This window comes from Musa acuminata, chromosome BXJ3-1, assembly GCF_036884655.1.
Source record: "Musa acuminata AAA Group cultivar baxijiao chromosome BXJ3-1, Cavendish_Baxijiao_AAA, whole genome shotgun sequence".
In the NCBI taxonomy this organism is placed as follows: Eukaryota; Viridiplantae; Streptophyta; class Magnoliopsida; order Zingiberales; family Musaceae; genus Musa; species Musa acuminata.
In genome coordinates, this window is record NC_088349.1 from 36,314,022 (window position 1) to 36,386,110 (window position 72,089).

Sequence of the window (72,089 nt, forward strand, 5' to 3'; positions counted from 1 at the left end):
GGCCATTGCTTGTTGAAGATGGTGCACAACAACATAGAATAGAATGAACTAAACCACTAGAATAGAAGAAACAAGTGAATAAAACAGCTTTGCTTCCGCTTCAAAACCTATTCACAGGACACTGAAACTTCCACTTCATATCAACTACACTTGCTGAACCGAAATATGTTGTTGGATACCCGACGTCAATTATCACTTAGTTTTGATCCAGATATAGTTTAATCTTCTGCCGATGATCCTTCCACTTTTTGTAGTCCTGCAAGGGAGACTCCTTTTATTACTTACTCTAAAGGTGGACACGAGGTTAGAGTACTTTTGTGGAATGAGATACTGCACCAAGGAAGCAGCTTAGGGCAATAATAATTCTTTCTATTCGGGGAGATGGTGAGTGACGAAGGAATCTCTGTCCTACTCCTACTGCTAAGCTAAACTCAAACTACGTCGTCTCAGACATCAGGTAAGAAGACTTTAAAACGGTTTAAGTAACTTTGATCCTATAGTTCTTCCTACCTCTTTTATCTATTGCTACTGTTTACTCTTTCTTACTTATTCCTTCGTTGCTTTCGGGAAGGGAAGACACTAAGGTCTACACTAAGGAATAAAACTCATTTGAAGTTAACCTCTACTTCGTGCAAAAGAGACTGTCGTTCCATGGAATACTATGAAATGAAACAAAGCCCCACCAGACTATTTACAGGGGCATGACAGCTGAGCCACAGAATATGGGATTAGAACGATATTCGACCCCTTCTACGAGCACAATAAAGTGCTTTCTTATCTAAAGATATAGGAAGAATACTTGGGGGTTGATTCTGTGCGCATGGTATGGTATACTTATGAAAAGAGCTCTTTATCGGCATCTTCAACTGCTAAAGGGAAACTCAACCTTTGTCTTTTCATTTCTGGTGCTTTCACTGTCCCCGCCGGGATGGTATACTATCCGGTGGCCTCACTTTTCGAGCCTTTTCTTCTGTTTTAACAGTGAATTGGTTACCGGGTACGTCCGGTTCATTCGTCATTACTTTGTGTTTCATCTCTATCCAGGAAGAAGGGCTAGTGCATTAAGAACAAGGCAGAGGGTGATAGCTCAGGCTAGGACTGTTATGGCTGTCCTAGTTTATAGGTTCTCCGTGCCCTCTACTGGCTAGACTGGTGGTTTTTAGCTGTTCGCGGCCTCATCCACTTGTAGAGCATTTATCACGATTCCAGTATTGAGTTTTTTGGTAAAGAGCCTGCCTTATTTCCTATAGATTTAAGAATTGATTTCCGGATTTCCTTGTATATTGTATGCCCAAAGTCAAAGTCCAAATATTAGTGGTTTGGTCATGGTCAGACTTCCATCAATACTATCTTTTGTAGCGGCATTACTATCGTGTTCTTATGAAATAGGTATGATTTGAGGAAAGGGTACCTCTTAACCCCAATCCTAAGTTAGGACACCTCATTCCGTAACAAAAGCTATCCTTCCTTAAAAACAAAAGATTGAGGCTTGACTTTATTGTTGTAGACTCTAGCTATTCTCATTTTCTGAAACCTTAGATGATAAAAGGCCAGTAGCCTCATTTCATCGATACTATATGGGGACAAGTCTAATTGGAGTCTCAGGAAGTAAAGTTATTTTGATAGGCGACTCTAATATACGAGACTGTGATCCCCATTGAAAGTACGACATCGATAGGTGTTGGCAGATATCCTTTTCTTTGAATCAAATTGGCTATGCATGATGGGGATATAAACAGGAATAACCTTTGTATAGGAACAAATACTAGAAGACCAAAATACGCAGCGAAATAAAATGGAAACACAATCAAACAGAACACCAAGATATACGTGGAAAACCCCTTTAATGTGAAGGGTAAAAACCACGGGGCAAACTAGAGATAATCCACTATGAGAATAATGAATGTATAAATCTCAATCTCTTGCCCAAAACCCTAGCAACAACCACAAGAGAATAACTGAGATACAAGGATCACGTCACTGCCCACAATATCTAAAACATCCTCAAGTAATCACAACAAGAGTCTACTGTAGATTTGATCTAACCTGAGATGAGAACACTGCTAGATGATTGTGAACAGTCTCTCTGCGTTGTCCTTATCTTCTTCCCTTTCTTTCTCTTCCTTTTCTGCCTTGTTCTCATTCTTCTCTTTAGAATCTCGTCGCTCCAAAGATCTGCCTCGTTGCTGCCTTTTTATAGCTTTAATCTACCTCTAAAACGCAGCCACCACACCCCTCTAATTTTAATTAGGGTTAGGTTAAGAGGGGGTGTGGGCTGTGGGCTGATAAAGCCCACATGGGCTGAATATGGGCCATCAGCCCAACAACCTCCCCCTTCAGCCCATAAGGGAGGCTGTCCCATGACTCCTTAATGTGAAGCCATACCGACCAACTGTCGGCATATCTCCTGTCTTTCTTTTGATAAGGTCTTCGTCAACATGTCTGCTCCGTTGTCATCTGTATGAATTTTCTGAAGCTGCAACTACTTCTCTTCAATTGCTTCCTAGTAACTCTCTGGTTCACCTGCATCAGTAAGCATCACATACTCATCTGTAGAATATCTTCTGGAAGGTTGACGTTGTCTAGAAGATCTTCTCAACTGAGGTTCTACGGGAACTTCCTCTCCTACTTCTTCTTGCTCAACATGTCCTGCAGGTAAATCAACATCAGGCTCTACACTATTTTCCTACACATCTCCCCCATCACCCTGATATACTGGAGGAATAACTGGGTCACAATCTGCTAATCCTTCTGTAGAAGTCTTGGCTGGTGCCTTCTTCTTCAAATCCTCAAAGGTTTGATCCTCAAAGAAGACCACATCTCTGCTCCTGAACACCTTCTGCTTTTCTGGATCCCAAAGCCTGTAATCAAACTGATCATGTGAGTAACCAAGAAAAATACATTCTTTAGACTTATCATCCAGCTTGGACCTCTCATTGTCTGGAATATGTGTAAATGCGCGACAACCAAACACTCTCAAATGCCTGTAGGAAACATCTTTCCCTGACCATACATGCTCTGCAACATCACCATCTAGGGTTGTACATGGTGATAAGTTGATCACATCAACTGCAGTCCTCAAAGCCTCATCCCAAAACCTTTTGGGTAGCTTGGCCTGTGAAATCATACATCTGATCTTTTCCATGATGGTGCGATTCATCCTCTCTGCAATTGCATTATGCTGAGGTGTACCAGGAACTGCCATCTCATGTTGGATCCCATGTGACCTGCAATAGTCATTAAACAATCCCGTATACTCACCACCGTTATCTGATCTTATGCATTTCAATTTCCTTTCTGTCTCCCTTTCAACCCTGGCATGAAACTCTTTGAAGACATTAATAACCTGATCTTTGGTCTTCAAAGCATAAGCCCAAACTTTCCTGGAAAAATCATCTATAAAAGTGACAAAATAAAGTGCACAACTTATACCAAGAACATCAACAGATCGACCAGGAGTTTTTGTCCTCAAAGGACCACATACATCTGTATAAACACGGTCTAAGGCATGCATTTTTTTAGACAAAGCAGCACTAGCAAATGAAACTCTATGTTGTTTACCAGCCAAACAATCAATACAAGGGTTCAGATGTATACCTCTGAGATCTGGTAATACCTCTCTCTTGGAAAGAGCTTGTAGCCCCTTCTCGCTCATGTGTCCCAATCGCCTATGCCACAACTCCATACTGAAGTCTTTCTCTGTAGCATTTAACTGCTCACCATAAGCTTTAGCCTGCAACCTGTACAAAGTATGACATTTCTTTCCATTAGCTATAACAAGAGAACCCTTACTGAGCTTCCATTGCCCTCTGTGAAATCTACTTTCATACTTTTCATCATCTAGTCTTCCAACTGAAATTAAATTCAGCCTCAAGTCAACCACATGCCTCACATCCTTAAGTACCAACTTGCAGCCAAGGTTGGTCTTTAAATGGATATCACCCATGCCAATGATGTCTGCTGTGTCATAGTTGCCCATCTTGACAACACCAAAGTTTCCAGACCTGTATGTAGCAAAAAACTCTCTCCGAGGTGTAGCATGATAAGAAGCACCTGTGTTAATCACCCATTTAAGATCCTGACACACACAAGAAAAAATATCATCAGAAGGAGACAAAATCAAATAATCACCACCCTGCACTATAGCTGTAGTATTATCCTTTGACTCTGTAGACTTCACTTTTTTTCCCTTTTTCTTGTTCTTCTTAGGTTGCTTACATTGGTTCTTGTAATGTCCTTTCTCACCACAGTTATAGCAAACAATATCTTTTCTTGATCTTGACTTGCTCCTACCCATACGTGAACTGTTTCTGGACTTTAACCTTCCTCTGTTCTCTGAGATAAGTGCCTGTGAATCATTCTGAGATGTTGCCAAACTCTTTCTTCTCAACTCCTCATTCAACAAACTGCTTATTACTTGACTTATAGTGACAATACCATCTGGCGCAGAATTACTAAGGGAAACCACTAGTGTCTCCCAACTTTCTGGTAATAAACTGAGAAGTAACAATGCCTGCAACTCATCATTAAGAGACATTTTCATAGAGGATAACTGGTTAGTAATACTCTGCATTTCATTCAAATGCTCAGCAACAGAAGCACCCTCTCTATATTTTAGGTTCACAAGTTTTTTGATCAAAAAAGCTTTGTTACCAGCTGTTTTTCTTTCATAGAGACTTTCCAATTTTTTCCAAAGAGAATATGCAGAAATTTCAATAGAAACATGGTGAAAGACACTATCATCAAGCCACTGTCTAATAAACCCAATTGTTTTTCGATCTAACCTCTTCCACTCATCATCTGTCATAGTTGTAGGTTTTGCACTATCCCCTTACAAATGTCCATACAAATCTTTGCAATACAAGAGATCTTCCATTCTTGGTTTCCATATCATCCAATTGTTTCTATTCAAACTAATCATGCGAGAAACATTACTGGCCTCCATGTTCAAATACAAAAATTAAATCACCAAAACCCTGCTCTGATACCAGTTGATGGGGATATAAACAGGAATAACCTTTATATAGGAACAAATACTAGAAGACCAAAATACGCAGCGGAATAAAATGGAAACACAATCAAACAGAACACCAAGATATACGTGGAAAACCCCTTTAATGTGAAGGGTAAAAACCACGGGGCAAACTAGAGATAATCCACTATGAGAATAATGAATGTACAAATCTCAATCTCTTGCCCAAAACCCTAGCAACAACCACAAGAGAATAACTGGGATACAAGGATCACATCACTGCCCACAATATCTAAAACCTCCTAAAGTAATCACACCAAGAGTCTACTGTAGATTTGATCTAACCTGAGATGAGAACACTGCTAGATGATTGTGAACAGTCTCTCTGCGTTGTCCTTGTCTTCTTCTCTTTCTTTCTCTTTCTTTTCTGCCTTGTTCTCCTTCTTCTCTTTGGAATCTCGCTTTCTCTTTCTTTTCTGCCTTGTTCTCCTTCTTCTCTTTGGAATCTCGTCGCTCCAAAGATCTGCCTCGTTGCTGCCTTTTTATAGCTTTAATCTGCCTCTAAAACGCAGCCACCACACCCCCATAATCTTAATTAGGGTTAAGTTAAGAAGGGATGTGGGCTGAATATGGGCCATCAGCCCAACAAGAGAAATATGTTTCTAAGCAAACTTCACTAGTTTCGAATTCCGTAAAATAAAGTAAATCCTATGGTAGCTGTTCCGGTGCACAAAGATTCCAGTAGTGTAGTTCTCTCGGGATTCATTCAACCGCTTAGAAAAGAAAGCTAGCTGCAGATCTGGAAGACCGAATATTCTCTATGAGACTATCAATCCATCTGAACTAAAGGAAAGCGCATACCCTTCACCGGAGAGTTGGAGTTGTTTCTGTACTAATTGCTTGCGTCAAAGCCTTTGTAGTTGCTCGCCCTTATAGACAAGTTGTTCCTTGCTCTAGTAGTAGCTTGGCTACTTTCACTTATTAACGTTGCTGAGCCAGGGATTGATGCGAACACGTCTCTCTCCTCCTTTCATTTCTACTTGGTCTGGGAGATTCTAGAGACTAAAGATATAGGGAACTCTTAACATATTATCTCAAGAAGACATGTATCCATTGCTCCACTGGCGGCATGAATAAAGTTAACCATTTATGTAGATAGGACCTCCTTTCAGGACGAATCCACCATTGTTTCGAGTCTGACTACCAATAATAGAACTCTTCCGTGATGGTCTAAAGCCTTTTTGCCTTTACGGGCAGCTATCCGTCTTCAACCATCATTACTGTGCTAATAAGTAAGCGATCTGCACCGCTTCTATCTCTTCCCTTGCTCTCCCCCATTAAGTACTCTTCCCTTGCTCTCTCATTAAGTAAGTTAAGGATCGAGCCAAAGATAAACCCCAGCCAAGTATACTAAAACCCCCTATAATGAAAAAGAATTACCCTATATTAGCTCCAGTTATCCTTTCGGTAAAGGGTCCTTTTTGACATTAGACATAAACCAATCTTTCCAATATTAACAGCAGCTATGGTTTCTCCTTTTAAGCTTCTTTGGATGAGAAACTTAGCTTTGATCTTTGATTTCTCTGCTCAATGATTTATATGGATTTCTATCACTCACTCTTTATTGGAAAATTGCTTTTCATTTTATATTAGGGGTCTTGCTTGCTTGCTCTAGCCTCTAAAGGCCCAGAGAAGGTCCTTTCGTCATAAAGAGAAGAGTTAGTTCCTAATTTACAGTTTACAGTGATTTGCTACTAAAGTATAAGAGACAGCTATTCAACAAAAAAGATGTAAGCGTCAAAATAGATAGAGACTTCATCAAAGAAAGAGGAAAAGCTGTTTAACCAGTTTATTTCTACTGTACATATATGTATATATATATATATATAAATATACATATATATGTATATATATATATATATATAAATATGTATACATATAAATATTTATATTTATATTTATATACATATATATACATACATACATACATACATACATACATATAAATATGTGGCTAAGATTGTCATCACCTGTCTGCTGTAGCCCGAGGAAAATGGAAGATAATGATAGTGGGAATTAAAGAGAAAAATGATTGGAGAAAAATAAGTAATTATATATGACTAGATTCCTTCATAAGTAGGCATGCTCGTGGCATCCCGTATGGTTGCACAAACAACAAATTACATATGACTTCCAGCGAAGTGCCAGCGAGTGCCACAGGCAAGAATAAGAAACACAAAATGTCTTCTTCTAAGAGAGAGCAGGCGGAAGAGATTACATTAATTACACTTGGCCTTTAACCTGTCATTGTGAGACGAGACTACATATCTCCACCTATTTTTCCGTCCGACCAAACCAATTGGAAAAACTCCCCATGTTTTCGCCAATGTCGCAGATTTGCTGTGCCGAGTATGGGAGGACAGCTAGCGATCCACATATCCACCTACAGCAAGGAAACAAGAAATTAATTAAGAAGCGGTAGAAGCCACATTTGTAGTAGGAAGCCACATTTGTAGTAGGACAAGGGACGAAACTGTGCCACATTAATTCTTATAGAGCTTTTATAAGGGCGACTATTTATGCAAGCAACAGTATCACTTTATCATCTTGATTAACCTTTTTAAGGCTCATGTTTAATTATTTGCAACCATGAATGATTGCGAGTCGCACAGATAACTCAGCAGAACCAAGGATCAAAGACGATAAAGAGTACACGGGCATGCTGACCGCCGAGTACAACCTTCTCAAGTTTATCCGCCCATAAACACAACATTATTGCGTTTAACTAACACCTTTTAATCCCCTAATCCCAGGGTTTGGTTTAGTTTGTTTGTCCGAGAAATGAAGCCAACATTACAAAGATCAATACCAAATTAGCTAGGCAATCATAGCTTAAGGAGCCTCAAAAAATAGATGGCAAGGGAACTGTCTTGTATCCGAAACGAAAACCGAATCGTATGTTCCAAGATGCACACTAGATATTACTCCATTGCAACGCACGTAATAGAACATTTATAGATAATGTGGAAACAAGGCTGAGGCAAATATCGAGACTGCAGGGCTGATCTTGGAGTTGGAATACACAATTTGAGTTATGGCCTTCGGAACTTGAAGCGGAATTATAGAAACAACAGAGTAATTCTACCCCATTTAACAATCTCTTAGCGTAAGACTAAATCATGAAAAGAAAGCCTCGCTGCTATTAACATCAAAATGCTGGCACTGCATAACAAACAGACGAACTGCAGTGATGAAAAGCTTGGTTATGAATACACACACAATGAAAAAGTCTCGTATAATAACAGGCAAAATAGGTGCTTACACTGATTACTAGCATGCAATTCTCAGATGATGCCATGAGAAATATTTTAGTAGGAAAAACATACCAACTTCCCTAGTCTATTAGAGAATCCCTAATTCTTGCTGTATAAACCAATTTCAACTCAAATTATGTAGTATGAAATGAGCAATTTGATAAACCTTTTTTTATGGAAAAAAGAAAAAATTACAAAGTATGCATGTGGTTTTATTTACAAGAGAACTATTTGATTTTTACCTCCAATTGTATAACCTTTTATCTTGCCATATCCAACTGTAGTATAACTAAATTGTAACAAGGTTTTCTACAACCACTTTACATATAAATAAATATATATAATATATATATAATAAATTTCCAAATCTATCAAAGACCACACAAGCAATATCAGTTTAATTCTTCTGAGCATATTCTGTTATCAAAGTGTGCCAATATAATTGCACAAACAACAAACAGTAGTAAACGCGTTTCAAGCGTAAGATAATTCAACCAAGTCCACTTCCTACACAATCTTCTCCAAAATCTTATCCTAATTTTAGAAGTTCAAATTTCAGTTTCAAGAAACCTAGAGAGCTTATCATAATGTCAGGCATTTGCATTGTCACCATCTTAGCTGTCCTAACCTTTTTGAGATCCCATCTCCACTTAGCCACCTTTATGGCAGCAACTTGCAGCGAGAAACAAATAGGTGACTCAAAGCAGCTCCCACAAGTAACTAAAATCCCAGAGTGCAGACTCCAAACAGATTCCTGAAGGCTTTAATCTACTTCCAGTCCTTTGACCTGAATTTAGGCTCCATCTCCACAATCATAGATGACTAAAAATCACAATCAAATTAGACAATGCTTGCCATTATTCCACTCATCTAACTCCGAGGAAATAAATATCACCTCTATATAAACGCAGCTGCACTATGTATACAATAACAAGCATAATATACACCACGAAAAAATTATATGCTCCAAACTCACATAACTAATTATGCCAGTATCTATATTTTGATTGATATAGGTCACTTCCAGAACGTATATAAAACTATTAGAATATTTCCAGAACTAATTTTGCTAATAAAACTCACATAAAACAATTGACTGTCAATTATGCCAGTATCTACATTTTGATTTATATAGGTCATTTCCAGAACTAATTTTGCTCATAAAATTATTAGAATACTTCCAGAACTTATATAAAAGCTCAGACTGCCAAATGGGCAAACTAGTAAGCATTCCTCAAGACAGCATGATGGTTCAACCATCCTAAATAGAAAATTTGTGCAACATATTGCAATTATAGATGATTCTGATAGTCAATCATATAAAAATTCAGCAAATTTCTCAGCTCTTAACAATGTAGAAAAATGTGAAGACAGCATTCGAGTTAAAACTCCTCTAAATTTACTTAGCGCTGCAGCAGTTGACAAGCTCGATTGCAATCATGAACTCTTGGCATCATATACCCTCAACTAGCCTGAATGGATGTTCTAATCAATGACCTTCAACTTGTCTAAGACTCCGGTTCTAAGCAAACCAAGTCTTACCGGCTTTTGTAGATGATTGTAATTCTAGGCTGAAATGCATAGATAATTTAGGAAAATTTAGAAGTCTTAGCTACCAAAAATTATCATGGCATCTAGCATTGAACTCTATTCCTATATTATATGTTTATTTGTTTATTTGTGTCTAATACATCTAGTGCCAGGCAGCATAATCTTAAAAAAATTACAACAATATACTTATCCCAACTTGTACATAAGATTTGCATGTCTTATAGATATCAAACCCCATCAGACAATGGGACCAAGCATTTAGAATGAATGATTTTGGACCTTAAAACAAACAAATGCAAAGTCAACATCTTTCCCAAAGTACAAGATACCTAGAAAACAATAATTGAAACGGGAAATGATTTTCGCCAAACTTTATCAGCAACCATGAGACTGATTAAAGATGAGAAAACATATGTTAGCTAGGTCAAAAAATGAAATAAATACTGTGAAGAAACAGTTTCAATTAGATGGATATAACAGAGAGATCTACAAAAATAAACCAGATGGATATAAAAAGAGGTGCAGAAAAATAGGGAGAGCTAAAAAATCAGAGCTTGTCGCTTAATTGTTTTAGCAAATAATTAACATATACCCTAAGACTGGTTACTATGGATCATCCAGCAACTCAATGTGTCCCTAAACATTGTAGCTTAGCCAAGCATGGGTTGGAAAAAGAATCTTAATCTCAGTGATTTAAAAAGCGCTAGGCACCAAGGTCCAAAAACGCCCGAGGCGCTAGGCGCTCGCCCAAGCAAAGCGAGGCGCGAAAATATTAAAATATATAATATAATTAAAAAATATAATTATTTAACAGTATTAAAATCAAAATAATATATTATTAATCTAATAAATACAAATACATTACTGTTATTGTTAACAATATACAGTATACTGTTAACAGTATACTTTCGAAAGAGGAGAAGGAAGAGGGTGTAAGGGAAGACCGAGGGTGCAGTGACAGCGGTAAAAGTGAGCAGCAACAGCGAGAGCGGCGAGCGGCGACAGTCGCAACGGCAGCGGCGAGCAGCGGCAACGACAGCAGGAGCGGGAGCGGGAGAGGCGCGTGGCGACACCGACAGCGGCACCGAGCAGCAATTGCTGCCATTGCCTCTCTCCGTTGTCACTACTCTCCGTTGCCACCGCCACCATCGCTGCTTGCCGCTGCCACTATCGTTGCTCGCTGCTCCCGCTGCTCTCAGTCAACAACCTCAGTCTTACTCTTACTCACTCTTCTCACATCAACTCGATAGTATACTGTTAACACTATATTAAAAGTATATTGTTAACTATATACTAGTAACAATATTTTTATTTATTTAAAATTATTGTTATTATTTTGAATTTAAGAATTTTTGTTAATGTGACATTGTGATTTTGTACTTTAGATTTTCTCAATTTAATATCATATTTTTATTTAAATAATTATATTTATTAATTATATTATATATTTTTATATTTTAATGCCTTGCTTCGCTCGAGCAAGTGCCTCGGGCATTTTTGGACCTTGACGTCTTTTGGCACCTAGTGCTTTTTAAATCACTAATTGTAATCTTAAAGTTTAAGTTGCACAAGAAATACTATAACAATTCAAATAATTTCTTTGTAGATAATTCAATATTAACGGAAGGACGATCTAGAACATACCACAAAGGTACTCCTCAAAGTCAGAAAAAGATATATGACACTATTCTTTCCTAATTTATATTATTTTATTGAAATTATACTAAATTTATATTTATTTCTAACTTAAAAACCCTAATATGACTTTTTTCTATTTTTCAAGTATTTTTGAATTTTTTTTATTATTGTACACCCTGACGTATCGTCGGTATGCCTCGGTATATACTATACCAAGCAGTACATCGGTATAAACCGAAATTGCAATTCTTAGATAGCACAAATGGTACGTTATAGTGTAAAAGCTAGAATTTATCTCATGTACCTAGTAACTCGAGTTTAGATATTTTAAACAACATGGTTCGCCAATATCAAGTGAAAAGTTTCATGATTAAATCCTACAATAAAAAGTATATAAAAGACAAGATAAAAGCTAAGACCAAAATCACTAAGTTGTTTTGTGAACTTGGCTAGTAAGTTGGCAGTTGGCACCATGCAGAAACGGATTCTGATATGTTGACATACAGTCATGAGGCTGAAATTACGCTAAGATTCAATAAAGCCTTCTCAATTTTAATTTACAGAGACATACTACTAGGATAACTGGAAAACACGCTTGTTTGAGTATTCAAACAAACCACAAATTGCAAGAGAATTTAACAGGAAGATAATAGACAGAGGGAAACGTATAATTGCAGTCCTCAAGTCCTTTGAGATGGCTTTTAGAGGGCACATGAAGAAAGCTGAATGAAAAATCCCATTTTCAGTTTGTTTGAGTATTCAAACAAAACCACAAATTGCAAGAGAAGTTAACAGGAAGATAATAGGTAGAGGGAAACATATAATTCCAGCCCTCAAATCCTTTGAGATGGCTTTTAGAGGGCACATGAAGAAAGCTGAACGAAGAACCCCGTTTGTCCATAAAGTTAGAAATAAAAAGGGCACATGAAGAAAGCTGAATGAAAAACTCCATTTGTTCACAAAGTTAGCAATAACTGTATCTTACACATCAACCAAAATACAAGTTACCAAGAAGCTCTCAAGACATCAACATCTCTCTTCATTCCAAGCTAATTATGTAAAACACAAAAACAATCAACAAAAATATTCTTTCCAAGAACAAATAATACATCAGAAGATATAAGATAACAAGCACTTAAACTACCATCAAATTGGAGAAATCAAGAAGTTCAACATGCTTATTTTTTCTTCCTCAAATCATCTTTCCTACTGTCACTTAGGATAATCTAAGACTGAAACACCCTTTATTATGTATTCGTAATGACTGCCCACTGAGTTACAATAAGTATAACTCACATGCAAATATTCGACAAAGATTAATTTTAATAGTGCACAAGTTTAAGCAGGCTCACAGTCTAAAATATATACCTAAATTCATTTTCACTCCTAAGTTCATACTACATCAAACACTTTCTGCATATTGGCAGTATTACTATAAATGGTATAAATAATATTATACCTCAACATTTAGACGATGGGCAACCACCAAGAATTTTTCAGAATCTATTATCACCACTAAATACATGCATTCAAAAAATTACCAGTACAACACATATAGATACATAAACATAAAATAAGCAACAATTCATATCAAATTCGATAAAATTAAATGCAAGGGAATATAAAGCCTAGAAAAAAAATTGTCACATAGAGGGAATATAAAGCCTAGAAAATTCTGAAATATAGAGATAACAATAAAGATCATATGGATCAATACCAGCCAGACAGAGGAGAGAGTTAAAAGGGGAAGACAAAGAGGAGGTGGAGGTACAGATGGCAGAGGTGGAGGCAATTTGTACCAAAGGAGGAAGCAACAATGACACAGAGATGACAACAGCAGCATGAGTAGGCCGCAGAATATGAAGAAAGGTGTGAGGAGATGAATAAAAAGGCGGCAGCAATGCCAAAAGCCAGATGCAAAGGTGATGACAGCAATGTGAGGAGATGGCAGCAAGGGTGGCAATGGGGGAGAGAGAAGAGAAGTGATGGTTAGGAGCTATTGAAAGTGTTAAAATCCGAATCCCATATCTAAGAAGTTAAAACAATTAAAAATTCTAAATTCTAGTACTTGTTCTCTTATCCAGTGGTGCTCTCTGTAAGGCAACCTTACTAAACGGTACACTCAGACTGAGTATCGGTCAACACTGGATCAGTAAATAATGGTCAATACCGACCAATATAATGATGTTCAAAGCCTCTCTATACTGTATATGTATGCAAGTACATAATAAACATGCAATGATCAAACAAAAATACAAAGGCCAGTAAAGCAGGAGTCATTTTGTTTTTTTCTTTTTGTTCCCTTATTCATTATTTGGGTGTTTCTTCAAGAAAAGATAAACCTCAACATGTGTTTTCTTTTGGCAATTGTAGCAAGTTATCATGTGACAGCATCATATGCATTTTTAAATTATCTACCAAGATTGTCCAAGGATAATAAAAAAGAAGATGAACTACAGAGGCTGGATGAGAAAATATCGATTAAAGATACTCTTCCATGAAGAAAAACCCAATCAAAGATCTTATCAATAAGAAAAAATATCACCAAAAACAAAATGGAAGTGACAATTCTTCAGAAATCAAAGATGGGTGAGTGTCTAGCTTTAAAATCATATCATATAAATTCCTAAATTGTATTCTTTTCATTTATTTATTTATTCTTTTACTTGGGGATCTATACAACAAAAGGATTTAAATTACAAAATTTAGCCTGAATTTATGAAGTTTTGTTTTCCTAATTATGCATGAGGTGTAAATTGTTCATATCAGGTGGAGATTTAAGTGCCAAGGTGAATATGATACTTGGCCCCCAATCATGTCTCAATCATTCGTGTGTAAAGTGCATTTGTTATGAAATCAGGTAAGGAATCAAAATTAGTCTTTGGTATTATCTTCTCCTCCCTCTCTCATTTCTCTTTCACCATTATCAAATCCTTTAAAAAGAAAAAAAGACATGTTCTTTACCAAATCCCCTCCCCACAGAATGCTGAAAGACTACACATCACTCTGCTGCCTTGTTAGAATTTTAAAGCAAACATCGATGATTCAAAAAATATGTAAAAATACCAAGCATTAAGTACTAATCATTTGGCCCTCCTTAATGAACCAATTTTTGTTCACATGTTTATTACTTTGAGTAGTGTTTTGTGTCAAAGGATATCATAAGTATTGATCATACACAAAAACACTTGTAAAATGCACCAAGCATTTAGTAATTCAAATCATTTTATGCTTTGGTTGCTATCTTTAGTGAACCTCTTTTTGTTCACATGTTTAGTAGTTAGATATTGTTTTGGACCAAAGGATATTGTGATCAACTTGCTAGGAGCAATTTAATACTTGCTATATTTTTTATGCACTTCATTGTTTATCAAGCTCCAAATCATTGATATTTTCCTTATCCTCATTTTTATCTATGCTTTCACATTCATCAATTGTCTTAAGTAATTTGTTGCTTGAGTTCCCTTTATTCCCTGGTTATCAATGTCAAAGCATAAATTTGACCTCCCCACATCTAAGCAACATCTAAGCAAAGAATCCAAGCTTTAGCTATATTAGTTTCTTATCTATTCAAATATGATAAGAAGTGTTGTCACTAAGTAATATTTAACTCTAATTCTTACATACAAGAGATAATAGATAAAAAGGGCAATAAGGATATGGACAGGAGCAATATACGTAACTTTATCATACAAGCAACCTTATCCCAAGGAGCAAAGAAGCTATTTTTGTGACTCAACCTCAAGGACTGCAATTTCGTGCCGACCTGTCATAGACTTAGTTGGAATTGCCTAAGTAGTGAGGCACCCTTACGGCAAAGTTACGGACTTAGCTAGAGTTGCTTAAGTCGTGAAGCACCCTTACACCAACTCCTTGGACTTAGCTAGGATTGCCTAAGTCATGAGGCGCCCTTGCGACCTATGCGTCCGCAAAGGGTCAACCTAGTTGCAACCTTGTACAAGTCCCAAAGGACCTGTAAAACAGAAAGTTGATTAGATTAAAAACGAGCGATAGACAAATCCCGACGTCTCACGAAGAGAGAAGCTTTACAAGCAATTCAGCGAGCACCTTGAGTGCAAGAGAGAAAAGAGAGGAAGGAGAAAACAAGGACTTTAGAAGGTAGAACGAACAGTTGCAAGTCCACAAACAACTGCTCACCGGGTGCCGGGCACGAAGGCAAGTTCCCATCAAGTTAACGTGCGAACTTGTGAAGATTGTTCAACGCCCGACAATATACTGAAGCCCCATCCAACCCTATGCCACCCGAGGGGTTCCAAGGTGCTGAAATGGCTTACGTTTTGCATGCAGCTGCGGTTTGTAAAAAACAAGCAGCGACACGTGAAAACAAAGCCATTTTGGGGCAGTTCGGCCTGGCGCGGCGAGCGGTCGCACTGTAGCACTGCGAACTATCGTTGCTTACATTTTCCAGGCAAAAACACACAAAACCAAGGCAAAACATGCTGCCATGTCTCTGTACAAGCATGCAAAAGTGACGAACGATTCGTTGAACAAAGTTGTTGCGGGTGCGCGATGACCGTTCGTGACATTCTCCCCCACTTAAACTGTCAACGCACTCGTCGACGCTTGTTGGTAGTTGTTGACGACTGCTTCTTCATGTCGTAGGGCATCTTCGAGCTCCCAACTAGCTTCGATTCGGGGAAGCTTTCGCCACTTCACCAAGTACTCAGTCTGCTCAGCTCCATTGGGTAGCTTTATCTTACGATCCGCTAAAATGGTTTCAACTCGCTTTTCGTAGAAGGCTTTGGTGGGGGGTAGTTGAGTTGAAACACTTCGGGAAGCATATTGCGGATCTGAATGATAGACTTTCAAGTTGCGGGCATGAAAAACATTGTGAATTTTGAGCCATGCCGGCAGCTGCAACTTGTAGGAGACGTTGCCCACCCTACTGATAATTGGGAAGGGCCCTTCATACTTGCGCACCAATCCTTTGTGTACTTTGTTCCTAAAGAACTGGAGTGATGGTGGTTGGAGCTTTACCAACACCAAATCGTCGACTTTGAATTCCTGCGGTCGCCTTCCCAAGTATGCCCACTTCATCATTTTGACCGCCTTCTCCAAGTAAGCCCGTGCAATATCCGTATTTCGATGTCATTCTTTTGCAAAGTGATATGCTAACGGACTACTCCCAGTATACCCGGTTGCCAAGGTGTGAGGAGTCGACGGTGTTGAATCTCGTATTTTGATGATGAAACCACTTGATATGTGTTTATGATTTAAATTGCATTTTGAGTGATGCAGGTCTACTCGATCAGGATTAGACAATGAACACAGGAGGAATTGACGTTGCGCCGGAGGAGATCACGTCAGGATATTGGACGGCAAAAGGCTTCGGACATCGGGCATCGGGCCAAGGAGAGCGGAATTGCGCCAAGGATATCGGGGTTGCGGAGGTCAACCGCCGATTGGGCAACAAGCCGCAAGAGAGGACGATGCACTGAAGAATCGGACGAAGCGCAAACCAATGACGTGCCGGGCAACGGAATGTCGATTCGCATTGTAATAATTGTCTAGATCGGAGTAGAGTTTTAGTTTGTGTGTGCAGGAATAACTATGATAATGAGAAAGACATAAAGCGAAACAAAGTGCGGAGTCAAGCGCGAAGGATTCATTGGGAGTTCGAGAGTTCGACGGAAGTCCGAAGGTTCGTCGGGAATGCTGCCGGAACTAGCCGAGAATGAGTAGGGAGCTTGCCGAAGGGTTTTTCGGAAGCTCGCCGGAAGGTTCGTTGGAAGTTCGCGGAGCTCACCGAGAAAGATCGGAGCTAAACGAAGAAGCTCGTTGGAACTCGCCAAGATCAAATCGTGAAGTCTAGGAGCTTGCCGGGAGTCCGCAGAATGGTTTCCGAGAGTTTATCGGAAGACTGTCGGAAGTTCACCAGAAGCTCGCCGGAAGAAGTCTTGACTTACGGACTTTGTAATAGCTTAGAAAATGTCTTTAAATTCATAGTTAGCACGTTAATTAGGGTTAGGATTAGGTGTTAATCCTATAACCCAAGTAGGGGCCAATTGGGCCCAAGTTCGGACTAGTTTGGGGCAAGATTGAAGCCCAACTAGTGGGCTGAAAACACTGTAGGCGGTGGCACCGCCTGAGCTGGGCGGTGCCACCGCCTAGTGCCCGAGAGCTGGGCGGTAGCACCGCCTGAGCTGGGCGGTGGCACCGCCCAGTGCCCGAGAGCTGGGCGGTAGCACCGCTTGGGCTGGGCGGTGGCACCGCCCAGCACTGTCAGCGCCTGACACTGACAAGCGGTGGCACCGCCATTGACAGGCGGTGGCACCGCCAGCATCGGGAACTCCACGAGAATTCAAATTTGGAGCCCAAATTTGAATCCTCTTGAGGCCTATAAATACCCCTCAAATCTCAGCTGAGAATATAACTTTTTGAGCAGCAATTGACTGAGAGAAAGGTCTTAGAAAAGTCTTAGAAGGTCTTGTTTTCAATTTGCTAGTGTTCACCTCATTCCTTCTCGAAAATCTGTAAGAGTGTGAACCGCTTGTAAAGAGTTGTAAGAGGGGTATTTACCCTTCCATTTCAAAAGACTTGCTAGTGGAAGGTGGGAGCCTCATCGAAGAGGGGCCTCGCAAGTGGATGTAGGTCATTTGACCGAACCACTGTAAAATCGGCGTAATCTCTGGTTTGCATTTACTTATTGTCATTTATATTACTGCAAACCATTTGCACTTTAACGCTATACTGCTTTGTCTTCGTCTCACTTATCTCTTCAAGTTAAAACGCAATCGAAACGGTTTTAAACGAAAACGTTGCTTTTATCGTACGAAGTTTCCGAAAAGTATTTAAATCGTGAAAAGTTTATCGCACTTCACCGCTGCACTAATTCACCCCCCCCTCTTAGTGCCGCTCCGATCCTAACAATTGGTATCAGAGCCACGATTTTCTACCTTGGTTTAACACCCAAATAGAAATGGCTCTTTACGGCTTTCAAGAGGGTCACTCTCTCATTTGTCCTCCCTTTTTCAATGGGACGGATTACACTTATTGGAAAACTCGAATGAGAGTTTTCTTACTTTCTTTGGATTTGAATTTATGACACATAGTTGAAAATGGATTTGAAATGTCTTTTCTTCCAATGAACCAATGGAATGATTTGGAGAAGAAGATGTTTTCTTTAAACGCAAAGGCTATGAATGCCTTATTTTGCGCTTTGGACAAAAATGAGTTCAATCGGGTTTCTTTATGCGAAACGGCTTTCGACATATGGCACACTCTTGAAATCACACACGAAGGCACTTCTAGAGTTAAAGATTCGAAAATCAACATTTTAGTGCATGATTTCGAGCTTTTTCAAATGAAACTGAGCGAAACCATTGTTGACATGTACACCCATTTCACGGATGTCGTCAATGGTTTACAAGCTCTTGGCAAATGTTTCTCGAATTTTGAACTTGTTAGTAAAGTTTTACGATCACTTTCTAAAGCTTGGGAATCAAAAGTAACGGCAATACAAGAAACAAAAGATTTGAATATTTTTCCACTTGAAGAACTTATCGGCTCATTAATGATATATGAAATGGTGCGCAATGCACATAATGAACACAATGAACACTTGAACCACCTTCCAAAGAACAGAAAGGATTTGGAACTCCGGACAAATGAATACCACTTGAGCGATGACTCAAGTGATGAGGACAATGATGAACTTGAACTTCGAACATTAACTCTTAATAAGTTCATTAAACAAAAATCTAAAATAAACAATGAACTTGAACGGAGGAAGAGGCCAAAGAAGAGGAAGGCAACCAAGGATGAATCAAAAACTTCCAAAGGTGAAGCGGCGAATTGGGCTTTGACGAGCTTCGACTACAAGGTAAGTAACTCAACTCTCTTGAATTATTTTGAAATTACATGAGTGCTTAACTTAGTTAGTAGGATTTTTTTTTATGCTTTTCTTTCTAGTATTTTTGAAAAATTAAAAATTATGAATGATGATTGCTTAATTTGTGATAATACAAAATTCCATGAATGTTTATGATTTTCGTATTGGATTTTGATGTATGGTTTTGACATAAAAATTAATTTGCATGATTATGTTTAATAGGATTAATCTATGATTGTGTATTTTGATATTATGCATGAGAATTTAAAATGATGATACCCTATGTTTTGGAATGATGCCTTGATGGTGATGATGCTTTCGGTTCTAAACATGATGCTCAACACTTTCATAAACATTTTCTTTTACTCAATCCAAAATGAAACACAAACAAAAAATAAATATATATGTATGATCGTGATAAATTCATGTTGATTTTAGTTTCAAAACAAGATGCATTGTTTGCTACAAATTAAACATCATGATAATGGCATGTTTTATGATAATGCTTACACACCAAATGTGATTAATAGATAGAAGCAAACATAACGATGATTTTGCTCTCAATATGATGCATAGTTTTTACATGAAAATTTTAAATATGCTCATATGAAATCAATTACATGACATAAAAATGGATTCTCTATCCTATTGAAATTAATGAACTCATTTCATGAATTATGTGAATATCTTGAATCAAATCTTTTGGAAAATGCCACATGCTTAATGCGATTTGACTTAATAAATCTTTATGACAAAATTTGTCTTTCTATCTTGAATGTTGACATTTCTTTTTAAAGCAAAGGCATGCTTATAAGAAGCAAAACACATGAATAGAAATTTATAAAAATGAAATACAATCCTCTATGTTATTGATTTTTCAATAAATCTATGCTTGTCATATATAAATTTATTGAATGTAATTTTGAGGATGATTTCAAATGTGACAAATGCTTGATTCGTATTTACGATATTAGATACATTTTAAGTATGAATCATGCTTCAATCTTGTTAAATGCTTCAATCATTTTCTATTTCTAAAGTTCTCGATTTTTGATGAAGTACAAGTGATAAATTCATTTATGATATCTTGTAAATCACTTGAATTATGAATGAGATTTTGATGATGTGTTAAAGAATCACTTAAAAAGAAAATATTTTTCCCATCTTAGCGAGATTAATGATTTCATGATATTGTGTGAATCTCGAAATTGATTTTGATGAAATGGTAATAACGTTATTCATGTTATGAATCTCAAAAATGATAATTTGATTATGATTTTTTTTGAGTTAATGAATTAACTTGAATGAAACTTTGTTTCAACCGAATCATGAGCTTGTTAAGAACAATTTTAATGAATCGTGAATCATATCTTTGGTATTCATGAATTGATCCTTATTGATATCTTTCATGAATTCTTTGTATATTTGGCTTGTCGAACGGTTGAAATATTTAGCCATTGAGTCCTCCCTTTCTTTTTTACTTTGATAAAGGGGGAGAAGGTTTTGCTAGCTTGTGCATTGAAAATGAAAGTAAACTTTCTAGCATGCTAAGTAAAACTTGCAAGCTTGCACTTCTCAAAAAGAGAAGAAAGATCTTGCCTAACAATATAATTGCTCTAACCATGCTTTGTAGCGAAAATAGGTTGATATCCTTAGAAGCATCACATTAAATTTTTTAATGTATCGCAATGTATCACATGTATCACAAATTGAAAATTTTGAGACTATTATCATTTCATGTTTCACGATTGATATCTTTCATTGATATGATAAATTATCATTTCATTATATATCACACAATGATATCATGCTTTGCGATTGTATCATGTGATTCTTGCTGAATTTTCATATTGAATTACTTTAAGATATAATTTCTTTGTATTTATGGCTTGCTTGGCTTGAAATGTTTTTGGCATGATGCATGCAATGATGAAATATTCATAAAGCTAAAATGATGTATGTAATACTTATGATAATGATGTACATGATGTATTTATTGCATATGATGTGTATCATAAATGCTTTAAATGATGAATGATTGGTATCATGATCAACGTGTTGATAAATGCTTAAAAAATTTTAATGTTTGAGTATCATGTATGATATGCCACATGACATCTTGATAATTTATAACTTAAGTTTTCTTTTTGAATTAAGATTGTTTCCTATCATGCTTTCTATCTACAAAAGAAGAAATTTGTCAAAAATGATATATGTCTTTTGACATTCATTTTTCATCTTTATTATTTACCCTTATCATGATTTGAAGATTATAGTAAAGAGAAATGAATTACATGATTGTATTGTTATTCCCTTCTATTTGACAATAACAAAGGGAGAGCAAAACTTGCTAGATAGTAAATTTGCTAGCTTGCACAATTCGAAAAGAGGCAAACTTGCTAGTTTGCTAATCTCAAAAAGGAAGCGAGAAGTCCTATCTTGCAAATCTCAAGAGAAGCAATGGTTGCCAAGTTACACATTTCAAAAAGAGGCAAAATAGTCCATCTTGCACACCTCAAAAAAAATGTAAAATTTTGCTAACTTTTTATGTGCAAGAGTTGATAGCTTGTATACTATAAATTTGCATACCAAAAATGTAATCTTGTCTATCTCAAGATGCAAAACATGCTAACTTGCAGTTTGCAATGGAAGCAAAATTGCTAGCTCAAACATTGCAAAGGAAGCAAAAATTTGCTTGCTTGCAACTTGCATATTTCAAGAAGCAAGAGTTGCTTTCTTGAACATCTCAAAACTGCTAGCTTGCATGTTCTAAAATGTTATAATATTGCTAGAACTTGCTATCTTGAACATTACCAAAAGTGCTATCTTGTATGCTGTAAAACTTGCATATCTAAAACTTGATAGCTTGAATGTTCTAAGCATGATGTAATACTAGCTAAAGTTTTCTAGCATCAAAACTGCATGATGATAAAACTTGATATTATGTTTTTCATGCAATGAGTTGAACCCATATAACAAACACTTGATAGTTGTACTTCTCCTTTTTGTTGATGACAAAGGGGGAGAAGTATGTTGATGATATGATATGCATAAGTTTATGCATATGTTCATGATAATGTGTTGCAAGTATTCATGATGAATATTGCAATGACTTGAATTCAGTTTGAATTCAAGGTTCTATCAATATGGCATATTGATAGGGGGAGTTTGTTTAAACTCCGAGAGTTAAGGTTAACTCTGTCATCAAGTGGTTGTCATCATCAAAAAGGGGGAGATTGTTGAATCTCGTATTTTGATGATGAAACCACTTGATATGTGTTTATGATTTAAATTGCATTTTGAGTGATGCAGGTCTACTCGATCAGGATTAGACAATGAACACAGGAGGAATTGACGTTGCGCCGGAGGAGATCACGTCAGGATATTGGACGGCAAAAGGCTTCGGACGTCGGGCATCGGGCCAAGGAGAGCGGAATTGCGCCAAGGATATCGGGGTTGCGGAGGTCAACCGCCGATTGGGCAACAAGCCGCAAGAGAGGACGATGCACTGAAGAATCGGACGAAGCGCAAACCAATGACGTGCCGGGCAACGGAATGTCGATTCGCGTTGTAATAATTGTCTAGATCGGAGTAGAGTTTTAGTTTGTGTGTGCAGGATTAACTATGATAATGAGAAAGACATAAAGCGAAACAAAGTGCGGAGTCAAGCGCGAAGGATTCATTGGGAGTTCGAGAGTTCGACGGAAGTCCGAAGGTTCGTCGGGAATGCTGCCGGAACTAGCCGAGAATGAGTAGGGAGCTTGCCGAAGGGTTTTTCGGAAGCTCGCTGGAAGGTTCGTTAGAAGTTCGCGGAGCTCACCGAGAAAGATCGGAGCTTACCGAAGAAGCTCGTTGGAACTCGCCAAGATCAAATCGTGAAGTCTAGGAGCTTGCCGGGAGTCCGCAGAATGGTTTCCGAGAGTTTATCGGAAGACTGTCGGAAGTTGGCCAGAAGCTCGCCGGAAGAAGTCTTGACTTACGGACTTTGTAATAGCTTAGAAAATGTCTTTAAATTCATAGTTAGCACGTTAATTAGGGTTAGGATTAGGTGTTAATCCTATAACCCAAGTAGGGGCCAATTGGGCCCAAGTTCGGACTAGTTTGGGGCAAGATTGAAGCCCAACTAGTGGGCTGAAAACACTGTAGGCGGTGGCACCGCCTGGGCTGGGCGGTGGCACCGCCCAGTGTCCGAGAGCTGGGCGGTAGCACCGCCTGAGCTGGGCGGTGGCACCGCCCAGTGCCCGAGAGCTGGGCGGTAGCACCGCTTGGGCTGGGCGGTGGCACCGCCCAACACTGTCAGCGCCTGACACTGACAAGCGGTGGCACCGCCATTGACAGGCGGTGGCACCGCCAGCATCGGGAACTCCATGAGAATTCAAATTTGGAGCCCAAATTTGAATCCTCTTGAGGCCTATAAATACCCCTCAAATCTCAGCTGAGAATATAACTTTTTGAGCAACAATTGACTGAGAGAAAGGTCTTAGAAAAGTCTTAGAAGGTCTTGTTTTCAATTTGCTAGTGTTCACCTCATTCCTTCTCGAAAATCTGTAAGAGTGTGAACCGCTTGTAAAGAGTTGTAAGAGGGGTATTTACCCTTCCATTTCAAGAGACTTGCTAGTGGAAGGTGGGAGCCTCATCGAAGAGGGGCCTCGCAAGTGGATGTAGGTCATTTGACCGAACCACTGTAAAATCGGCGTAATCTCTGGTTTGCATTTACTTATTGTCATTTATATTACTGCAAACCATTTGCACTTTAACGCTATACTGCTTTGTCTTCGTCTCACTTATCTCTTCAAGTTAAAACGCAATCGAAACGGTTTTAAACGAAAACGTTGCTTTTATCGTACGAAGTTTCCGAAAAGTATTTAAATCGTGAAAAGTTTATCGCACTTCACCGCTGCACTAATTCACCCCCCCCTCTTAGTGCCGCTCCGATCCTAACAGACGGTTGTTGTCCTGTAATGATCTCGACGGGGCTCTTGTTGGACGCAGAGCTCCGCTGCAAGTTGTAGGAGAATTAGGCTATGTCCAACTCTTCACCCAATCTCGTTGGTTGGCACTCACATAGTGCCGAAGATATTGCTCAAGGAGCGAGTTTATCCTTTCAGTTTGGCCATTCGTCTAGGGGTAGAGGCTTGTGGAGAAGTATAACTTAGACCCCAACAATTTGAATAGCTCGGTCCAGAATCATCCCAGGAACCGAGCGTCTCGATCACTGATGATATTGTGCAGGACTCCTTAATATTTCACCACATTCTTCATCATCGACTTTGCCGCCTCCTCTGTTGAACAGTATAGGGGTGCAGCAATGAAAGTTACATACTTTGAAAATCAATCGACCACCACGAGTATCGATCCAAGTCCCCCTACTGCCCACAAGCTTGATATGAAGTCCAAGGAAATGCTCTCCCATAGCCTTTCTAGAATGGGCAACGACTCCAAAAGTTCGACCGGCTTCCGCTGCTCCACCTTGTCTTGTCGGCAAGTGAGGCACATTCGAACATATTCCTCCACATCAATCCTCATCTTCGACCAGTAGAAAGCCCTCTCCACGAGAGCTAAGGTTCTGTGAATACCGGGATGTCCAGCCCAAAGGGAATCGTAACACTCTTAAGAGTTCACGCCTTAAATTGTCCACTCGAGGAACATAAATCCTATTTCCTTTTGTGTAAACAAGTCCCTCCTGGACCCAAAATCATCGTGCCTTACCTTCTTTGATGAGCCGCATCAGGGTTACTGCCTGAGAATCACTGTACAGTCCATCCCTGATCCTGGAATGGCCTTCTTTGATGAACTCCTTCAGAACGTTCGCCACCATAGTAGGTTCATGAATGGCCTCCTCGTCGAGGGGCTCTAGCTTCACAATAGTCACGAATGTTAATTCGTCTTTTCGTACCCCTTTTTTCAGTTAGTCGATATTTGTTGGGGGTCCCTAGTTCCTCTCCAAGAGACGGAAACCACACAGGGGTCGTCACCTCCCATCATACATAGGGAGTTAAGAAACGACATTGGCACCAACTTCGTCGCGTGCATGAACTCCATTCTGAGAATCACTTGGAAGTCATCCAATGGCACCGCCATCATGTTTGTGCTCCCGCTCCATGTTCCAATCTTGATAGGGACTCCCTTTGCTAGCCCGGAGATCCACTTGGCCTCCGAGTTCACCGCCTTTATCCAACTTGGGTACTTCTCCAAGATCAGCCCAAGTAGCTTTGCTTCTCAATTGGCAATAAAGTTGTGGGTAGCGCCCGTGTCCACCATTGCACGGGTTGTTTGGGCATTGAGCTTAATGTCCACGTACATCAGCTCGCTACTCCCTGCTTTCAATGGCTTTGCCTTCATGTTCTCCCCCACTTGACCCCGCAATGCATTCAACAAACACATTGCTCCCATTTGGGGACCTTCCGACTCCTCATCGTCGTGGCTGGATTCTGAACTACTTGAACTGAGGGCGACGGCCTTGCCCTTGTCTAATTTGGGGGGATGGATTGAAACTGTTAAGGTATTGAGTGCCTGTTTATGTGGCCAGTCCCTCACCATGTGCGGCCCTCCGCACAAGAAGCATTTGCTAGGTTTTGAAGCTTTGCCTTTTGAGCTTTGCCCTTTGTGGGAACTCTTCTTTATTTGTTCACCCCAGGGTTCCTTCCCTCGAGAATATTTTGGAGGGCGATTTCCTGAAGATTATTTCCTTTTCCCGGAGTCCTCCGAGGAAACAAAGTCAGTGAGCCTTTCTACGGCCGCAATTGCCCCAATCATATCGGTGACATTCCTTCGATGCAGTTCCTGTTGAGCCCATGGCTTCAGGCCATCGAGGAAGCTGAACAACTTATCCTTCTCGAACATGTCCTATATGTACAGCATCAGTGAGAAAATTGCTTCACATAGTTGATAAGACCCTAAAGTCTTATCATAGGCTTTGATACCAAATGATAAGACCCTAAAGTCTTATCCTTCTCGAACATATCCTATATGTACAGCATCAGTGAGAAAATTGCTTCACATAGTTGATAAGACCCTAAAGTTTTATCGTAGGCTCTGATACCAAATAATAAGACCCTAAAATCTTATCGTAGGCTCTGATACCAAATGATCAGACCCTAAAGTCTTATCGTAGGCTCTGATACCAATTGATAAGACCCTAAAGTCTTATCAATTGGTATCAGAGCATACGATAAGACTTTAGGATCTTATCAATAGTCTCCGATGGAAGTGCTTTTGGCAGAGTTATCTCAACTTCCTCCTTGCAACGAACTTTATGTTCTCGGGTAGGAACTGAGTTCTCAACTCCCGCTTCAAGTCCTCTCATGTGTCCATTCAACACCGACCTTGTTGGATCTCCTCCCAACGAGTTCGCCACCAAAGTTTTGCACCTTCATTCAGATACATGGTTGCTATTGAAACTTTGGTATCTTCAGAATCAGGCCTTGTAGCTCGAAAGTATTGTTCCATGTCAAACAAAAAATTTTCGAGCTCTTTTGCGTCCCTGGCACCTCCATTGTAATGAGGCTCAGGTGCCCTCAAGTTTTGAGGTGACGTAACGCCAGTGTTGCTCCCTCCCGCATTTAGTGCCCTTGTGAGTGTTCACTCTGGAAGTGAGTTTCGCCATGACTTCGTGCAAATGTTGCACGGAGTCTTTGGTATCATCCATCAGTTGATCGACTAGGGCCTCCACCTTGTCGATTCGAGATTCAACTTCTTCTTGCGAGCTCTCTACCTCAAGAAGCCTTCGTTGGCCTTGGTAGAGTTCCTCCAAGCTCGCTTCAAGAACATCCAGGCAGGTTTCCGCCGCTATGAGTCTCTCCTTATGGCTCTTCTTCCCGGCGCTCCAGATTGCGCCTCCTCCGCTCGCGGAGAGTAGCCAACATATTGCTCATCATGTTTGGTGTCACGCTCCTCCAGAGCGACTCCAACAGCATAAGAGCGAGTTTGCACTTGCAGCCCACCTGCGGTTGCTTAGGGCAAGGTCCGGCTGGCCCCGTCTTGCTCGATTCGCCACGATGCTTTGCCATGGCGAGATTGCAAAGTTTCTTCATTGCTTGCTCGAATGGCTTGCCTCCTCTGATACCACAATGTCACGGACTTTGCGAGAATTGCCTAAGTCGTGAGGCACTCTTGCGGCAAAGTCACGGACTTAGCTAGAGTTGCCTAAGTCGTGAAGCATCCTTGCGCCAACTCCTCGGACTTAGCTGGGATTGCCTAAGTCATGATGCGCCCTTGTGACCTATGCGTCCGTAAAGGGTTAGCCTAGTTGCAACCTCGTACAAGTCCCGAAGGACCTGTAAAACAGAAAGTTGATTAGATTGAAAACGAGCGACGAACAAATCCCGACATCTCGCGAAGAGGGAAGCTTTACAAGCAATTCAGCGAGCACCTTGAGTGCAAGAGAGAAAAGAGAGGAATAAGAAAACAAAGACTTTAGAAGGTAGAACGAACAGTTGCAAGTCCACAAACAACTATTCACCGGGTGTCGGGCGCGAAGACAAGTTCCCGTCAAGTTAACGTGCGAACTTGTGAAGATTGTTCAACGCCCAACAATATACCGAAGCCCCATCCAACCCTGTGCCACCCGAGGGGTTTTAAGGTGTTGAGATAGCTGACGTTTTACATGCAACTGCGGTTTGTAGAAAACAAGCCACGACACGTGAAAACGGAACCATTTTGGGGCAGTTCGGCCCAGCCCGGCGAGCGGTCGCACTGCAGCGCTGCGAACTGTCGTTGCTTACATTTTCCAAGCAAAAACACACAAAATCAAGGCAAAACATATTGTCATGTCTCTGTACAAGCATGCAAAAGCGACGAACGATTCGTTGAACAAATTTGTTGCGGGTGCGTGACGATCATTCGTGATAGACCGACCATGCAGGTCTATGGCCAATCCAATAGGAACTGATCTGTACCAACATACTGACATATGATACCTCAAAACATGCCGATAGTTCCAAAAAATATACAGAAAATATCAAAAAATACATGAAAATTGGGGAAAAGCCTAATTTAGGATATTTTAATTAGATCTAAATGTATATTTAGCTCTCTTCCAATAAAAAAAATCCAAATAGAGAAAGGATAGCAGATTTATCTTTTTGAGACGTTGATATGCAACTTTGCGACACATGTCAAATGGTTCTTCTGTTGATATTGAACAAGAGTGAGAATTTGTGAGAAAGAGTTTGTAACTTCATGGAGGGTATACTAAAATAAGCAGTAAAACTTCAGCATACACAAAGGAAAAGGTTACCTTGCACCAAAAATTACTTGTCACTGCTGGTTTCCAGATCCTTGAGCAGTGTGAGCACTTGCTTGCTGCTGTTGTTGAATTTGGAGAAGCAAGCTAGCAGCAAACTGGAGGGTTGACTGATATCGCTGATTCTTGTCATCATCACTTTGGGATGTTCCCTGGCCATTACTTGAAAAAACATTTTGTAACTGCTGCCCTTGGGTAGGGATCTCCATATTTCCCTTTTCACTTGGTAAAGGGTTGTAAAGTTGATGCTGAGGCATATTTCCAATGCGATCATGAGCAGATGAAGAACCAAGTCTAGGTTGCTGCTGAACAATAGAACCAACCACATCAGCAGCATGTGTTGTTTGTGAACTTCCATAGTTATCACGAGAAGCAACAGGAGTATCAAACTGATAAAACTGATTGCTCTGGGTGGTGGAAAATTGTCCGTGTTGTGATATCGCATAACCATTCAACATACTAGTTGGAGCAGCCAGAGCTTGAGGCATGTTAAGAGCAGAATTTTGAATCTGCACACAACCAATTAACGGCTGCAGAGAGGGATCAGTCCCACTGGATGTGTTAGTATATGGTTGGAACTGAGAGACCGGCTGTGCCTGGTTACTGAAGTATTGCCCTAAATGTGGTTGCAGACTCTGTTGCTCCATTGAAGTAACAGAAACACTTGTTTGATTCTCTTGCCTCCAACTTTGAGATTGCATTGATCCATCAGGCATCCCAGCATAGGATGAAGTTGGTCTCACCGTAGAGCTAGGTGGCAATTGAACAGCAGCAGAAGCTGATGATTGGTTGTTGTTGGGTATAAAAGAAGCTAAAGTAGCTATCAGATCAGGAGTCAAGGAGACCTTCAACTGGGAGGCAGCAAGAGCAGCATTACTTTCCTGTTCCAAGGCAGTTGTTCGTGCAAGGCGTTGTTCGTTCCCATGTGGTATCAGGAATTTTTCAGTCACTGCATGGCATGCCATTTCCTCATTCAAGGACTGATTATAATCAACACTGGAAGCATGATCTTCAATATGGGAGACAAAATTGTAACTTTTCTGTGAGCTAGGTACATTTTGCCGATCAGTGTGATGAGATGTTAGGGGAGGAACCGTCAGTTGTGATTGTTGCACAGCCACACTGATCGGTTGCTGTGGCATGTTCAGAACAACACCATATAGACGTTCAGGACCACTGACACCCAGTACCTTGGTCAGGAATTCAGATGGAGGCACCAAAAATAGTGTAGTACCATCCTCAAGCTTCACAACCCCAGCACGATTTTTTAAACCCAGGTACCGGAGAAAATCTGTGTACGAGGCAAAATCTTCTTCACTATCTGGTAGAAAGAAGACAATGTCGAAACTAATGGCTTCATCATAATGTTTTGAAAGCATATCTAATCCAGTTCTGGCTGAGCAGTTAACAACATCAGGTCTGCCAAAAGATGTCATATCACAATGGTCAAATAAATCACTTTGCTCATATAAACCAAGCATGCAAAGGGAAAAGAAATTCAGACTTACAAAGGAGAGTCAATGCCCTTTCCTATTGGTATACAGCGAGCATAACAAACATGAGTTCCACCTTTAGCAATAACACCACGCCAACAGTAGTCTTTATCAGAAGAGTGTACATCACGATGGCTATGAGGGGCAGGACCAAGTTGACCTCGACTAGAAGCACCTCCATCAGGATGAGAAAACAGAAAGGGGTGCTCCCCAATCTTGCTGCTGTCAACCCTCCTTGCATGAAGTAAACCATTATTGGTGGGAGAAGTATCCACCCTCAACCTCTTTGTATCTCTTATGTCAAGACCATCCCATCCTTCAGGCATGGATCGGACAGCTTGGAGAACACCTGGAGGAGAAGGTAGAATGCCTGGAGCTGAAGGAGATCGGTGTCTCCAACTATGAGGTATAGATTTGCTAGCATCGACATCAAACAAGTTTGGTGCAAGACCACCAGATTCATGGAACTCAGGTCCCACATGACGAGCATCAAATCCTTGTGGTCCAAATGACCTTTTGAAGATATTTGTTCCAGGCATTACATTAGGGTTTAGTGAGCCAGGAAAATTATCCAGGGCAATTGAACGACCAGGACCTAACATTTCCAAAGGCCCAAAAGGGCCTTCATCCAAAAACATCTCGGGTCTACGTGTTCTTAACGCAGAGAAAGGTGGCAGATTATCCTTACCACGTGCAAGTTCACTACTTGAGAAGAGTATCTGTATCCGAGGATCATTAAAAAGACGGCCTTGTAGGCCTTCTTTGGCACGCCTAGCTTCATCAACGCTTCTAAACTCTACAAAAGAATAGTGCCTCGACGGAAAGCACTTTATCCTTTCAATTTCACCAAAAAGAATCATAGCATTATGAAGCATCTGCTCATCAATTTGAACTGAAGGTGGATATCCTACCCACAGAACATTGCTTGGCTGACCATCTCTGTGAGCTCCATGAGACTGAAATTATAAAAAAAAACACAAAATCATGTGAATATAAATATAAAGCATTGTCCATTCCTATGTGCAGCAGCAAAAGACAAAAAGAGATTCAGCATGATTTAAACTTTTGTGTTCAAAATGTACCATATCCCTCTTAGACCCAAGCAAAGAAGAATTATGAAAATTTCTCAAGTCATCTGGTGGAACAGATCGTTCTAGTGCTCCGAAAGTCCGGTTGCCAAAGTATCCATTTCTCGAATCATGGCGGTCAGGCAAATCCTATTTCATTAACAGCATTGTTATGAGCAAGAAGCATAAGTAAATTATCCTAAAGATGCATATCAAATGCAAAATCATCAAGATAAAGGACTGCATTACTACAGCCCATGCCCATTGACATTTTTCTGTTCCAGCACAAAATCTACACTAGGCATGAATCAATGCTGGTGTCATGCCACACAGCAATCATTGATCAAGATAACTTACAAGCAAGAAGCTCAAAAATATCTAATGGTACCACCAGGCTATATAGAGTACTGACCCTTCTAGGAGGTAGAGATCGCAGAAAATCTACACATAATAGTTCACCAGCTAACCGCTTCCCCTTCATATTTTTGTGAGCAGCAATGGCATCTTCCAATTTGTGATATTCGATAATAGCTGAATTCCGATCCCTAAAGAATTTATAATCTTCAATCTTACCAAACTTCGAAAACTCATCTTCAAGTTGTTCCTTTGTTATGGATGTATTAAACCCACCAACCCATATCTGCTTAGCCGCTTTTGGCTGCATCAGAAAATTAAACACAAAACTATTATTAAATAGAAATACTTAACTACATGTTGTAGCATTCAATTATAATATGTCAGCTTTATGACATGCAGACATGTTTATCTGCTTAGTCTACAAATAGATGGACTAGAACGGAATAATGCATGTTTGCATTAGTCTATCTTCCTGATTCTTCTATAAAAATGCCATATCTTTTAAACTCATTTATATTATCTATCAAAATAACAAGAACAGAATAACTGTTTTCAGCTAAGAATGATTACACAATACAGTGAAATATGAACATAGCATAAATAACAATAGGGTAAAACTCCATAAAACCTGATAAATAAACCAATAAATTTGTGTTTTATCAAATGAACCAGCCCACATGAAAGATTTAAATAACACACAAGTTCTCTCTCTAACCTATGATCAGCAACAAACAACATAAATAAGTTGATGGACTACAGGCTAAAAATTAAAGTTCCTCAAGACTTCAAGCTAAAGCAATAATATTGTGATATTTAAAACAACATCACAAAGGAGGCTATGCTACAAAGCATTATGCTAAATTCATAAAGTCCAGATCAGTTGACAGCTCCTTAAAATAAATGCTAGTACATCAAAACTACTCACACCAAGGTTCCCTAGTTCATTTCACTATATTGACATAATTTCAAAATGTTACTTCTGCAGTGAAATAACGATGACCTGAAGAGCACCCAAATTCACAGAGTAGCTAAAAAATTTATGATATGTAGCTTATCAGGCATGTAAACAATTTCAAAATCACAATACATGGACTGATAGCTTCTATCCAAGATGGTACATATACTAAAAATGATCATTTTCTAACAATTTAATGCAGGATTAACCAGACATCAGAAATTGAGGATTGCAATTTTGCCTGGACTGGTATGTACCAACTGGTGTTTAATGATTCGAACAAGGGCCACAACACAGACCATCCCATTTCAGGCGGTCCAATGATGGCCTAGGTTTTACCACGCTATAACATGCGAACCAAAAGATAAGCTAGGCTCAGGATTTTTTTTTACTTCTTTTTTAGTTTAAGGTTAATCCTAAATCAATAATCCCTCACGCTGTGGCTTTCTCTGTTGATATCCACTTGCCTCACTTATGCTCCCCTCTCTTGCATTGCCCATGCTGTCAGCCTGCCACTCATGCAGCCAGATACCCCTTATCCTCCTCTTTGTGCATTCCCACCCCCTTCCCTTTTTTTGCTTTCTCGGTATCATATGTACAGACATAATGTGTGTCGACATGGCAATACATATCAAACCCACATGGGTCCAGACAGTGACCAACACAGGTCTGATACCCAAAATTGGAATCCTCGTAATGAAACTACTAAAAACCTTTAGTATGTTGGGATTGCTTGCCATATATAAACCAGCAAATGCACACATGATCGACAAATGAATATTTATAATAGAAACAATAATGTCATGCATTTATAATGAAGTATTTCAAACAAGGCATTTTTACAAAAGGAAATATTAGTCCCATTAATCTATCAGCAGAAGCTATTTGAGATAAAAATCATTTTCACAAGGCTAATACACATTTTTACTAAAGAACAAATTTGATGCTACAAGAAAAAGAATATCTGAATTATTCATGCATTTAAAAAAATGAAAAATACTTTGCATTTAACAAAAAATATAAAAAATGATATTTGTCTCATAAGAACCTACATCAGCGCAACTGGATACAATATCACATCTGATTATCAGATATCATTGATGCCTTAAACACTATGACTAACAAGATATCCTTCAACAGGTCTTTATCACTATGTAGACCTCAAACCTATGCTTCTAAAATCCATTATAAGAGACATCCTTTATGCCTTGACACCATGACTTACAAGATGCCCAAGGACAAAAGACTGGCATATATACCTACAGAACAATAAATGTAATCGGAGATGTATGTTTGATTGAAATGTTATATTTATATTTACTCGCAATGACATCTGCCATGACTATAGTACTATATGTAAAATTTTATCGATGTGTATACAACAATGGATACAAAGACATATATAAAAATATGATATTTATACTGCCCGTACCATATGGGGTGAAATTGCAAACCTTGAAAATATCACAAGGGGGGAAGGTGGGATCATCAAGTCTTCAGCTTTCAGCATGTGTTACATGCCAACATAACTAAGAATATGTTTTTCATTGTTTGCTAGTGTGTGCTGGTTTCTCATACATGAGAAGGTGTTACATCAACTTATGTGGACCCAGCTTGGCTTGCTGACATACCTTGGCATGTGCTAACACTGCTAGCACTATTAGCTTACATTGTCTATGGCTTACAGTATCTATAAATCTAATATCTATTTCACAAATAAGTACCACACATATCATAGAAAATCATAAACAGATGCTAACAAAGATATATCTGACTGACATATGCAAGAGGCTCTAAAAAGAAACATAGTGCCCGTGGATAGACAACTCTGCAGATACACCAGGACAAAGAAAATATATCTTCCATTCCTTGCATATGGACAAAATGTTTTCTCCTTTTGATGACCTAAAATATCATATCAGGGACCTATTTATATTTTTTTGACTTTGACAAAATGATGCAGCTGCATTGAGTTAAAAAAGAGATGCAAGGCTATTGTTCAATTAAAGAAGAAATCCAAGTCTACCAGAGTTGAAAAGTTAAAGGTGAAGATGTTAACTTATCATTGAAAAGAAGCACTTCATTTCAAAATTTGGAGTATGCTTACATGATTGTGTCGCAAACCCAAATGGCAACTTTGCTCTGCTTTTTGGTGCTTTCATACTAAAGTGTTGTATAAATTGTTTTTCAATTAGTCCCCATACATTAAAAGAAGGCAATGTAGCAAGTTGGTATTAAAAACTAAGTATGGTGGTTACGTTCAGTTTCTCTTACTAGAAATAGTTCAACAAATGTTATAAAGTTTTTTCCACCATTTGGTATATGATGACTAATTTATAATATAATGCTGCTCAGAAAGACATGTACAAATATCTACCAATCCAACCAAGGAACAGTTCTGGACCATATAACTTGATGTTAATCGGAATTTGCATTTTTATTATCTTTAAGTAACATTAAGCAGCACAAACCTATATATTGACACTCTCAATATGATAAATTGTCAAAACCAGTATTGGACCTTGGTCATCATTGTAAAAGGGTTGGCAAAAGGTCATGCCAATGTATGCACATATTGATGGCATGAACTATAAGATAGAATTTACTATTTAGAGAGTGATCCAATAGCTAATAGTTAGAATTTTTTAGGGTTCCTAATTCAATCAAGGAAGTGTTGAATCTCGGATTTTGATGATGAAACTAATTGATAGTGTTTATGATCTGATCTGCGTTTTGAGTGACGCAGGAAGCTTCGATCAGGGAGAGACAATTAAAGTAAGAAGAATCATATTTGGCCGAAGAAAAACATGTCAGAATATTGGACGTCGAACCGAAGGATCGGTCGACATATCGGCAGAAGGCTTCGAGCCATAGGTTCGGGCATCGGGCCAAGAAGAGCGAAAATTATACCAAGGAAATCGGAATTGCGGAGGTCAATTGGCTGATTGGGCAATAGACCGCAAGAGAGAACAATGCGTCGAAAAATCGGACGAGACGTCGATGAACCAATGACATGTCGAACAACATTTGATTTAGCTTTGTAATAATTGTCTAGATCGAAGTAGGTTTTAAGTGTGCAGGATTAACTATGATAACGATCAAGGCATAAAGCAAAATGAAATCCCGAAGTCAAGAACGAGATTTCGTTGGGAGCTCGAGAGTTCGTCGGAAGTCCGGACGTTCGTCGGAAGTTCTGCCAGAATTGACCGAGAAGTCCAGGAGCTTGCCAAAGAAGCTCGTCGGAACTCGCCAAGAAGATCGTCGTGAAGTCCAATCGCTTATCGAGAGTCCGCTGGAACATTACCGAGAGATCGTCGGAAATTCGTCGGAAGATCGCTGGAAGCTCGCCGAAAGAAACCTAGACTAACCGAACTTGATTTGCTTAGTGTATGCCCTAAAATTCATAATTAGCACATAATTGGATTGGAATTGGGCCAACTCAATTATGGGCCAATTGGGCCTAAGTTTAGGCTGTGTTGGGCCAAGTGAAAGGCCCAAACAGTAACCCAACAGGTGGTACCGCCCAAACAGTCTCCGAGAGACTATCAAGCGGTGGTACCGCCCAATGGTAGGGTGTCAGGCGATGGTACCGTAAGACCGAGCAGTGGTACCGCCTAATGTCAGTGTCAGTGTCAGTGCTACAGGCGATGGTACCGCCAGTACCCGGAGGACCTGGGATGAGACATTTTTTAGGCTCCAAGTTTGAATCCACTTGAGGCCTATAAATACCCCTCTCATCCCTGGTTAACATACACAAGCACAGAAAACTTAAAAATGAGAAAATGCTGTAGCAATTACTTGAGAGATTCCCTCCTCTAACTCTAAGTTTAGAATTTTGTTTAGAGAGAAATGAGTGCTTATAAAAGGTTATCTCCTAAACATGTGAAAATGAGAAGAGGGGTGTAAAAGGATAGTTTATCTTCGCCCATTGAAAGAAGATCGTTAGTAGATGCCCATGGTCTCAACGGAAGAGGAATTGGGAGTGGTTGTAGGTCACGACGATCGAACCACTATAAAATCTGATTTGCATTTCTGCTTTGCTATTTATATCTATTGCAAACTGTCATACTTCCTCATTACTTTAGCTGCACACTCTTACGAACGTGTTTCAAGTTAATATCTTTTCAAAACGGGTTTAATCGAAACGAAATTTTGAACCAACGACGTTTTTATCCGCTGCACTAATTCACCCCCCCTCTTAGTGCCGACTTGATCCTAATAAGAAGTGCTAAAGAGGTACTAAATGTCGAGAAAAATAATAGCTTATCGAAGCTAGAAAAGACAAAAATAATAGCTTATCTTTATTATGAAAAGAAAATTGAGTTCGCAACATGGAATGAATCATTTTTGTTCTCTTAAGGGATCAAGTTCGAATTCATTTCACTTGCGTGACAATTTCCTCACATCATGACAAACGTCAAACCCTTTTCTACTACCTTGATTATAATCTTCGGCTTGAGAAAATAAAAACTAAAGGAACAATATATTAGTGTTCATCAAAATAAACATGATTGATTAAGTTTGTGACAGCTAAAGCATGCTAAATTTACGCTTCCTATTTATCGGTAACCTATTCAAAGGGGGAAAACCACAAAAGTTTTCTTTTCTTCAAGAGCAACAAGAGGATATACAATAATTATAGTCGAGAATACAGTAATTAAAAAAAGTATATTTTAAGAAACTTAAAACAACAATTAATTACCAATGTTACAAATGAGCATTCAATTTTATTCATGCAAAATATGATGGACACTCATGTGATTTACACAATGATATAGCGCAAAATATGATGGACACTCATGTGATTTACACAATGATATAGCGAACCGATCTTCCATTTTTGCACTAAAACCATAACCAAATTCCCTGCCCCAAAGAAAAAAAGAGAACAAAACATATATGTACCTGGGAAGCAAATTAGTGAACTACAACTATATTCTATTGTCATTTATTTTGCATTAATTTTTGTAAGTAGTGCCTTTGCTGTTTATTTCATTGTCACAAAGCCAAACCAGAAAATGGACCAGTTTGAATCTGATTAATCATAAGAACTGCCATATAAGAAATTGGGCTTGATTATGTTGGCTGGTCACAATCCCAGACCTTTACACAAAGATCCTAATTTATACGATCGCCAGTATGATCATTCAAGGGAGCCTCATCCAAAGAAAACTGTAGTTGAATAGGAAATGCGTATAATCTTCCGAATAAATCTACACTAATACTCATAATGTTTCTACCAAATTATTTGACAACTTCCACAGCTATTATGTATCATCAAAATTTTTTGGTGCTCAAGATGCATAGTTCATTGGAATTTCTTGACGAATTGCATTTTACAAAAAAAACAGATCTTATTCTCTCCTTCCGGTTATATTTTCTTCCGAGTGTAACGTAGACATGTTGATATCGATCGAAATGCCAAAAAAAAGCTACCCGATGTAGAAATTAGAGATAACTATTTTGATTGCTACGGTTTTTTGCTTTGGATAGAGCCAAACATGAGCAAAAGATTATTTAAGCAGATCTTGTGCACTGATTGAATGAGTAATCCATTTTGAAATTGTTTCAAATTGCTTCAAAATACATGTATCAAGTCTGAAAAAGAATCAAAGGCTCACCTACGTTAAGGATCTCCATCTTCTCGTAGGAAGTAGTAGTGTTAGTGCTTGCTACCTCAATTCTATCCTTTATTTTAAATATATTTATTAGCATTTGTATACATATACATATGTAATGTTTATGAAGTACAAATCTAACAAGCCATTATGTTGAATAGCCAAATTTCAAGGAACCTAGTCAAATTTATTAATCTACAATTGGAGTCTTCAAACAATATGTTCTTCCTTCCACCCATATGTTCTACTACTTAATCAAAGACGTTCAGTGTTAGGCAATTCAGTTTATACTTCACTGGAAGTAGCACCACGCTATTAGGTTGCGACATGAGGATGGACGTGTAATCTGTAATAATGGGCAACACTGGGGTTTGCCCAGTTTTGATCCGGTCTTTTATCATTATTAATAAACGAAAGTCCTACTTGATAGATGACCCAGCTAACGAATAAGGGTAGATAAAACACATTTCTAAGAACCACGTGTTGGAGCTTGCTGGATCCTATTGACCATATCGATGGTGATATTAGAAAGGTACTTGTGTCTCCGTCGCATGCAAAAGCAGCTTATTTCCTAATGATCGATTGCATGTTGAAAAGCAAATATAACGAATGATTCAACCCTGCGAAATGAACCTAATGAATGGTTCAACATTGAAACACTCCCATTCAATTTCCACACGAAATCGTAGATTCAAAAAATTAAACTAACTCTTCCGTTAATTTAGCTAATATCCATGTCAGGTTACACGAAAGGGGGGGTACAAACCGGTCGGGCAAACTCGGTCCTAGATGCAGCCCCGTGGATTGTGGTATCCCGAAGGGCTTCCTTTGCAGCCTTGGCTTCATCGACGTGCCGGAAGTATACGAACGTGTACCAGCTCCTCGACCCGCGCATCGTGGTACAATCCAAGGCGCCATGCTTCGCGAGGACGGCCATCACGTCGGAATCGGTAGTGTCGGCGGGAAGGTTCCCGACCCAGAGGGTGTTCGATGGGCCCTCATCGCTCTCTGACTCCTTGGATGGTGGCGGCCTGCGATGGTCCGAGGATCCGGATCCGCCGGCCGAATTGTTCGCTGACATCGCCGGCTCCGCACGAACCCTAGACAATTTCTATGGAATCCACGAGATCTTGCGACACAAGGGCGACGAAAATCGATCTTCAGGGAAGATTTCGGAAGCGTCGACGTTGATTCGGTAGAACGACGGAGACAAAAGGGAGAGGCAAAAGAAACCCTAGCGCGATGACGGGGGCGACTTGTGACCCTCGCCTCATATGTCGGTGCGAGTTATGTCCCAGGCCTGTCCAGGGACACGACGAACGTTACGCCAAGGGACACGACTGCCTGGCAATGGGCTTTTCGGGCTCTTAAAGCAACAGGATAAAAAGAACAAGAAGAATGGTGATGATGATGTAATAATAATAATAATAATATTGATGTTGAATAAATCATGTCATTAAGAGAAACGTAACGGGTTTGGACTTTGAGTCACATAGGTTTAATGTAATATTATATAGTTGAATTCACTATTTTTATACTGATTGATATGGATGATTTTATCTCATTTGCTACAAAGGTCGATACCTAAGGAGGACTCTAGGTTACCAATCATAAAATGGTGTCACAGTGCGTCCCGATGTACCTCGTATCATTGACTAGCAATAATCATCCTATCTTATTAAGATCAGAGACCATAATAATCAAATAGTTAACCTGATCTTATCCCAAACCAATCGATAAAAAAACCTAAGTATCAAGTATAAAAAGGTACCTATCAACTCACGCTAAAGGGGAGAACACACTAACTCAGTCATACAACTTATATTATTATCTTCTCCCTTTCTCTAACTTAAGCATCGAAGGAGTCACGCCGGGCAACCCCTGACGTTGGCTTGTCATACAGGATCACTGGCCGCACAAAAACACCTGGACGACTTAGCCCCCGAGGAGGAACCTTTGTTAGAATTATATCGGCACTAAGAGGGAGGTTGAATTAGTACTTTCGAAAATCTTTGACGGTTCGAAAACTCATTCGATAAAGCTCATATCAAAAAGATGTTTAACTTGAAAATGTTCATATCAAAAAGTGTTAGGATCGGAGCAGCACTAAGAGGGGGGGGGTGAATTAGTGCAACGGATTAAAACTTCGGTTTTAGAAAATCTTTCGTACGATAAAAGCAACGTTTTCGTTTGAAACCGTTTCAATTGCGTTAAAAGCATACGTAATAAGATGAGGGCAGTGAACTTAGCAAAGTAAAGGTTTGCAGAAAGATAAATGCATAAACATAAACGCAAACCGGAGATTACGCCGATTTTAAAGTGGTTCGGTCAAATGACCTACATCCACTTGCGAGGCCCCTCTTCGATGAGGCTCCCACCTTCCACTAGCAAATCTCTTGAAAGGGAAGGGTAAATACCCCTCTTACAACTCTTTACAAGCGGTTCACTCTCTTACAAATTTTCAGCAAGAAAGAAGGAGGTGAATACTAGCAAAATGAAAACAAGATTAGCTAGGACTTTTCTAAGACCTTTCTCTCAAACACTTGCTGCTCAAAAAGTTATTTTCTCAGCTGAGACTTGAGGGGTATTTATAGGCCTCAAGAGGATTCAAATTTGGGCTCCAAAAATTTGAATTTTATGTTCCCGATGCTGGCGGTGTCACCGCCCAACCAAGCGGTGCCACCGCCCAGCCCAGGAGGTGTCACCGCCCAGCTCTCGGGTGCTGGGCGGTGCCACCTGGGTGGTGACACCGCCTAGGCCAATTCAGCTCACTGGTTGGGCTCCAAACTTGGCCCAAACCAGTCCGAACTCGGGCCCAATTGGCCCCTACTTGGGTTATAAGATTAACACCTAATCCTAACCCTAATTAACGTGCTAACTACAAATTTAAAGACATTTTCTAAGCTATTACAAAGTCCGTAAGTCAAGACTTTTTCCGGCGAGCTTCCGGCGAACTTCCGATGGTTTTCCGATAAACTCTCGGAAACCATTCTGCGGACTCCCGGCAAGCTCCTAGACTTCACGATTTGATCTTGACGAGTTCCAACGAGCTTCTTCGGCAAGCTCCGATCTTTCTCGGCGAGCTCCGCGAACTTCCAACGAACCTTCCAGCGAGCTTCCGAAAAACCCTTCGGCAAGCTCCCTACTCATTCTCGGCTAGTTCCGGCAGCATTCCCGACGAACCTTCGGACTTCCGTCGAACTCTCGAACTCCCAACGAATCCTTCGCGCTTGACTCCAGCACTTTGTTTCGCTTTATGTCTTCATCGTTATCGTAGTTAATCCTGCACACACAAACCAAAACTCAACTCCGATCTAGACAATTATTACAACGCGAATTGACATTCTGTTGCTCTGCACGTCATTGGATGGCGCTTCGTCCGATTCTTCGGCGCATCGTCCTCTCTTGCGACTTGTTGCCCAATCGGCGGTTGACCTCCGCAACGCCGATATCCTTGGCGCAATTATGCTCTTGGCCCAATGCCCGACGTCCGAAGCCTTCTGCCATCCAATATCCTAACGTGATCTCCTTCGGCGCAACGTCAATTCCTCCTGCCTTAATTGTCTAATCCTGATCGAGTAGACTTGCATCACTCAAAATGCAGTTAAACATAAACATAATTATCAATTGGTTTCATCATCAAAATACGAGATTCAACAAAAAGCTCGTATCAAAAATGTTCATAAGAATATAATGAGCTAGTAAAGCAATTTACAATAAAGGTAAACAGCAAAGGAAAAGAGCATACCAAATTTATAGTGGTTTGATCGTCATGACCTACTGTCACGAACAAAGTTCTAAACAGGATGTTTAATATAATACTTATATATGTTCGTGTCTTTTGGTTTGTTTATGCTTTACACAGCATGTAGAGGGACGGTCGAAGGCTTAAAAGCCCCATTTTAGTTGGGTTTGGTGGCCTTCTTAGGTTTGTAAATAAAGGTTGTGTCATGTGGACACTTGTGAGAGATATTCGGTTTGTAGTGGACTATTTTGACCCTTGATTGTGTAACCGTTTAGAGCTTGTAAAGTCTATTTATAATTTGCATTATCTATGAAGTGTTTCCTAGAATGTTTGCTTGTGGATCCCAAGTGAGGCACTTTCTCTAACCCATTTTCTCTTTTGTAGATCCTAAGAGACTATGGGAGGTTTCGGGGAGGTTAACCGTTGTGGACGGACATGCAAGGGTGCCGCACGGCTTAGGCAAAACCAGCTAAGTCTGTAACAAATGGTATCAGAGCGGGATAAGCACTCATAGAAACACTTGGCATGCAAACGTGGGGGACCTAGCGGGGCTGCGTTGAGGGCAGTCAGCACACGCGCAACCGTTTAGGGGAAAGCGAGCATGGAGATGTAGGGTAAAGGAGTCACTCGGAGGAGCGGGCATATGAGATTGTCATTCAGAGGAATGACCAACCCTTCGTGCAAGAGACACCACGAGAATAAACAAACTTGGAAGTATACGGAGTGCACAAAGATTGGGATGGCTGAGTTTGAGCTACGGCTCAACATTGACAACCATACTTGATGGTGCTCAAGGTAAGCGAGGCGCTTGGTAAAGGATGAGACCATGCAAGTTGGAATGAGTTACTCAGCGATCGAAAGAGTTGTTTAAAGCTCACAAAGGTGAGGGAAATTGCTAACTCGAAGAATTCGGTACTCATACATGGGCTTGTATGCGGACGATGGAATATTCACGGCCATCCCAAGGCGATCGAAACTCGGCGTCATGGAGCATTGAAACTTTCTCTTCGGCATGTGAAGGATACATTCGTAGGAGGCTGAAGTGTGCAGTGAGTTCAGCATGTTGCTAGGCCTTGAGTGGTGTAGTGGGGGCTGTATTAACATGGAGTCACAATCTAGCAAGTGCGTTTGTAGGAGGTAGAATAATGCGCAGTTTGTTCAACAAATCAGAGTAGTCCAAGGGGATGGTGGTCTCCGTAATGAAAAGAGATGTTGCTCCAACGGGATAGATATCCAGGAGGGATAAGTCCCGGCTCTCCAGAGGGAGAATCATGTGCAATAGACCGTACATGTTGAGGAGGAGTACCTCAAAAATAATAATTCCACGAAGCTCAATGGACCAAGCGAGCGGCGAGGAGTCGTCGTATGATCTCGCTTGAGAGAATGCATTAGTGGATGCATTGTGAGATTAAGTGAGGAAGCGACCCAATGCAATACAAATGAAGGCACACAATCGATATAGAGATCAGACTCAAGGGAGGGCTGACCCATGGAATGGTGGGCATGAGGGCCACCATCAACTCAATGCAAAAATAAGAAGCTGAGCAACTTGGGTATAACTTGGCGAAGTACCCAAGCCGCATGAAGGGAGCCGACATAGAAGATGGAACATGGAGTAGAGGCACAGAGCTTTCCTTGGACAAAGGTCAAGGATGAACTATTGTAAAGGCAAGAGCAAGATCATGTTATTCCATGGGTCCTTCATTCTGATGGAGCAGACTCATCTTGCATGGTGCCAAAGACAAAAGGAGCTTATGGGCACATGCACCTTATCTTGGAGAAGCATTTGATAAAGGAACTAAGGTGACTCAACTTGTGGATGCGAAGTTAGGTTCAGAAGGCCTTGACACGAGGCAAGAGGATGTGGAGGCAAGTACTCTTGAAGAATATGCCACAGTATTGTCATTCAAGTTGCCATGAAGGAAGCGGTGCACAATGGAGATTATGCTAGTAGAGACAGAGGCCTAGGATCCAAATAATGGTGCACCATTTTCAGCAAAGTCGGTGGACTTCGGGAGCTACTAGGCGATAAACTGTCCTAGAGCGGGTGGATGAAGATCGATTGCCAAAGGAGCAAACAAAATCGAAGGTGGAAGAGACCCTGTGATGTATTAGCAAAGGCCACACATAGAGGGATCACAATTCAAGTTTATCCCACTAGGATCAGAATAGAATAGAGATGTCACCAGGAGGTGACATGGTGCAGCGGATCGTGGTGGAACAGTTCGTGGCAATGCGATACACATGACTAGTCCCGTGAGGGACTATATTATACGGAGGTATGATCAGGAGCTACTGGAAGCTCCACTTCGGTGAACAATACGACGACAAGAAGGGCTATGGATTCAAGGATTGAAAGCCATGGCACCGTAGAGGCAGGTCTTCCGTGCGTGCATCGAATCTTGCATCAAATGAAAGCCTTGGTTATCAGCATATGGGGGTTGTGTTCCACCGAGGGAAAAAGTTCGAATGTAAGTACTAGTGAGTCCCATGGGAGGGACTTAATCATGCAAAGGCATGATTGAAGCAGTTGGAGAGTTAGATTGCTCCAGAGCCCATATTCGCTTGAGGGAGCCCGGCAAGTTAGAAGATAAGGTCGAGTAAGCGAACGTTACTACTAAGGAAGCTAAGGAGAACAGAATCAGTGTAAACCCTACAACGTGATGCCAGAGGCCATGCATAGGAGTTATAGTCTGTCTTTCCATCGACCAAAGGGAGTTACTTGGAGAACATAGAGGTATTGAAGTAGGGGGTCAAAAGGGGTGAGGAAGCGACGACGAGTCCAGAGGGACTTAGCAACCCAAAATCAAGTATCAGTTAAAATGGAGATGGACTTGGAGGAGTGCCATAGAGACATATCTACTAATCATAAAGAAAAGGGATGCAAATGTGAGACGACGAATAGTAGGGCCATGGGCATGGTAGCATCATTGTACCGTAGAGGTGGGACTTCCGTAAAAGTCATTGATCCCTTGCTCTCATGGAGGGAGAGCGCTTGGTCGTGAAAGGGGTTGAGGAGGTGGAGCATGCAGAGGCAAAGTCCAAGTACCGAGACAAGGCTGAAGAGCAGAGGCCAAGGAACTTTGTAAGACTGGTGTCAACGAAATTCTCATCAAGATAGCCGAAAGTGAAGGACTTCGGGTCATGCAAGAGTGCACAACCAAGGAACGAAGCAGGCAGTACACAGTGCTATACCTTTGCTACTTAATGGAGTAGGAAGCCGGGTTGATGGAGAAGGCAGTACAATCCCAGAGGCAACCAAATCTATTAGAGAATTACTCCAAGTTAGGGTGAAAACTTTCTGCATTCCAAAAGTTCGATGGCATTAAGAAGGTAAATCATAGTAGCTAACTCAATGCAAGGAGTGCAAACACTTTGAGTGTTTCAGAAGTATGAGCAAAGAGCAAGTGAAGGCCAGTAACCAGTTCGATGCATGGAGTACAACCCTTAAGGAGGCGAGCGAAGTCAAGTAACCATTGCCTTCTCAACCTTTAAGAGAATGAGCGAAAATGAGTACCCTAATTCTCTTATCTATCCAGCAAAGAAGCTATGTATAGGTTCAAAGACCCATCGAAGATATTAGAAGATAATAGTTATCAAATCATCACCAATGGTGATCAGTGCTACTAAGAGTAGATTATCCGCTTCATTTCCTAACAGAATGCCAATCGAAAGCGGAAGTGATGCAAATCTACTTGGAAGTGACAACTAAGTGAAAGAAGAGTCGATAAGCAAATTTTATAGAGGAAGAACCCAAAACTTTAGAAGTTTACGAGGTGATGCTCGTTAAAGCTCCAACAAGCATCCACCTAGTTTAAGCAACATGAGGCATTTGAGAGACTAGCGCATAGTAAGGATGGTCTTTTCCTTCATCTAGAGGATTCGTAGGAACCAACAGGGATCAACACAACTCAGCCAACCCCACACTAGAGTTAGAGTCATTAGTGAGTTGAAGTAGCATGGCAGATCAAAGGTTCGACTACTCAAAAACAGCAGTAGAGAGTAGTTAGGAGCCAAGAGACGCATTGCAGCTAGAGCATAAGATTGAAGACTCAGCAAAGGTGAGGAGTTGCAGTGTCGATAAAGGCTTCGACGAGGACATCGAAGGAATAAGTAGGGGACAATGTCATAGGTAAAGTTCTAAACAGGATGTTTGATGTAATACATATATATGTCTATGTCTTTTGGTTTGTTCATGCTTTACAGCATGTAGAGGGACAGTCGAAGGCTTAAAAGCCCCATTTTCGTTGGGTTTGGTAGCCTTCTTATGCTTGTAAATAAAGGTTATGTCATATGGACACTTGTGAGAGATATTCGGTCTGTAGTGAACCATTTTGACCTTTTGTTGTGCAACCGTTTAGAGCTTGTAAAGTATGTTTGTAATTTACATTATCTATGAAGTGTTTCCTGGAATGTTTGCTTATGGATTCCGAGTGAAGCACTTTCTCTAACCCATTTTTTCTTTTGTAGGTCCTAAGGGACCATAGGAGGTTTTGAGGAGACTGACCTTTACGGACGGACACGCAAGGGTACCGCATGACTTAGGAAATACTAATTAAGTCCGTGACACTATGTCCACTCTTGATTCCTCTTCACTCGAGACCACTGGTTTTCATTATCGATCTTCTTTCAATGGACGAAGATCAACTACCCTTTTACAACTCTTTCTCCTTTTCACAGGCTCATGAGAGAACCTTTATAAGTTTTATACCTCTCCTAGAATGAACTGTAAACTAAAAGGTGTAGGAGAACACTCAACACTTTTCAAGCTTTTTCAACTCTTTTTCGTCAAGGATTCTTTCCCATTTTTTATCTTGCTTACCTAAGCAAAAAATAGTGGGGTATTTATAGACCCCAAATGACTTCAAAAATAGAGCCAAAAAATATTTCATCCTGGGTTTCCCAAGTCTTGGTGGTACCATCACCTACAACACTATCATTGGGCGGTACCACCACCCAATCTAGTCATACCATCACATGATACACTATCACTAGGTGGTACCACTGTCTAGTCTGGCGGTACCACCGCTTGATAGCTTGGAAAAGTGTGCTCTTGACTTTTTCAACTCATAGGTGGTTCCAACTAATCTTGGGTCATTGAATGGGTCTTACACCTGGCCCAAAATAGTCTCAACTCAAGCCCAATGGGCCCCTAATTGAGTTAGTAAGGTTCCTCCTAAAATTAACTCAATTACAATCATGACTACTTCAATTTAGACACAATCGATTACAAACAGAATACTATATTGTTCGGCATATCATTGGTTCATCCAACGCTTCGTCCGATCCTTTTGGCGCATCATCCTCTCTTGCAACATATTGTCCAATCGATATGTTGACCTTCGCAACATCTAATCTCCATGGCATAATGTCCGATCCTTCTGGCCCGATGCCTGAACTCATGGCATGAAGTCCTTTTGCTGGTACTTCGACCGATCCTTTGGTTCGATGTTCAATCTCCTGACATGTTCCACTCTGGCCCAACATCTAATTCTACTACTTTAATCGATTTGTCTTCCCTAATTGAAGTTAGTCCTACGTCACTTAAAATACACATTAGATCATAACTTCATCAATTGATTTCATCATCAAAATTCGAGATTCAACAATCTCCCCCTTTTTGATGATGACAACCAATTGATGATGGAGCTTAAACTAAACTCACCCTATCAATATGTCATATTGAAATAAGGTTGAATTTCAGAAAATGATAACCGTTGACTTTCACATCATTGCATGCATCATAAAATCATGAGTATTACATGCATCATTTCTAATCATAAATATTTCAAATCATCATGGTATGAAAATATCAAAGTACATTATATCCTACCATGCATGATATCATAACTTCCCCCCCTTTGTCATCAACCAAAAGGAGAAGTGCAACTAGCAAGTTTTTAAAACATGTAAGCTAGTAAGATAGCAAGTTTTGAATATGCAAGCTAGCAAGTTTTTCACATATGAAAATTAGTAAAATGTTTGCTTCTTTTGAGATGTGATATTTGCTTTTCTTTGTGATGTTTAATTTAGCAATTTAGCATGATTTACATCACTTTAGAATGTGCAAGCTAACAAGTTGGCAAGTGTTACTTCTCTTTAAAGTACGAAGGCTAGCAAGTTTTGCTTCTCTTAGATGAGTAAGCTAGCACTTTTCTCTTGAGATGTGCAAGATAGCAAGTTTCTATTTTTTTGAAATGTGCAACTTAGTAATTTTGCTTTCTTTTGCAATATGCAAGCTAACAATTTTTGTTTCCTTTTGTAAGCTAACAAGTTTTCTTTCCTTGAAACCTACAAGCTAGCAATTTTTCTTTTCTTTACGATGTGCAAGACTTTCTCCCCCTTTGTTATTGTCAAAGAGAAGGGAAGAATATAATAGTGTAATTTTTTTCTTTTATAATCAATGATTCAATCATATCATGAGATATACAAATTATAAATATAAGATAATTATATATAATAAAAATCATGTCAAAAAAGATATAATATCAAAGATCATGTGAATACCAAAAGACATGATTTATTTTGATCTCCTTTAAAAAAAATAAAAAAACTTAGGAGATTGAATTGTAAGGAAAATCTTAAGTCAAAAATTTTGAAAAAGATATTATCTTTAGTAAATAGCAAAAAGGAACATAGGAGAATAAAATATCTTGATTCATGTATAAGAAATCTCAAGTTGTCAAGATCATGATTCATATATTAAAAAATTTCAAGTTATAATTCCTATAATTCATAAGAAAAATCATGATTCATAGAAAAAAAAATCTCCTCTTAAATAATAAGAAGGAATGATACGAGAATATATAATAAGAAATCTTGATTAATAAAAGATTTCAAGTTATAATTCTGAGGAATCAAAAGAAAATTTATGATTCATTTAGATAATTCTACTTTTGTAAATAATAAAAAAGAAATATAGGAGATAAAAGATCTTGATTCATTTAGAATAAATCTTAAGTATTATGTGAAAGATTTGGATAAAAGTCATTCAAATTTAAATCATCAAAATCACTTTTATAGTTAAAGAGATTCATAAAATAACATAAATTCATCAATCTCTTATTGAAAAACTCGATTGAGAAAATTTTAGGAAAAATGCTTTCATCTTTTTAGTTATTTCAATTTATATGATTGATTTCATACGAGCATGCCCAAGTTTTTTTTTATTATGTCAAAACCATACATCATGTTTAAAACTGAAAAACAAGATTTATCACAAAAATCATCAAGATCAAAAGTATAACACATAATTCCAAAATATAAGATTTTAAATCATCAATACTTCAAATCCTCATGGATAATATAAAATAATCAATATGATTTCATTGAACATAAAGCATCTTCAATTAAAATTATTTTATTTCGGATAGTGAGCTTTGTGAAGTGTGTTGGATCTATGCTCAAAAGCCTTGAGCATCCACTATCAAAATTTTTATTTTTGCTCCTAGCTTTCAATTGTAGAGATGTCTATAAGAAAGATGAGTTTCTTTTAGGTACCTATTTTGTTAGGAATAAGGGTCGGCACTAAGAGGGGGCGGGGGGTGAATTAGTGCAGCGGTAAAATAACGTCGGTTTCAGAAAATCCTTTCATACGATAAAATCGAACTCGGAAATACTTAACTTTGAAAGCATATGTAAGAGAGTAGTGGATGTAAAGAGCAAGTAAAGAGGTTTGCAGTTAAAGTAAATTACTCAAAAAAATACAAACCAGATTTTAGAGTGGTTTGGTCGTCGTGACCTACACACACTTCGTCGATTCCTCTTCCATAGAGGCCACTAGCATCCACTATCGATCTTCCATTAATAGGCAAAGATCAACCTCCTTCTTACACCCCTCTTCTCATTTTACTGGGTTTAGGAGACAACCCTCACAAGCACTCACTCCTCTTAAATATAATTCTAAACTTAGACTTAGAGGAGGGGATTTCTCAAGTGATTGTAACATTGTTTCTTCACTTTTAAACTCTCTGTGCTTGTGTTTTTTAACCAGGGATGAGAGGGGTATTTATAGGCTTCAAGTTGATTTAAACTTGGAGCCTAAAAATATCTCATCCCGAGTTTCCTGGGTCCGGGCGGTACTATTAGGATCAAGAGGACGACACTAAGAGGGGGGGTGAATTAGTGCAGTGATAAAATCACATCTTCAAAAATGTTTCATTCCGATAAAATCGATTTTGTAAAGATAGCTTGAAAGCATACAGAAAATTATTGAAGGCAGTAAGCTATTAAAAAGGTTTGCAGTAAGGATAAATTGCTCAAAGTATAATGAAAATCAATTTATAGTGGTTTAGTCATCGTGACCTACATCCACTCCTCTGATTCCTCTTCTGTCGAGGCTACCAGCATCCACTATCGATCTTCCTTTATAGGTGAAGATCAACCTCCTTCTTACACCCGTCTTCTCCTTTTCATGGGTTTAGGAGATAACCCTTACAAGCACTCACTCATCTCTTACAGAATTCTAAACTTAGAGTGGAGGAGGGAATTTCTAAAGAGATTGCAGTAGTGTTTCTTCACTTTTAAATTCTCTGTGCTTGTGTCTTTTAACCATGGATAAGAGGGATATTTATAGCCTTCAAGTTGATTCAAAATTAGAGCCTAAAAACATCTCATCCAGGGTTTCCTGGGCATGGGCGGTATCACCGCTTGCGTTGGGCGATACCACTGCCTACACTAGGCGGTACCACCACCAGTGTCAGTCTGACACTGACAATGCACTAGGCGGTACCACTACCTGGCACTGGGCCACTGGGTGGTACCACTGCCTGACATAGTCTCGAAGTCTGTACCATGACGGTGTTACCTCTTGAGTCATTGTTTGGGCCTCTCATTGGGCCCAACACAGTCCTTACATGGGCTTAGCTGGCCCCTAATTGGGTTAGCCCAAATCCAAACCCAATTACATGCTAACTACGATTCCTAAGACATTTGCTAAGCTAAATAAGTCCTTATGTCTTGGTTTCTTCCAGCGAGCTTCCGACGATTTTCCGGCGAACTTCCGACGATCTCTCGGCAATGTTCCGGTGGACTCACGACAAGCTCCTGGACTTCATGACAATCTTCTTGGCGAGTTCTGATGAGCTTCTCTGGAAAGCTCTGAGACTTCTTGGTTGGTTCTGCCAGAACTTCCGACGAACGTCCGAACTTCCGACGAACTCTCGAACTCCCAACGAAATCACGTCATTGACTCCGGGACTTCATTTTGCTTTATGCCTTGTTATCGTAGTTAATCCTGCATATGTAAAAACATACTTCGATCTAGACAATTAATACTAAGCATTAATCATATTGTTTGACATGTCATTGGTCTCTCGACTCTTCGTCTGATTTTTCGGCTCATCGTCCTCTCTTGCAGCCTATTGTCCAATCGGTAAGTTGACTCTGCAACTCCGATATCCTTGGCATAATATCCACTCTTCTTGGCCCGATGCCCGAATCCATGGCCCGAAGCCTTCTGTTGATACATCGACCGATCCACCGGCTCGACGTCCAATCTTTTGGCATGTTTTCCTCCGGCCCAACATGATTTTTCCTGCTTTAATTGTCTCATCCTGATTGAAGCATCCTGCATCACTCAAAATGCAGATTAAATCATAAATAATTATCAATTAGTTTTATCATCAAAATCCGAGATTCAATAAGTACCACCGCCAGTGTTAGTCTGACATTAACACTATGCTGGGCGGTACCACCGCCCAGTCCGGCGGTGCCACCGCCTGCAGCCTCTCGGAGGCTATGTATGGGCGGTACCACCACCCAGACAGATGGTACCACCGCTTGACACAATCTTGGAGACTGTGCCACGATGGTGCCACTTCTTGAGACATTGTTTGGGCCTCTCATTGGGCCTAATACAGTCCTTACATGGGCCCAACTGGCCCCTAATTGGGTTGGCCCAAATCCAAACCTAATTACATGCTAACTACGATTCCTAAGACATATTCTAAGGTAAACAAGTCCATAAGTCTAGTTTCTTCTAGTGAGCTTCCGGCGATCTTCCGGTGAACTTCTAACGATCTCTCGATAATGTTCCAACGGACTCCCAACAAGCTCTTGGACTTCACAATGATCTTCTTGGCGAGTTCCGACGAGCTTCTCTGGCAAGCTCTGAGACTTCTCGGCTGGTTCCGACAGAACTTCCGATGAACGTTCGGACTTCCGACGAACTCTCGAACTCCCAACGAAATTGTATCATTAATTCCAGGACTTCATTTTGCTTTATGTATTGCTATCGTAGTTAATCCTATACATATAAAACATACTTCGATCTAGACAATTAGTACTAAGCATGAATCATGTTGTCCGGCATGTCATTGGTCTCTTGATGCTTCATTCGACTCTTCGGTGCATCGTCCTCTCTTACGGCCTGTTGCTCAATCGGCAGTTGACTCCGTAACTCCGATATCCTTAGCGTAATATTTGCTCTTCTTGGCCTGAAGCCTTCTGTCGATACGTCGACCGATCCTCCGGCTCGACGTCCAATCTTCTGACATGTTCCACCGGCCTAACATGATTCTTCTTGATTTAATTGTCTCATCATGATCGAAGCATCCTGTGTCACTCAAAACACAGATTAAATCATAAACACTCAACAATTGGTTTCATCATCAAAATCTGAGATTCAACAATCTTCCCCTTTTTGATGATGACAACCAATTGATGATGGAGTTAACTAAACTTCCGGAGTTTAAACAAACTCCCCCTATCAATATGACATATTGATAGAGACTCTTGGATTTAAAAATCCAAGCAAACATGTCATGATTAAAATCATGCATAACATCAACATACTTCTCCCCCTTCGTCATTAAAACAAAAGAGAAGTATAACTTTCATTTGTTTGAGATACAAGTTCAATACATTGTATCATAAATCTCAAGTTTAATTATCATGCAAGCTAGCAATATTTCAAAAACAGATGCAAGATAGCATTCTTGTTGAAGTATGCAAACTAGCAATTCTTGCTTCCTTTTGCAATGTGCAAGTTGCAAGTTTTGCTTCTTGAGATAGACAAGATATCACTTTTGCTTCTCTTAAGATTGCAAGATAGCATTTCTTGCTTTTGAGCAAACTAAAATGTTTTGCCTCTTTTTGTGATATGTACGTTTACAATTTTTGCTTCTCTTTAGATGACAAGCTAGCAAATCTAGCAAGTTTTACATCATGCAAGGTAGTAAATTTTTGGTGATGTTCAAGATATCAAGTTCTTCTCCTTGCAATATGTAAGCTAGTAAATATTTGCTTCCTTTACAATGTTTAAGCTAGCAGTATTTCTCCCCCTTTGTCTTTGTCAAAAAGAAAGGAAGAATATAATGTTGTAATTCTTTTTCCTTTATATCAATTTTTAAATCACGACAAAGTTGAAGTATCAATCTTTTTTCGCATCATAATAGTTTCAAATTAAAACATATATAATTTCAAAACCTTACATTTCATTTTTCATGCATGATATCCAAAAAAAATAAATCAATCATCATTATGATCATATCATACACGATGCTAAGACATTAAAATTTTTAAGTATTTATCAATATTTTGATCATGATACCAAACATTCATCATTTAAAGTATTCATGATACCAAACATTAAATCAACATTTATAATACATCATTTTAGTAACAAATCATAGCATTTTAAATCATGATGGTATCTAAATGTCAAATTACATTGCATCCTATATTTCATGCATATTTTTATTTCATCACATTCAGAAAAATTAATTGAGTGATGAATACAAGGAGTTATACAAAAATAAATCATTTCATGAGAGATAAGTGTTGAATATCGTATTTTGATGATGAAACCACTTGATATGTGTTTGTGATTTAATCTGCATTTTGAGTGATGCAGGATACTTCGATCAGGATGAGATAATTAAAGCAGGAAAATCATGTTGCACCGGAGGAACATGCTAGAAGATTGGACGTCGGGCCGGTGGATCAGTCGACGTATCGATAGAAGGCTTCGGACCGTGGATTCGGGGTATCGGGCCAAGAAGAGCGGGTATTGTGCCAAGGATATCAGAGTTACAGAGTCAACTGGCCGATTGGGCAATAGGCCGCAAGAGAGGATGATACGCCAAAGAATCGGATGAAGCATCGAGGGACCAATGAAATGCCGGACAACTTGATTAATTGCTTAGGATTAATTGTCTCGATTGAAGTTTTGTTTTACATGTGCAGGATTAACTATGATAGCTTGAAGACATAAAGCAAGTCAACAGAAGTTAAGTTCGATGGGTGTTCGAGAGTCCAAAGATTCGTCGGAGATGCTGCCGGAACCAACCGAGAGGAAATTGGAGACTTGTTAAAGTTTTCGGAAGTCCACCAAAGAGATCGTCGGAGGTTCGCAGGGATCACCGAGAAGGTTCGGCTATTTGCCAAAGACTTGCTGAACTCGCCACAAGATCGGGAGCCCGTTGGGAGTCCGTCGGAAGAAATCCGAGGGTGTATTGGAAGTCCGCCGAAAGATCACCGGAAAGCTCGCCAGAAGGAAACTCGACATTGCCGGTTATAAAGATCTGCTTAGGACAATATCTTAACCTCATAGTTTGCATATAACTAGGGTCCAGATTAAGAAATAATCCTACATCCTAGTTAGGGGCCAAATGGGCCCGAATATGACTTGGTTTCGGCCATATCTGAAGCCCAACTAGTGATCTATAAGGTCGGGCGGTGGCACCGCCCAGAACCCGAAGGATCGGGCAGTGGCACCGCCCAGCACCCGAGAGGTCTGGCGGTGGCATCGTCGGACTGAACAGTGGCACTGCTAGTACACTGTTAGTGTCAGACACTGACAGGCGGTGGCACCGCCAGCATCGGGAACCCAAAAATAATTCAAATTTGGAGCCCAAATTTAAATCCTCTTGGGGCCTATAAATACCCCTCAATTCTCAGCAGAGATAACAAACTTTTGAGAAGTTAGAGATTGAGAAAAAGCCTAAGCAAAGTCTTTAGCAAGACTTGTTTTCAATAGCTTAAGTGTTCACCTCCCTCTTTCTCTTTGAAAAATCTGTAAGAGTGTGAACCATTTGTAAAAGGTTGTAAGAGGGGTATTTGTCTTTCCCCTTCAAAGTGATTTGTTAGTGAAAGTTGGGAGCCTCATTGAAGAAGGATTCGCAAGTGGATGTAGGTCATTTTGACCGAACTACTTTAAATTGGTGTGTTCCTTGAATGTGTGAGTATTTACTTTTCTGAAACCGTTATTTACATAGCAGTGAGCTTTCGGTTTTCATCTTCTCACTTTACTCAAGCTACTTTCTCCAAGTCATTCATTGTCGAATCAAAATCTCTGCGCATTTATGAAATCGTTTTCAAACTTACAAATTTTAATCCGCTGCACTAATTCACCCCCCCCCTCTTAGTGCCGCTCCGATCCTAACAATTGGTATCAGAGCCTCGTTATTTCTCAGTTGGTTTTGCTAGTCATAGGTGCCCAACAAGCTAATCACGTGAGTGATGGCACGTGTAACTTGATACAGAATCTTTTTGCTTATTATATTTTGGCATATATCACTTTATAACTATTGCATAAATGCATATATATATATATATATATTGTGATGTCATTGGATTTGTGCAATAAGAATCGGATTGTGATGAGATCACGATAATGAGATCGATTCACCTTTAAACACATATCCTAAATAATCCCGGTTATAGGTTACTCGAGAGGGACATCGTGATAACCGGACAGACTGGTGTGCTGTATACCCGTCCATATGATGGATGCAGCTGGTCTCATAGCTGCTTGTGTAGGGATACTAGGGATACGGTACAGGTGCTCATTGGAGAATGAGTTCACTGATTGATCCGCTTACGGAATGCTGGATGGTTGATGATGCTTTATTATCAGACAACGATTCCATAGTCCTAATGGTGTATCTGGTCCTTAGACTTGAGTCACCAAGGATGTCTTGTATGAGTGCTCCACTCTTTGATACCAGACTTATAGGTTTGATTGTCCCAGATCTAGTACAGTTGGTCATTGGGAGTGGTAGTTAACCTTACGAGGGCTATTGAGTGTCGATAGAGGATCATCCACTCTCGACGTCATGAGAGGAATATCCCATGTGTTCTTGCTCAGACAAATCCCTGGCCAGGGTCATTCGGGTTGAGAGAGAAAGAGTTCTCCGGGAGAATCCGATTAGAGCGAGACTCGAGTAGAAACCGTATGGGTTTGATAGCACCATGCTCGATATACGATCTCTGGGATATTAGATGGATGAGGGACTATAGGTACACAGTAACTGAGGACAGACAGGTCCAATGGATTGGATTCCCCTGTATCGTCTGGGGACTACGGCGTAGTGGCCTAGTACGTCCATAGTCGATGAGTCAAGTGAATTATTATAGAGATAATAATTCACTGAGTTAGAAGGAGTTCTGACATGTATGACTCACGGCCAGCTCGATATTGGGCCAAGAGGGTCACACATATATGGTAGGCATTGCGATGAGTAGAGGTTCAGATATGAGATATTCGACGGAGCCTTTGTCTTATTGGATGCAAATCCAATACCCACTAGGGAGGACCCATTAGGGTTTGACAGGGGACCTCTATAAATAGGAGATATTCAGAGCCTCATAGGCTAGAGCCTTTGCTTGCCTTTCTTATTCTCCTCCCCCTCTCCACCTCAGAGCAGGCTGGAGTTTTGAGGAGCGTCGTCGCAGCAAGTGCTTGCCTTTCCTATTCTCCTCCCCCTCTCCACCTCAGAGTAGGCTGGAGTTTTCAAGAGCATCGTCGCAGCCCTGCTGTGTGGATCACCGCTAGAGAGGAGGATGCTTGACCTCCTTCACCCTCTCCTAAGGATCTACAAGGAAATAGGGATATACGATCTCCGTAGGTAACACAATTTACTCTATATGCAGTTTTAAGTTTCGTGGATTTTACGCACCAATCTTCGCACGACGACGAACATCTCTTTGGGAATCGGGGATTTTTTTTTCTTGTTCTTCCGCTGCGCATCTGATGTCGCCCCCCAAGATTTCCCAATAGTGGTATCAGAGCCAGGTTGTTCATGCGACTGATTGGTTTTGAACTGCGTGTGTTGTGTTTAGGAAGAATTTTGACGTCCAAATTGTTGACGCAAAAACAAGGAAGGGCAGCAACAGTTGTTGCCCTCGATCTGCGTGCGTGCAGCGCAGCCACGGGCAGGCAGCACAGGGGCTGCGTCTGCAGCAGCCGGCCGACGGCCTACTTGAAGAAGGCTTGCGTCCGGCGGGGCTGGCAGCCCGCGGGCAGAGGCGCCTACGGCTGCTTCTCTTGCAGGGTGAGCGGGGTGAGGCACCGCAGGGCAGCGGCACCTACCGTCGCTGCTCCCACGGGTGAAACCGCCCCGTAGGGGCGGCCGCCCGGCGGGACAACACCGCCTACGGGCGTTGCCCCGCGGGCAGAACAACCCGCGGAGGCGGCGGCGCCCGCAGGGGTAGCAACCTGTAGGGGTAGCACCGCCTGCGGGCGTTGCCCCACCGGCAGAACCGCCCGCGGGGACGCCCACCTGCAGCGGCAGCGCCACCAGCGGGTGTGCCGCCTGCAAGCGAGGGTAGCACCCTCGCCCCGCCGCATACGCCGCCGCCAGCAGGGTGGTGGCGGCAGCAGCAGCAAAGGGGAGTAGGGCATTAGGATTTTCTGGGCAAAAGATAGTTTTGCCCCTCGGAATTTGAAAAATTTCAGTTTCTGTCTTTTGTCCAAATTATTAAAATACCCCTAGGAATTCAAAAATTCCCTACAAGTCCCTGATTTCAGAAAATATTAATTAATTAAAAGGTTTAGTTGATTATTATTTTTATCATTATCTAGTAGTCTTATATTATGATGATTATTTATACATGTGATGTATGATGTGTGGACGGATGATCATGGACTGTGTGATGTGTGTACTTGTGATTATTATTATTGAGGTCTGCAAGCCTCCATTACATTTCTCGTTTATTGTCGGTCCTGCGTGCCTATGATTAAGTTATAATCACATGAGGAGGCGCAGCGGGAGCGTGGATATGATAGCGGGACCCACGAGACGGACGATCGCGATGCATGAAGATGCATCAAGATATCGACGGAACCGATAAGGACGAGATGGATGATCACAGGGCATGGAGATGCACCATTGCACACATAGATCTTGATGTGAGTGATTAGGCCTACTGGCTTGGGCCCAATCACATTAGGTTGTGGTCCATGATCATCTGGTGTGATTGCTTATACACATACTAGATATGTATATATATTTGTATACGATATAGATATATATTAAATATATATATGTGTGACATGTCATATTAGGAGACCAAATCATAGAAACATCTCTCTCGATAATATTAAGTCGGTAAACGTGAGGCAATTAGATTGACCCACGTGGCCTTCCATCGTTATAAGTAGGAACCGATTCCCGGTGTAGGTTGAGTTGGTCGAGTCCCTCGAGACTCACCTATATCGCGATTCGCTATCTTGCTTACGACATAGAGATGTCACCTGTGACCTAAGGGCATGGTATGCTTGGTCGAGTCCCTCGAGGGTATATCATCAAATCAGACTCATCTTGTAACAAAGGTGTTGACTTAACCGAGCATCATGGTTGGTCAAGTTCCTCGAGGCCATGGTGATTCGGAGGCCGAACAAAATGGGAATCACAAGGAGTTGTGATCGGCAAGAGTTGCCAACCTTTTAGGCTTAGTATGATTGGTCGAGTCCCTCGAGTTTACACTAAGACGCTAATTGGATCTTGATCCCCACTAGAAGTCTGTCGGAGACTTCCATTTCATGTGTTGAGGGTGTCGCGTGACTCGTTAGTAAAATAGTGGGAGCATATTAAGATAGAAATCCATATCTTGATAGTTTATTTCTTGCAAAATCTATATGTTATTCATTTCTACTGCATCTTTTTTTTTAGAAAATGTCGCTTTCAAATCCCTTACGTGGCATACTTGATGTTAACTACCTCACTGGTCCAAATTATACGGATTGGCTCCGTAACTTGAGAATTATTCTCACGACGGAGAAAATTGTGTACGTCCTTGATACAGTGATGCCTGCGCCCGAAGAAGGGGCAAGCGAGGATAAGATTGCTCGCTACGTGAAGTACATTGATGACTCCACTCTTGCTCAGTGCTATATATTGGGCTCTATGACTCCTGAGTTACAAAGACAACATGAAAAGATGGATGCCAGATCCATTCTCCTACATGCCCGCAAATTGTTTAAGGAACAGGGAAGGACTCAGCGATATGAGATATCCAAGAGCCTCTTCCGCACTAGGATGACTGAGGGGACATCGGTTCAGAACCATGTCCTAAAGATGATTGAGTGGATAGAGAAACTCACAGGTCTAGGAATGATCCTAGAGGATAACTTGTGTGTGGACATTGTGCTTCAGTCCCTACCAAATTCCTTTTCATAGTTCATAATGAATTTTAATATGAAAAAGCTTGAGGTGACTCTCCCAGAGCTCCTCAATATGTTGAGGGAGGCAGAGAGTACTATTAAGAAAGAGAAGCCAGTTCTCTACACTGGTGAGACCAGAAAGAAAAGGAAAGCAGAAAAGTCCCTTAAGAAGGGAAAGGGCAAGGGCAGACCAAGTAAAGCAAAGGTTGCTAAGAAAGACCCAACGAAGGACAAAGGCCAATGCTTCCACTGTGGCAAAGATGGGCACTGGAAGAGGAACTGCAAAGAGTACCTTGCAGAAAAGGTGAAACAAAAGCTTGATGAAGCTTCAGGTACATTCATGAATATAAATGTGTCCAAGAGGAAACGAGATGAGATGAACAGTGCATACCTGTGGCATTGTAGGCTAGGTCACATCCATGAAAGAAGGATTCAAAAGTTGCTAAATGATGGATATCTAGATCCATTCGACTATGTGTCATATGCAACTTGTGAGCCTTGCCTTCGTGGAAAACTGACCAACTCTCCATTTAGTGGAACTAGAGAGAGAGCCACTGAGCTGTTGGAACTCATACATAGTGATGTATGTGGACCCATGTCAACTCATGCCATTGGTGGTTACTCCTACTTTATTACCTTTACTAATGATTTCTCAAGGTATGGATATATGTACTTAATGAAGTACAAGTCCGAGGCTTTTGAGAAATTCAGAGAGTATAAGAATGAGGTGGAGAACCAGACTGGAAAGAGTATCAAAACTCTTCGATCAGATCGAGGAGGTGAGTACTTAAGTACAGAGTTTACTCAGTTCCTCAATATCCCAATGGACACCTCCTTATACACCTCAACTCAATGGTGTCTCTGAAAGGAGAAATCGTACGCTATTAGACATGGTACGGTCCATGATGAGTTTCGCTGACTTATCCATCTCATTCTGGGGATATGCCCTAGAAATCGTAGCTTACCTTCTGAATAGAGTTCCAACTAAGTCGGTAGTGTCTACACCATATGAGATATAGAAAGGGAAGAAGCCTGATCTTAAGGTTGTTAAGATTTGGGGTTGCCCTGCCCACGTTAAAAGATACAACCCCGATAAGTTAGAATCAAGGACAGAGCGATACAAATTTGTGGGATACCCCAAGGAAACTTGTGGGTATTATTTCTATCATCTCGAGGACCAAAAGGTCTTTGTAGCTAAGAGAGAAGTGTTCCTTGAGAAGGAACACATTCTTGGTGGAGATAGTGGGAGAATGATAGAGTTGAGCGAGGTTGGAGAACCAAGCTCAAGCACCACTCTACAGCCCGAGTCTATTCAGGTACCTAATACACAAGTTTCAACTTTACGTAGGTCTGATAGAGTATCTCATCCTCCTAAGAGATATGTGGGACATATTAGAGGAGAGGATGTTGAGGATATTGATCCTCAGACCTACGAGGAGGCTATTATGAGTATAGACTCCGGGAAGTGGCAAGAAGCCATGAATTCTGAGATGGATTCTATGTACTCCAATAAGGTTTGGAACCTAGTTGATGCGCCCGAAGGTATTGTACCCATCGGTTGCAAGTGGATCTTTAAGAAAAAGATCGAAGTAGATGGAAAGATAGAGACCTATAAAGCAAGGCTAATGGCTAAGGGGTATCGTCAACGGCAAGGTGTTGACTACGACGAAACCTTCTCACTCGTAGCAATGCTAAAATCCATCAGAATTCTATTAGCTATTGCAGCACACTATGATTATGAGATATGGCAGATGGATGTGAAAACCGTATTCCTCAATGGGAACCTCGAGGAGGAGGTGTATATGATGCAACCTGAGGGATTCGTGTCCAAGAACTACCCAGATAAGGTGTGTAGGTTGCTTCGATCCATTTATGGACTAAAGCAAGCTTCCCGAAGTTGGAACATAAGATTTGATGAGGCAATCAGATCTTATGACTTCGTTAAGAACGAAGATGAGCCTTGTGTGTACAGGAAGGTAAGTGGGAGTGCTATCACCTTTTTGGTGTTATATATGGATGACATCCTGATCATTGGGAATGACGTAGGAATGCTATCCACAGTAAAGACTTGGTTATCTAAACATTTCTCCATGAAGGACTTAGGGGAAGCATCCTATATCTTGGGGATTCGAATATATAGAAGTAGATCCAAAAGGATGCTTGGCTTGTCCCAGTCCAGGTACATAGAAACTATTGTCAAAAGGTTTGGCATGAAAAATTCCAAGAGAGGTCTCATACTGATGAGACATAGGATATCGCTTTCTACGAGTATGTCCCCAAAGACTCCAGAAGAAAGGACGAACATAGATATGATACCTTATGCCTCAGCAATAGGGTCTATCATATATGCCATACTATGTACTAGGCTTAATATAGCGTATGCTCTGAGTGTCACAAGCATGTATCAAGCGGATCCAAGCTTGGAGCACTGGAAAGCAGTAAAGTGTATCCTTAAGTACTTGAGAAGGACTAAGGATCTTTTACTAGTATATGGAGGTAATAGCCTTAAGGTTGAAGGCTACACTGACTCAAGTTTTCAGTCTGATGTCGATGATAGCAAGTCGAATTCAAGGTATGTGTACACCTTGAATGGAGGAGCAGTGTGCTGGAAGAGTTCCAAGCAAGATTCCACTACTGACGCGACCACAAAGGTGGAGTACATTGCTGCATCATATACAACAAAGGAGGGAGTATGGTCGAAGAAGTTTATCACAGATTTGGGAGTCATGCCGAATAGTGAGAAGCCGACTTCCTTATATTGCGACAACTATGGGGCGATTACTTAAATAAGGGAACCCGGGTCTCATTAGAAGTGTTCTGAGGAGGTTCCAGCTTATCAACGAGATCGTAACTCGAGGATATGTAGTAGTGGAAAGAGTTCCATCCGAAGATAACATTGTAGATCCACTGACAAAGTCGTTGTCTCAGATTGTCTTTGAGCGTCACAGGGGTCTGATGGGGATTAGACACATAGGTGATTGACTTTAGATCAAGTGGGAGATTGCTAGTCATAGGTGCCCAACAAGCTAATCACGTGAGTGATGACACGTGTGACTTGATACAGAATCTTTTTGCTTATTATATTTTGACATATATTACTTTATAACTATTGCATAAATGTGTATATATATTGTGATGTCCTTGGATTTGTGCAAAGGGAATCGGATCGTGATGAGATCATGATAATGAGATTGATTTACCTTTAAACACATATCCTAAATAATCCCGGTTATATATTACTCGAGAGGGACATCGTGATAACTGGACAGACTGGTGTGCTGTATATCCTTCCATATGATAGATGCAGCTGGTCTCATAGCTGCTCGTGCAGGGACACTAGGGATACAATACAGGTGCTCATTGGAGAATGAGTTCACTGATTGATCCGCTTACGAAATGCTGGATGGTTGATGATGCCTTATTGTTAGACAGTGATTCCATAGTCCTAGTGGTGTATCTGGTCCTTAGACTTGAGTCACTAAGGATGTCCTGTATGAGTGCTCCACTCTTTGATACCAGACTTATAGGTTTGGCTGTCCCAGATCTAGTACAGCTAGTCATTGGGAGTGGTAGTCGACCTTACGAGGGCTATTGAGTGTCGATAGAGGATCATATACTCTCGGTGTCATGAGAGGAATATCCCATGTGTTCTTGCTCAAACAAATCCCTAGCCAGGGTCATTCGGGTTGAGAGAGAAAGAGTTCTCTGGGAGAATCCATTAGAGCGAGACTCGAGTAGAAACCGTGTGGGTCTGACAGCACCATGCTCGATATAGGGTCTTTGGGATATTAGATGGATGGGGGACTATAGGTACACAGTAATTGAGGACAGATAGGTCCAATGGATTGGATTCCCCTATATCGTCTGGGGACTACGGTGTAGTGGCCTAGTACATCCGTAGTCGACGAGTCAAGTGAATTATTACAGAGATAATAATTCACTGAGTTAGAAGGAGTTTTGATAGGTATAACTCACGGCCAGTTCGATATTGGGCATAGAGGGTCACACACATATGGTAGGCATTGCGATGAGTAGAGGTTCAGATATGAGATATTCGACGGAGCCCTTGTCTTATTGGATGCAGATCCAATACCCATTAGGGGAGGACCCATTAGGGTTTGATAGGGGACCTCTATAAATAGGAGGGATTTAGAGCCTCATAGGCTAGAGCCTTTGCTTGCCTTTCCTATTCTCCTCCCCCTCTCCACCTTAGAGTAGGTTGGAGTTTTGAGGAGCGTCGTCGCAGCCCTGTTGTGTGGATCACCGCTAGAGAGGAGGACGCTTGACCTCCTTCACCCTCTCATAAGGATCTATAAGGAAATAGGGATATACGATCTCCCTAGGTAACACAATATACTCTATACGCAGTTTTAAGTTTCACGGATTTTGCGCACCAATCTTCGCACGACGACGAACATCTCTTTGGGAATCGGGGATTTTGTTTTCTTGTTCTTCCGCTACGCATCTGATGTCACCCAACAAGATTTCCCTACAGGTTTAACACCCAAAAGAAATGGCTCTTTACAGCCTTCAAGAGGGGAACTCTCTCATTCATCCTTCCTTTTTCAATGGGATGAGAGTTTTCTTACCTTCTTTGAATTTGAATTTATGGGACATAGTTGAAAATGGATTTGAAATGTCTTCTCTTCCAATGAACCATTGGAATGATTTGGAGAAAAAGATGTTTTTTCTAAATGCAAAGGCTATGAATGTCTTATATTGTGCATTTGACAAAAATGAATTTAATCGCGTTTCGATTTATGATTTGGCTTTTGATATTTGGAAAACTCTTGAGGTCACTCATGAAGGCACTAGCCGAGTGAAAGAGTCCAAAATCAACATTCTTGTACATTCTTACGAACTTTTTCGGATGAAACCAAGTGAGTCCATCGGAGACATATACACCCGTTTCACAAATATCATCAATGGACTCAAAGCTCTTGGTAAAGATTTTTCTAACTTTGAACTAGTAACTAAAATTTTAAGATCCCTTCCAAAGAGTTGGGATCCAAAAGTTACGGTCATTCAAGAGGCTAAGGATCTTAAAACATTTCCACTCGAAGAATTAATTGGGTCTTTAATGACCTACGAAATGAACAATGTGATAAAAAGGAAACTCGAGAACAATCTTCCAAAGGACAGGAAGGATTTGGGACATATAACACATGAAGACTACTCGAGTATAAGCTCAAGTGATGATGAACTTAAACTACAAATGAAACAAAAATTAAAGAACAAAAAGAACGAAACTACTTACTTTGAATGCAAGAAGAAGAACAAAAATTGGGATGAATCAAGCTCCTCCGAAAATGAGGAGAAAATCAAGAAAGGCAACGTGGCAAACTATGCCTTAACGTCTTTCAACGATAAGGTAATCGAAACCCCCTTAATTTATTTTAAAATTACTTGATGATTTCCATGATGCATTTTCTTTTTTTTTGAATAATTATTTTTCTTGAAAATTACATGTTTTATGTTTATAGAATAAAATGTTAGATTTAAATCTAATGATCATATGTATGTTTTTCTTAAGAAGAAAAAATGTGTACCTTGATGATTGTCGATTTTGATTGAAACCATGCTTGATGTCTTAATGAAAATATTAAGAAATTTAACATCATGCTTAATGATGATGCATGGCTTTTGTATGGAAAACTAAGCATAAAAAGATAGATTAATCTAAAAAGAAAAATGCATGACTATAACAAATAACAAAATTATTTTGGTTAAAAATACCTTATGCTCAATGAAACCATGATTGATGAATATGCTTTATGTTTAATGATTTCTTTGCCTTGAATGTCCTATCATGATAAATATTTTAAAAATAAATAAAATCATGTTTGATTTGAAGCAATGCAGAATGATCATGCTTAATGAGTATTCTTTCGAAATGATGTATAATGATTTTTGTGATTTATGAATTATCGATTTTCACGATATTAAAAGTAGCTTTTTCGGTTTGAAAAAAAAAAATTGATGCATGTTTTGATTTGATATAAATGAAATAGGCATGCTTATATGAAATAGTATAAGTGTCATGTTTGACGATTGTATACTTAATAATGCTTGATGTTGTATTGAAAATATTGAAGTTTTGATACCATGATTGATGACTTTATGCATGAGATTTTAAAGTAATACATAATGAATTTTGTAATTTATTGGTCTTGATGGTTTTATGATGAAATTTAATTTTTGATCCTAAATGTTGATGCATGTTTTAAAAGCATGTTAACATGAAATCAATCACTTAAAATGAAACACTTAAAAAAAAGGGGGGGGAATCTATTATCAATGAAATCATGAATCTACTTATATTATAAATTTTGTGAACCATAAAAATGATTTTGATAATTTGAATTTGAAATGAGTTTTATCAAAATCATGATCTTGATTTTTTTCCTTTGATGATCATTTTGATTATTTAAAAGGAGATCTGTCGAAATGATTTATGGAATTTTGGATTCATGACTTTGATCCTTCATTTGTTTATGAGATGGTTGAAATCTTTATACATTTGAATTCTTCCATGCTCCTTTCGAATTTTGAATTCATGCATGTTATATGTTGAAGATTTGAAACCATGTTTTGATATCTTGTTGATTTGACAAATTGAATGATTTGAAAATGAACAATGATTTTTCTCTTGAATGTAACTTGTGATATTCTTTATGAATCATCATCTTGATTTCTCGATATTATATACATGAAATTTTATTGTGAATCAAGATCTTGTTATTTGAACTCTCATGTTTCTTCTTATTGTTTACTAAAGAAGAAAATTTCCGAAATGAATCAAGATTTTTTTTAGAATTATAATTTTTATGATTCATAAAGAATTGAGAGATTAAAAAACCTATCTATGTTTTTCTTTTTATGAGTCTCTTGAAAATGATTTTGATTTGATGATTTAAATTTTAATAAGACTTATCTTAATTTTTCAAAATTTATAACTTAAGACTTCTTATGCAAGAATCAAGGTACTATAACATTTGATCTCCTACATTTCTTTTTGACATTTATAAAAATAAAGGAGATTTGTTGAAATAAATCATGTCTTTTGGTATTCAAATGGTCTTATCTTTGATGATATGATATCTTTGTATCTATGATACAAATGCCTTGATATAATTGAATCACTGTTATAAAAGAAAAAGGAAATTGTTAGCTTGCTAATTGCAAAAATATACGCTAGCTTGAATGACAAAACATGAGATTGTCTATAGTGCAAATTTATTATTATCATGATGTGTAGATTGAAATAATGATTAGAATATTAATGTAATTATAAATGATGATTTGGTATTATGCATAAAATACTCTTGATATTATTTTGATGCATACAAATGAAAAGTTATGATGGTAGGATATAATTTGATAAAATTGATACCATCATGATATGAAACATTTATGATTTGCAATGATGCATGCAATACTTGTGCCTTTTAATTATGATGTGATGTATTACATATGATGTGAATCATGATTTAAAATGCTATGAATTGTTGCTAAAATGATGTATCATAAATGTTGATTTAATGTTTTATATCATGAATACTCTAAATGATGAATGTTTGGTATCATGATCAAAATGTTGATAAATAGTGAAAAATTTTAGTATCATGCATGAGATGCTCATAAAGTTGATTGATTTATTCAATATCGTGCATGAATGAAATATAAGGTTTTTGAAATAGTGCATGTTTTAATTTGAAAATATGATGATGCATAAATAAGATTGATACTTACCTATGTCATAATTGATGTAAAGGGTCTTTCCTTCTTTTTGACAATGACAAAGGGGGAGATAGCTAGCTTGCACAAGACAAGAGAAGCAAAAAATTACAAACGTATACATCACAAAAAGGTGCAAAACTTATTAGCTTGCTCATCTCAAAAGCAAGAAATGCTATCTTGTAATCTTAAGCAAATGTGCTATCTTGCCTATCTCAAGAAGCAAAACTTGCAACTTGCACATTGCAATAGGAAACAAAAATCATGAGCTTACATAAGAAAGCTATCTTGCATTTGCTCTCAAAATTTTTGCAAGCTTGTATGTAGTAAAACTTGCATATCGTAAAATTTGCTAGCTTCTAGTCTAAAGAGAAGCAAATAGTTGCTATCTAAAGATGCTAAACATACTAAACTTGCACTTTGCAACAGAAGCAAAATTGCAAACTCAAACATTGCAAAGGAAGCAAAATTTGATAGCTTGCAACTTGTATATTTCAAGAAGCAAGAGTTGCTTTTTGAACATCTCAAAACTGCTAGCTTGCATATTCTAAAATATTGTAAAATGTTGTGAAGTAGGACTTGCTATCTTACTATCTTGCATATCTAAAACTTGATAGCTTGCATATTCTAATGTGATATAGCACTTGCTAAATTTTTGCTAGCTTGCATGATGTAGCATTTGCTAAATTTTCAAACTTACAAATTGCACGATGATAAGTTGAATTCTAATGTGATAATATCAAAATACTTGATATTATGTTTTTTATGCAATAAGTTGAATTCATATCTCAAACACATAGAAAGTGACACTTCTCCTTTTTGTCAATGACAAAGGGGGACAAGTATGATCATGTTATGCATGATGACGTGCTGCAAATATTCATGATGAATATTTGCAATGACTTGAATTCGGTTTGAATTCAAGGTTCTATCAATATGGCATATTGATAGGGGGAGTTTGTTTAAACTCCGGGAGTTAAGGTTAACTCCGTCATCAAGTGGTTGTCATCATCAAAAAGGGAGAGATTGTTGAATCTTGTATTTTGATGATGAAACCACTTGATATGTGTTTATGATTTAATCTGCATTTTGAGTGATGCAGGATACTTCGATCAGGATGAGACAATTAAAGCAGGAAAATCATGTTACGCCAGAGGAACATCTCAGAAGATTGGACGTCGGGCCGGTGGATCGGTCGACGTATCGATAGAAGGCTTCGGGCTGTGGATTCAGGCATCGGGCCAAGAAGAGCAGGTATTGCGCCAAGGATATCGGAGTTACGGAGCCAACTGGCTAATTGGGCAATAGACTGCAAGAGAGGATGATGCGCCAAAGAATCGGACAAAGCATCGAGGGACCAATGACATGCCAGACAATTTAATTAATTGCTTAAGATTAATTATCTCGATCAAAGTTTTATTTTACATGTTCAGGATTAACTATGATAGCTTGAAGACATAAAGCAAATCTACCGGAGTCAAGTTCCATGGGTGTTCAAGAGTCCGAAGATTCATCGGAGATATTGTCGGAACCAACCGAGAGAAAATCAAGGACTTGTCGGAGTTTTCGGAAGTCCGCTGAAGAGATCGTCAAAGGTTCGTGGTGTTGAATCTCGTATTTTGATGATGAAACCAATTGATAATTATGTTTATGTTTAACTGCATTTTGAGTGATGCAGGTCTACTCGATCAGGATTAGACAATTAAGGCAGGAGGAATTGACGTTGCGCCGTAGGAGATCACGTTAGGATATTGGATGGCAGAAGGCTTCGGACGTCGGGCATCGGGCCAAGAGCGGAATTACGCCAAGGATATCGGCATTGCGGAGGTCAACCGCTGATTGGGCAACAAGCTGCAAGAGAGGACGATGCGCCGAAGAATCGGACGAAGCGCCAACCAATGACGTGCCGGGCAACAGAATGTCAATTCGCTTTATAATAATTGTCTAGATCGGAGTAGAGTTTTTGCTTGTGTGTGCAGGATTAACTACGATAACGATGAAGACATAAAGCGAAACAAAGTGCTGGAGTCAAGCGCGAAGGATTCGTTGGGAGTTCGAGAGTTCGACGAAAGTCCGAAGGTTCATCGGGAATGCTGCCGGAACTAGCCGAGAATGAGTAGGGAGCTTGCCGAAGGGTTTTTCGGAAGCTCGTCGGAAGGTTCGTTGGAAGTTCGCGGAGCTCACCGAGAAAGATCGGAGCTTACCGAAGAAGCTCGTTGAAACTCGCCAAGATCAAATTGTGAAGTCTAGGAGCTTGCCGGGAGTCCGCAGAATGGTTTCCGAGAGTTTATCGGAAGACCGTCGGAAGTTCGCCGGAAGCTCGCCGGAAGAAGTCTTGACTTATGAACTTTGTAATAGCTTAGAAAATGTCTTTAAATTCGTAGTTAGCACATTAATTAGGGTTAGGATTAGGTGTTAATCCTATAACCCAAGTAGGGGCCAATTGGGCCCGAGTTCGGACTGGTTTGGGCCAAGTTTGGAGCCCAACCAGTGAGCTGAATTGGCCTAGGCGGTGGCACCGCCTAGGCTGGGCGGTGACACCTCCTGGGCTGGGCGGTTGCACCGCCCAGCACCCGAGCGCTGGGCGATGGCACCGCCAGCATCGGGAACATAAGAGAATTCAAATTTTTGGAGCCCAAATTTGAATCCTCTTGAGGCCTATAAATACCCCTCAAGTCTCAGCTGAGAAGACAACTTTTTGAGCAGCAAGTGATTGAGAGAAAAGTCTTAGAAGAGTCTTTGCCTTTCTTGTTTTCAATTTGCTAGAGAGTTCTCCTCCTTCTTTCTTACTGAAAATTTGTAAGAGGTTGAACTGCTTGTAAAAGGTTGTAAGAGGGGTATTTGCCCTTCCATTTCAAGAGATTTGCTAGTGGAAGGTGGGAGCCTCATCAAAGAGGGGCCTCGCAAGTGGATGTAGGTCATTTGACTGAACCACTGTAAAATCTACGTTATCTGGTTTGCATCATTCTCTTGCCATTTACATACTGCAAACTTCTCTACTTAGTTACTACGCTTCCATACGTTTCTAAGTTATCAAGCTTCTAAAATCGGTTTCCATTGATATTGCGTTTCATCGTACGAAAGATTTATCAAAATCGAAGTTTTAATCCGCTGCACTAATTCACCCCCCCCTCTTAGTGCTGCTCCGATCCTAACACGTGGAGATTACCGAGAATGTTCGGCTACTTGCCAATGACTCGTTGAACTCACCATAAGATCGGGAGCCCGCTAGGAGTCCGCCGAAAGAAATCCGAAGATGTATTGGAAGTCCGTTGGAAGATCGCCGGAAAGCTCGCCGGAAGGAAACTCGACGTTGTCGGTTATAAAGATCTGCTTAGGACTATGTCTTAACTTCATAGTTTGCATGTAATTAGCGTTAGGATTAAAAAATAATCTTATATCCTGGTTAGGGGCCAAATGGGCCTGAATATGACTTGGTTTAGGCCATATCTGAAGCCCAACCAGTGATTTGTAAGGTCAGGCGGTGGCATCGCCCAGAACCTGAAGGATCGGGCGGTGGTACCACCGGACTGAGCGGTGGCATCGCCAGTACACTTTCAGTGTCAGACACTGACAGGCGGTGGCACCGCCACTTACAAACAGTGACACCGCCAACCTTTTGAGAAGTTAGAGATTGAGAAAATGCTTTAGCAAAGTCTTTAGCAAGTCTTGTTTTCAATAGCTTGAGTGTTCACCTCCCTCTTTCTCTTTGAAAAATCTGTAAGAGTATGAACCATTTATAAAAGATTGTAAGAGTGGTATTTGTCCTTCCGCTTCAAAGTGATTTGCTAGTGGAAGTTGGGAGCCTCATTGAAGAAGGCTTCACAAGTGGATGTAGGTTATTTTGATCGAACCACTTTAAATTGGTGTGTTCCTTGAATGTGTGAGTATTTACTTTTCTGAAATCGTTATTTACATAACAGTAAGCTTTCGGTTATCATCTCCTCACTTTACTCGAGCTACTTTCTCCAAGTCATTCATTGTCGAATCGAAATCTCTACGCATTTATGAAATCGTTTTCAAACTTATGAGTTTTAATCCGCTACACTAATTTACCCCCCCTCTTAGTGCCACTCCGATCCTAACAATAAGATCATATAAATACCGAAAGACATGATTCATATATTAAATCTCCTCTTAAATAAAATACCACAAAAAATTGTAGGAGTATAAAGAAGAGATCTTGATTAAAAAAAAATCTCAAGTTATTCCAAGAGATCAAGATCATGATTTGAGTAATACTTATTTAAATTCAAATTGTTAAATCAAAATCATTTTTAAAAGAAAATACTTTCCTCCTTTTGTTTCAACTCATTGATTGATTTCATACATGGATATTCTTTTCTTTCAAATCCATGCATCATTCATTAAAATAAAAAAAAAACTTTCAAAAGATCGCAAAAACTATCATGCATAAGTTCGAAATATAAACTCATTAAGCATGCTTTCAAATCATCATTACATCAAAATCATCATGATAAAAAAAAATAACACATTAAACATAGGATTAATCATTAGATTTAAATCTAACATTTAGTTGTATTTTCATCGTTAAAACATCAAGCACGATTTCATAAGGCATTCAAAATCATTTTGTTTGTTTATCATGAAACATGCATTTGTTATTATCATTTTCAAAATTACTAGCATGATTCTAATTTTTTAGCATTTTCATTATATTATTTAAACATGTAAATTTTAATAAAAATAATTAAACTAAACTAAATTAAAAATAACTCATGAAAAGCAATATGTAATTTCAAAGTAAACTAAGGGCACTTTGATTACCTCATTATCGAAAGCCATTAAGGCGTAGTTTGCCACGTCACCTTTGTTGATTTTCTTCTCGTCTTCGGATGAGCTTAATTCGTCCCAAAGAGCTTCCTTCTTCTTGCGTTCATAGTAAGTAGTTGTGTTCTTTTTAAGTTTATTTTTGTTCTTTGACTCTTATTTCATGAACCTTTTTAATTTCATAGTGAGGAGTTCATGTCCACCATTACTTGAGCTTATGCTCGAGTAGTCTTTGATTGTTCTTAGTCTGAAATCCTTCCCGTTCTTTGGAAGGTAATTCTCAAGTTCTTTACGTGCATTACATGTCATTTCATAGGTTATTAGAGACCCGATAAATTCTTCAATCAAAAAAGTATTCAAATTTTTTGA

At 39.7% G+C, this 72,089-nt stretch overlaps 1 protein-coding gene across 2 annotated transcripts; it reads right to left on the minus strand.

The window, feature by feature from the left end:
* Nucleotides 1-7,064: 7,064 nt before the first annotated feature.
* On the minus strand, nt 7,065-39,339 carry LOC103973982 (flowering time control protein FPA). Of its 2 annotated transcripts, XR_001976538.2 has the most exons (7): nt 38,828-39,339; nt 31,544-31,789; nt 31,147-31,281; nt 30,080-31,020; nt 28,566-29,990; nt 8,915-9,108; nt 7,065-7,415 (listed from the first exon to the last, which is right to left on the minus strand). XR_001976538.2 is itself a non-coding variant. In XM_009388688.3 (6 exons), the coding sequence occupies exons 1-5, from the start codon at nt 39,140-39,142 to the stop codon at nt 28,586-28,588; spliced, it is 3,042 nt and encodes a 1,013-aa protein (XP_009386963.2). In that variant the 5' UTR covers nt 39,143-39,339; the 3' UTR covers nt 7,065-7,415; nt 28,566-28,585. The 2 variants fall into 2 exon arrangements, 1 of the variants encoding a protein (XP_009386963.2); XM_009388688.3 differs by lacking the exon at nt 8,915-9,108.
* Between the last annotated feature and the right edge of the window lie 32,750 nt (nt 39,340-72,089).

What these genes read in the sequence shown, in the direction of transcription:
- LOC103973982 (XM_009388688.3), bottom strand. Translation starts at nt 39,142, where the DNA reads ATGTCAGCGAACAATTCGGCCGGCGGATCCGGATCCTCGGACCATCGC. An exon ending in GGACCGAGTTTGCCCGACCG is followed by an intron (nt 31,790 to 38,827) that starts GTTTGTACCCCC and finishes TTTCTGATGCAG; the next exon opens with CCAAAAGCGGCTAAGCAGAT. An exon ending in AAGGGCATTGACTCTCCTTT is followed by an intron (nt 29,991 to 30,079) that starts GTAAGTCTGAAT and finishes ATCTTTTGGCAG; the next exon opens with ACCTGATGTTGTTAACTGCT.